Raw genomic sequence first — 63,018 nt, forward strand, 5'->3', positions numbered from 1 at the left:
TGCATCGTCTATAGACACTCTATACAAAAAGTTATCAAAAGATTTTCGGTAGACCTATCCGTTGTCGTATAACGCATCAAAGAATGCGAGAGCGAGCACGTCAAAATGTGATTGAGCCTGTATCTTCGCAAAACTTATGCGTATTAATATGAGACTTGGTAAATGTCATAACAGTGATGCCCTGAGGGTGCATGCACCATTTCGCCACACTGCCCCCTACTGGTCACGATATATAAAAAAATGTCTATTTTTGCTTATAACTACTGCAAATTTGAATGTAAAATTATGAGACTGGTCTTGTTAGATTTCATGAGGCATGCCGAGTCAAACGATACCAAATGGTTTTTGGTCGGCCATTTTGTGTGTCGGCCATTTTGAATTTTTCTTTAAGTTTAAGTATTTCAGAAACGCAATTGCGTATTGTTATGAAACTTGGTATGGTTCATCAGCAACATGTTCTGGGAGGACTTGTAAACTTTTCGGTGCCCCCTAGTGGTCAAGAGATTTGAAGCTATATCTCTGCATCTCTTTATCGTATTTACACCAAATTTGGTGGGTGTCATCACAAACAAGACCTGAGTCACAATTTATTTTTTGGTCAGTGCCCCCTAGTGGTCAAGTCATTTAAGGCTATATCTCTGCATCTCTTTATTGTATTCACACCAAATTTGGTGGGTGTCATCACAATCAAGACCTGAGTCACAATTTATTTTTGGGCAGTGCCCCCTAGTGGTCAAGTCATTTAAGGCTATATCTCCGTATCGCTTTATTGTATTTACACTAAATTTGGTTTGTGTCATCACAGTCATGACCTGAGGCACCATCTATTCTTTCAGCACAGTGCCACCTAGTGGTCTCAAGATACGAATAAATTGTTTTTTTCATAAAACTAATGCAAACTTAGATGTTAAATCATGGCAGTCATCACGTATGAATCATTTTTTGCCATGTTTGGCTTGACCCCGGTATCGCTGCTTGCAGCTATATTTATTATTAGGGGTCAAGCCCCGAAGGGGCGTAGAACCCTATTGTTATTGTTAGTTTTCTTATTATTATTATTATTATTATTTTTCTTCCTCGTTCTTCCGCCGAAAGTCAATGGCAGCCCATAGAACCGTACATAGGAAAGTTATGAATTTTGGCACACATGTAGAGGACAGTCTCAGAAGTTACTATAGCAACATTGGTGTGTCTGACTCAAACCCTCTAGCGCCACCAACAGTCCAAAAATCTACTTATGTTTATGCTCATAACTTCTGACCCATGAGTCCTAGAAACTAAATTCTTGTTTCCTCTGAATCCTTGGCTCATGATGATTCAAATGCACACATTGATGTCATTTGTGTCATGCACATCTTTCCGCCATTTTGAATTTTTTGTAAAACCTACTTTTTCGAACTCCTCCTAGACCGTTTGTCCGATTTGCATGTCCTTTGGTATGTAGCATCTAGAGACACCCAAGACAAAAAGTTATCAAAAGCTTTTTGATAGACCAATGCGTTCTCATATAAATTGACAACATATATGGCGGCGAGCACGCCAAAACAGACGTGAGGCCTTATCTTCGCAAAACTTTATTGTATCGACACGAAACTTGGTATATGTCATAACAGTCATGACCTGAGGGTGCCTGCAACGTTTCGTCACAGCGCCACCTAGTGGTTACGAGATTCGAAAAATGCTTATTTTCGCTTATAACTACTTCAAACTTGAGTCTAAAATCATGAAGGTGGTCTTGTTAGATTCCTTGAGGCATGCCGAGTCAAACGATACCAAACGGTTTTCGGTCGGCCATTTTGGGTGTCGGCCATTTTGAATTTTCTCATTAAGTTCAGTATTTCACAAACAGAATGGCGTATCGCTACGAAATTTGGCATGGTTCATCAGTGACATGTTCTGAGCGCACCTATAAATCTTTAGGACGGCGCAACCTAGTGGTCAGGATATGTAAAACAAGTTTTTTAAAATCTTTATATCATTTGATTAAATTGCCACTATGACATAAGACATCACTCTATTGATTCCTTGGCTCATGCTGAGTCCGACTGTACCAAATATGTCTGAGTCAAACCTACTTCCTGTCGGCCATTTTGAATTATATTGAACAGCTACTTTTTCGAACTCCTTCTAGAGCGCTCGTGTGATTGGCTTGATTTTTGGTATGCATCGTCTATAGACACTCTATACAAAAAGTTATCAAAAGATTTTCGGTAGACCTATCCGTTGTCGTATAACGCATCAAAGAATGCGAGGGCGAGCACGCCAAAATGTGTTTGAGCCTGTATCTTCGCAAAACTTATGCGTATTAATATGAGACTTGGTAAATGTCATAACAGTGATGACCTGAGGGTGCATGCACCATTTCGCCACACTGCCCCCTACTGGTCACGAGATATAAAAAATGTCTATTTTTGCTTATAACTACTGCAAATTTGAATGTAAAATTATGAGACTGGTCTTGTTAGATTTCATGAGGCATGCCGAGTCAAACGATACCAAATGGTTTTTGGTCGGCCATTTTGTGTGTCGGCCATTTTGAATTTTTCTTTAAGTTTAAGTATTTCAGAAACGCAATTGCGTATTGTTATGAAACTTGGTATGGTTCATCAGCAACATGTTCTGGGAGGACTTGTAAACTTTTCGGTGCCCCCTAGTGGTCAAGAGATTTGAAGCTATATCTCTGCATCTCTTTATCGTATTTACACCAAATTTGGTGGGTGTCATCACAATCAAGACCTGAGTCACAATTTATTTTTTGGTCAGTGCCCCCTAGTGGTCAAGTCATTTAAGGCTATATCTCTGCATCTCTTTATTGTATTCACACCAAATTTGGTGGGTGTCATCACAATCAAGACCCGAGTCACAATTTATTTTTTGGTCAGTGCCCCCTAGTGGTCAAGTCATTTAAGGCTATATCTCCGTATCGCTTTATTGTATTTACACTAAATTTGGTTTGTGTCATCACAGTCATGACCTGAGGCACCATTTATTCTTTCGGCACAGTGCCACCTAGTGGTCTCAAGATACGAATAAATTGCTTTTTTTCAAAAAACTAATGCAAACTTAGATGTTAAATCATGGCAGTCATCACGTATGAATCATTTTTTGCCATGTTTGGCTTGACCCCGGTATCGCTGCTTGCAGCTATATTTATTATTATTATTATTATTATTATTTTTCTTCCTCGTTCTTCCGCCGAAAGTCAATGGCAGCCCATAGAACCGTACATAGGAAAGTTATGAATTTTGGCACACATGTAGAGGACAGTCTCAGAAGTTACTATAGCAACATTGGTGTGTCTGACTCAAACCCTCTAGCGCCACCAACAGTCCAAAAATCCACTTATGTTCATGCTCATAACTTCTGACCCATGAGTCCTAGAAACAAAATTCTTGTTTCCTCTGAATCCTTGACTCATGGTGATTCAAATGCACACATTGATGTCATTTGTGTCATGCACATCTTTCCGCCATTTTGAATTTTTTGAAAAACCTACTTTTTCGAACTCCTCCTAGACCGTTTGTCCGATTTGCATGTCCTTTGGTATGTAGCATCTAGAGACACCCAAGACAAAAAGTTATCAAAAGCTTTTTGATAGACCAATGCGTTCTCATATAAATTGACAAAATATATGGCGGCGAGCACGCCAAAACGGACGTGAGGCCTTATCTTCGCAAAACTTTATTGTATCGACACGAAAATTGGTATATGTCATAACAGTCATGACCTGAGGGTGCCTGCAACGTTTCGTCACAGCGCCACCTAGTGGTTACGAGATTCGAAAAATGCTTATTTTCGCTTATAACTACTTCAAACTTGAGTCTAAAATCATGAAGGTGGTCTTGTTAGATTCCTTGAGGCATGCCGAGTCAAACGATACCAAACGGTTTTCGCTCGGCCATTTTGGGTGTCGGCCATTTTGAATTTTCTCATTAAGCTCAGTATTTCACAAACAGAATGGCGTATCGCTACGAAATTTGGCATGGTTCATCAGTGACATGTTCTGAGCGCACCTATAAATCTTTAGGACGGCGCCACCTAGTGGTCAGGATATGTAAAACAATTTTTTTAAATCTTTATATCATTTGATTAAATTGCCACTATGACATAAGACTTCACTCTATTGATTCCTTGGCTCATGCTGAGTCCGACTGTACCAAATATGTCTGAGTCAAACCTACTTCCTGTCGGCCATTTTGAATTATATTGAACAGCTACTTTTTCGAACTCCTTCTAGAGCGCTCGTGTGATTGGCTTGATTTTTGGTATGCATCGTCTATAGACACTCTATACAAAAAGTTATCAAAAGATTTTCGGTAGACCTATCCGTTGTCGTATAACGCATCAAAGAATGCGAGAGCGAGCACGTCAAAATGTGTTTGAGCCTGTATCTTCGCAAAACTTATGCGTATTAATATGAGACTTGGTAAATGTCATAACAGTGATGCCCTGAGGGTGCATGCACCATTTCGCCACACTGACCCCTACTGGTCACGATATATAAAAAAATGTCTATTTTTGCTTATAACTACTGCAAATTTGAATGTAAAATTATGAGACTGGTCTTGTTAGATTTCATGAGGCATGCCGAGTCAAACGATACCAAATGGTTTTTGGTCGGCCATTTTGTGTGTCGGCCATTTTGAATTTTTCTTTAAGTTTAAGTATTTCAGAAACGCAATTGCGTATTGTTATGAAACTTGGTATGGTTCATCAGCAACATGTTCTGGGAGGACTTGTAAACTTTTCGGTGCCCCCTAGTGGTCAAGAGATTTGAAGCTATATCTCTGCATCTCTTTATCGTATTTACACCAAATTTGGTGGGTGTCATCACAAACAAGACCTGAGTCACAATTTATTTTTTGGTCAGTGCCCCCTAGTGGTCAAGTCATTTAAGGCTATATCTCTGCATCTCTTTATTGTATTCACACCAAATTTGGTGGGTGTCATCACAATCAAGACCTGAGTCACAATTTATTTTTGGGCAGTGCCCCCTAGTGGTCAAGTCATTTAAGGCTATATCTCCGTATCGCTTTATTGTATTTACACTAAATTTGGTTTGTGTCATCACAGTCATGACCTGAGGCACCATCTATTCTTTCAGCACAGTGCCACCTAGTGGTCTCAAGATACGAATAAATTGTTTTTTTCATAAAACTAATGCAAACTTAGATGTTAAATCATGGCAGTCATCACGTATGAATCATTTTTTGCCATGTTTGGCTTGACCCCGGTATCGCTGCTTGCAGCTATATTTAGGGGTCAAGCCACGAAGTGGCGTAGACACCTATTGTTATTGTTAGTTTTCTTATTATTATTATTATTATTATTATTATTATTATGTTTCCTCTTCCGCCATTGAAGTCAATGGTAGCCCATAGAACCGTACGTAGGAAAGTTATGCAATTTGGCACACATGTAGAGGACAGTCTTAGAAGTTACTATAGCAACATAGGTGTGTCTAACTCAAACCCTCTAGCGCCACCAACAGTCCAAAAGTCCACTTATGTTCATGCTCATAACTTCTGACCCGTGAGTCCTAGAAACTAAATTCTTGGTTCCTCTGAATCCTTTGCTCATGATGATTCAATTGCACACATTGATGTCATTTGTGTCATGCAAATCTTTCCGCCATTTTGAATTTTCTGTAAAACCTACTTTTTCGAACTCCTCCTAGAGCGTTCGTCCGATTTGCATGTCCTTTGGTATGTAGCATCTAGAGACACCCCAGACAAAAAGTTATCAAAAGCTTTTTGATAGACCAATGCGTTCTCGTATAAATTGACAACATAGATGGCGGCGAGCACGCCAAAACGGACGTGAGGCCGTATCTTCGCAAAACTTTATTGTATCGACAAGAAACTTGGTATTTGTCATTACAGTCATGACCTGAGGGTGCCTGCAACGTTTCGTCGCAGCGCCACCTAGTGGTCACGAGATTCGAAAAATGCCTATTTTTGCTTATAACTACTTCAAACTTGAGTCTAAAATCATGAAGGTGGTCTTGTTAGATTCCTTGAGGCATGCCAAGTCAAACGATACCAAACAGTTTTCGGTCGGCCATTTTGGGTGTCGGCCATTTTGAATTTTCTCATTAAGTTCAGTATTTCAAAAACAGATTGGCGTATCGCTACGAAATTAGGCATGGTTCATCAGTGACATGTTCGTTCTGAGCGCACCTATAAATCTTTAGGACGGCGCCACCTAGTGGTCAGGATATGTAAAATAAATTTTTTAAATCTTTATATCATTTGATTAAATTGCCACTATGACATAAGACTTCACTCTATTGATTCCTTGGCTCATGCTGAGTCCAACTGTACCAAATATGTCAGAGTCAAACCTACTTCCTGTCGGCCATTTTGATTTATATTGAACAGCTACTTTTTCGAACTCCTCCTAGAGCGCTCGTGTGATTGACTTGATTTTTGGTATGCATCATCTAGAGACAGTCTAGACAAAAAGTTATCAAAAGATTTTCGGTAGACCTATCCGTTGTCGTATAACACATCCAAGAATGCGAGGGCGAGCACGCCAAAATGTGTTTGAGCCTGTATCTTCGCAAAACTTTTGCGTATTAATATGAGACTTGGTATATGTCATAACAGTGATGACCTGAGGGTGCATGCACCATTTCGTCACCCTGCCCCCTACTGGTCACGAGATATAAAAAATGTCTATTTTTGCTTATAACTACTGCAAATTTGAATGTAAAATTATGAGACTGGTCTTGTTAGATTTCATGAGGCATGCCGAGTCAAACGATACCAAATGGTTTTTGGTCGGCCATTTTGTGTGTCGGCCATTTTGAATTTTCTTTAAGTTCAAGTATTTCAGAAACGCAATTGTGTATTGTTATGAAACTTGGTATGGTTCATCAGCAACATGTTCTGGGAGGACTTGTAAACTTTTCGGTGCCCCCTAGTGGTCAAGAGATTTGAAGCTATATCTCTGCATCTCTTTATCGTATTTACACCAAATTTGGTGGGTGTCATCACAATCAAGACCTGAGTCACAATTTATTTTTTGGTCAGTGCCCCCTAGTGGTCAAGTCATTTAAGGCTATATCTCTGCATCTCTTTATTGTATTTACACCAAATTTGGTGGGTGTCATCACAATCAAGACCTGAGTCACAATTTATTTTTTGGTCAGTGCCCCCTAGTGGTCAAGTCATTTAAGGCTATATCTCCGTATCGCTTTATTGTATTTACACCAAATTTGGTGGGTGTCATCACAGTCATGACCTGAGGCACCATCTATTCCTTCGGCACAGTGCCACCTAGTGGTCTCAAGATACGAAAAAATTGCTTTTTTTCATAAAACTAATGCAAACTTAGATGTTAAATCATGGCAGTCATCACGTATGAATCATTTTTTGCCATGTTTGGCTTGACCCCGGTATCGCTGCTTGCAGCTATATTTAGGGGTCAAGCCACGAAGTGGCGTAGACACCTATTGTTATTGTTAGTTTTCTTATTATTATTCATCCTAGTTCTTCCGCCATTGAAGTCAATGGCAGCCCATAGAACCGTATGTAGGAAAGTTATGTAATTTGGCACACATGTAGAGGACAGTCTTAGAAGTTACTATAGCAACATTGGTGTGTCTGACTCAAACCCTCTAGCGCCACCAACAGTCCAAAAATCCACTTATGTTCATGCTCATAACTTCTGACCCGTGAGTCCTAGACAATAAATTCTTGTTTCCTCTGAATCCTTGGCTCATGATGATTCAATTGCACACATTGATGTCATTTGTGTCATGCACATCTTTCCGCCATTTTGAATTTTCCGTAAAACCTACTTTTTCGAACTCCTCCTAGAGCGTTTGTCCGATTTGCATGTCATTTGGTATGTAGCATCTAGAGACACCCCAGACAAAAAGTTATCAAAAGCTTTTTGATAGACCAATGCGTTCTCGTATACAGTGACAACATATAAGGCGGCGAGCACGCCAAAACGGACGTGAGGCCGTATCTTCGCAAAACTTTTGTGTATCGACACGAAACTTGGTATATGTCATTACAGTCATGACCTGAGGGTGCCTGCAACGTTTCGTCTCAGCGCCACCTAGTGGTCACGAGATTCGAAAAATGCTTATTTTTGCTTATAACTACTTCAAACTTGAGTCTAAAATCATGAAGGTGGTTTTGTTAGATTCCTTGAGGCATGCCGAGTCAAAGGATAACAAACGGTTTTCGGTCGGCCATTTTGGGTGTCGGCCATTTTGAATTTTCTCATTAATTTCAGTATTTCACAAACAAAATGGCGTATCGCTACGAAATTTGGCATGGTTCATCAGTGACATGTTCTGAGCGCACCTATAAATCTTTAGGACGGCGCCACCTAGTGGTCAGGATATGTAAAGAAATTGTTTAAAACCTTTATAGCATTTGATTCATTTGCCACACTGACATGAGACTTCACTCTATTGATTCCTTGGCTCGTGCTAAGTCCGACGGTACCAAATATGTCTGAGTCAAACCTACTTCCTGTCGGCCATTTTGAATTATATTGAACACCTACTTTTTCGAACTCCTCCTAGAGCGCTTGTTTGATTGGCTTGATTTTTGGTACGCATCATCTAGAGACACTCTAGACAAAAAGTTATCAAAAGCTTTTCGGTAGACCTATCCGTTGTCGTATAACACATCAAAGAATGCGAGGGCGAGCACGCCAAAATGTGTTTGAGCCTGTATCTTCGCAAAACTTTTGCGTATTGATATGAGACCTGGTATATGTCATAACAGTGATGACGTAAGGGTGCATGCACCGTTTCGTCACAGCGCCCCCTAGTGGTCACGAGATATAAAAATTTCTATTTTTGCTTATAACTACTGCAAACTTAAATGTAAAATTATGAGAGTAGTCTTGTTAGATTTCGTGAGGCATGCCGAGTCAAACGATACCAAATGGTTTTTGGTCGGCCATTTTGTGTGTCGGCCATTTTGAGTTTTTTTTAAGTTCAAGCATTTCAGAAACGCAATTGCGTATTGTTATGAAACTTGGTATGGTTCATCAGCAACATGTTCTGAGAGGGCTTGTAAACTTTTTGGCGCCCCCTAGTGGTCAAGAGATTTGAAGCTATATCTCTGCATCTCTTTATCGTATTTACACCAAATTTGGTGGGTGTCATCACAATCATAACCTGAGTCACCATCTATTGTTTTGGTCAGTGCCCCCTAGTGGTCAAGTCATTTAAGGCTATATCTCCGTATCGCTTTATCGTATTTACACTAAATTTGGTATGTGTCATCACAGTCATGGCCTGAGGCACCATCTATTGTTTCGGCACAGTGCCACCTAGGGGTCTCAAGATACAAAAAATTGCAATTTTTTTCCCTAAAACTAATGCAAACTTAGATCTTGAATCATGACCGTCATCACGTATGAATCATTTTTGCCATGTTTGGCTTGACCCCGGTATCGCTGCTTGCAGCTATATTTAGTTTTCTTATTATTATTCATCCTAGTTCTTCCGCCATTGAAGTCAATGGCAGCCCATAGAACCGTACGTAGGAAAGTTATGTAATTTGGCACACATGTAGAGGACAGTCTTAGAAGTTACTATAGCAACATTGGTGTGTCTAACTCAAACCCTCTAGCGCCACCAACAGTCCAAAAATCCACTTATGTTCATGCTCATAACTTCTGACCCGTGAGTCCTAGACAATAAATTCTTGTTTCCTCTGAATCCTTGGCTCATGATGATTCAATTGCACACATTGATGTCATTTGTGTCATGCACATCTTTCCGCCATTTTGAATTTTCCGTAAAACCTACTTTTTCGAACTCCTCCTAGAGCGTTTGTCCGATTTGCATGTCATTTGGTATGTAGCATCTAGAGACACCCCAGACAAAAAGTTATCAAAAGCTTTTTGATAGACCAATGCGTTCTCGTATACAGTGACAACATATAAGGCGGCGAGCACGCCAAAACGGACGTGAGGCCGTATCTTCGCAAAACTTTTGTGTATCGACACGAAACTTGGTATATGTCATTACAGTGATGACCTGAGGGTGCCTGCAACGTTTCGTCTTAGCGCCACCTAGTGGTCACGAGATTCGAAAAATGCTTATTTTTGCTTATAACTACTTCAAACTTGAGTCTAAAATCATGAAGGTGGTTTTGTTAGATTCCTTGAGGCATGCCGAGTCAAACGATAACAAACGGTTTTCGGTCGGCCATTTTGGGTGTCGGCCATTTTGAATTTTCTCATTAAGTTCAGTATTTCACAAACAAAATGGCGTATCGCTACGAAATTTGGCATGGTTCATCAGTGACATGTTCTGAGCGCACCTATAAATCTTTAGGACAGCGCCACCTAGTGGTCAGGATATGTAAAGAAATTGTTTAAAATCTTTATAGCATTTGATTCATTTGCCACACTGACATGAGACTTCACTCTATTGATTCCTTGGCTCGTGCTAAGTCCGACGGTACCAAATATGTCTGAGTCAAACCTACTTCCTGTCGGCCATTTTGAATTATATTGAACACCTACTTTTTCGAACTCCTCCTAGAGCGCTTGTTTGATTGGCTTGATTTTTGGTACGCATCATCTAGAGACACTCTAGACAAAAAGTTATCAAAAGCTTTTCGGTAGACCTATTCGTTGTCGTATAACACATCAAAGAATGCGAGGGCGAGCACGCCAAAATGTGTTTGAGCCTGTATCTTCGCAAAACTTTTGCGTATTGATATGAGACCTGGTATATGTCATAACAGTGATGACGTAAGGGTGCATGCACCGTTTCGTCACAGCGCCCCCTAGTGGTCACGAGATATAAAAATTTCTATTTTTGCTTATAACTACTGCAAACTTAAATGTAAAATTATGAGAGTAGTCTTGTTAAATTTCGTGAGGCATGCCGAGTCAAACGATACCAAATGGTTTTTGGTCGGCCATTTTGTGTGTCGGCCATTTTGAGTTTTTTTTAAGTTCAAGCATTTCAGAAACGCAATTGCGTATTGTTATGAAACTTGGTATGGTTCATCAGCAACATGTTCTGAGAGGGCTTGTAAACTTTTTGGCGCCCCCTAGTGGCCAAGAGATTTGAAGCTATATCTCTGCATCTCTTTATTGTATTTACACCAAATTTGGTGGGTGTCATGACAATCATGACCTGAGTCACCATCTATTGTTTTGGTCAGTGCCCCCTAGTGGTCAAGTCATTTAAGGCTATATCTCCGTATCGCTTTATCGTATTTACACTAAATTTGGTATGTGTCATCACAGTCATGGCCTGAGGCACCATCTATTGTTTCGGCACAGTGCCACCTAGTGGTCTCAAGATACAAAAATTGCAATTTTTTCCCTAAAACTTATGCAAACTTAGATCTTGAATCATGACCGTCATCACGTATGAATCATTTTTGCCATGTTTGGCTTGACCCCGGTATCGCTGCTTGCAGCTATATTTATTATTATTATTATTAACCGCTCCCAAAAAATGATATAAAAATGATATAGCCTAATGTTATGTTTATAACTCACCTGTCAGACAGCAGAAACACAAAGAGAGATAAAGAAACATTTTCTTCATCAGGTGTTGTGTTGTCGTCTACAGTGAATGAGATGAAAACGACTCTGTGAGCTCTTCATGTGCTTCATACTTCCAGTTTCACACCTCTGTGTTTTTTTCTCTCTGATGTTTCCACTGAACTTGTATGACATCATCACATGTTGTTACCTTTCAGCGAAATTCACTGTTTTGGATCCAAAATAGACCATTCTTGTGATTCGTCTATAGATGAGTTTTTGAAAATTGGGGTGGGGGGGCGGAATTTCTGAATTTCATTCAGTGAATGAAATTATGAAAATCATGTCCAACTATTGTGGTAATGATGTCAAATCACTTACCAGTTTGGTGGGTTATGTTTTACAATTTATAGTCACCTTATTTGCTGCCAAAGTTCAAGCAGTCTGTGCAGATTTGGGCGAACCGGCCGACTCAGGCGAACCCGCCGACCCGGGCGAACCCACCAACAAATACCCAACCAAGTACAAATACAGTTTGGCCAATATACTAAAACAACTTCTTCGATAACAAATACTCACAATATTCCACACAGTTGACAAAACGAAAAGAAACAAAACGAAAGAAAATAACATTAATGCTGCAAAAATAACAAAATAGATTACTCAAAAACCACTCTCACCACACACACACACACACATGCATAATGTAGTCACTCAAACGCACACACAATTATCTTGTCCCGGGCCCAGGCAAGACTGTCAGCTGGCCTGGTCAGGAGTATTACTCCAGTCAACTTTTTACTAGGGGGGCAGACTCTGCCTTTCATAGGCTGTATGATTTACTGTTGTTGGAATATTTACACTTAAATGACAACACATGCAATTTTGTATTGTGCCATGTTGTTTGATGGCCATTTTCTCATTAAATAACAATCTCTCAAACGAGTTCTTTAGTAAAATCACTACCTGTTGAATCTGTCGTAGCCTATGACCCTTTTACGTCATGCATTTTGGTGACGATGAATGACATATCATTGTTCGGATCTACGTTTACGCAACGTAAATAACGTAAAAACAAATTCTGTTACTAATTCAGTTTATATTGAGTTCTGTGTTTTCAAGTGGATTAATATACTGTAGACAAGCTACTGTTGGTTATTTATAAGTTGTTTTTTATTTTTTCCCTTGAAACATTGTGCTGCCTGCTAGGGACGTGCACAGACATTTTGAGGGGCAGGGGCTCAAGTGAAATAAAGGGCACTTCTCATAATTATGTATTTTTTTCTTTTTTTTAAACAAAAAAAGTATATATATATTAACGCAACTCTGACTTCCTTTTTAAAAAATAATTAAAAAAATTAATTAATTTTATCTTCCTCAAACTTACGCAATTGTTTCATTTTCAAAAGATGTCTACAAAATAGTCTAAATTTTCTAATATTTCTAAATTTTAGGGGGAAAGACTCTTGATCTAAGTCGAGATGTATGCCCCAACATTAAATTACACATTAATTTAAAAATTTGTTAAAATGCTAAAAACAAAGCTGAAGTTCTATTAGTTAACAATTAGTTGTTACTCAAAATTTGTATTTTCGTCTGATAAGGGCTCAGAATATAAGGTCTGTTTACTAATGTGAGCTTCTGGCATGAGCCTCAGAGCAGAGCTCAGCATTATTATTCATGACCCTTTCAAATAGAGCAAAAATAGACCATTTCATTCAAATGACAAATTCTAGGGTTGTAAATGGACATGTAAAAAACGTTTCTGGATATTTTTTGCACTTAATAAAGCCACATACCTTCTATGTAATTATCAAAGAACAATTTAACATATTATGGCAACACATCCTTTGGCACTTTTAATCTTAGGCTTGATATTTATTAGGGCTATACATGTCAGAAACAACAAATATAGATTAGGCCTATTTTATTTGTATTTTACTATTTTTACTTTTTTTGATGTCAGTGAAAATTCTGACTGGGTAAGTAAAATACTGAACCATCAGATTTCTTCCCAATCTACTACAGCACTCCAGTTTAACACATTATAGGCTACTTATTTAACAGCCATTACAAAAAACGCAAACAAAAAAGCTTACTACTGTAAGCAATTATATTATTATTTTATGAGCAGTCTGTTAAACTACATACACTATACGGTTACAAGTTTGCAACTCTTCAGGTTAATATGGGATTGCCATGGAAAACATGATCCCTGAATCGTTATGTGTAACAACGTGTCCCATATTTTGTGCATAAAACTGTTAATATAAGAATGCTTTCTTCCTCATACACTTACCGGTAGCCTGGCCCTTTAAAAAAATTGGTGCATGACGCCCCTGCACACACACATACACACTTTAACAGCTTCGTCACTGGTTGATTTTGCGCCAGCCCTTGCTGCATTCAGTTTGCTGCACTGCTATACAACAGTCCTGTCTCCATTTTCCACGCGTGCCTTACTCAAACAACTTGATGGAAATGCACCTAATTCTCATTTGTTTATTTTCCGTTTTTGCGATTTTTTTAAAAAAAGATTGACTTCACGTTAGGATGAAAACCCAGTTCATGAAAGACACCTACAACAACATGAAGACGATCCCTTTACTCTTTATCATCTCTTTATTCATTAACGGTAAGTTAGGTTCATTTATCTACATTGCATTAAGGGATTTTTATTCGAAATTTCACGATGTGAAGTGTTATTAATATATAAGCAGGCCTATGCATATTAATTTGTATGTAAACTTGATCGTTTTATAATCGTTTTAGAACAAACACGTAGGCTATACATTTAAGGAAGAATTAATAAAAACAGAAAAATGATTAAATATACAATAAAATGTATTAAACATGATAGTATTGCTTTTATATGTATAGCGATTCATACTGTAAAAATAATTAATTTACCAATAAAAACAATATATATACATCATGCACACATCTCAGTAGCTAGCCTTTTAAACTTGTAATCTATTAAAAAAAATAAACATAGCGTTTTAATTACGTTACAAGAAACATAACAGTAAAGGGAAATATAGGGGGAACAGACTTAGACAGAAGAACTGAACCGTCTGCTAGTGTTGGTTCAGCTGAGGATCGTGTTATCTGGGACATGCGCGTGCACGCACGTAATTTTCCATGATATGCGGACTTGCCAATCGGGAATTTCGGGAGCAATCCCGAACGGCCGGTCCATTTCAGGCCGAACCGGCCCAAGTAGTCTTTTTTTTTTTTTTTTTTTTTTTTTTTTTTTTTTTTTTCCGGCCCAAGTAGTCCTCGCTGCAGACTGTAGCGCGGTGACGTCACGTACTGACGTCATGTATGTCTTCGGTGCGCATGCGCAGAGTGACGCATGGTATGTCTTTAATATTCATGTCTTTTAACGTCGTGTGACACGCCTTTGAGACGCATAAAAACAATTATAGGGAATTACAGAGCAAACTCAGCATTATCGGTTGTATTTTGAAGTTACTTTTTTTAAACGCGTGTGAACAGAGCAAACTCTATTTTGTATACCGGAACAGTGAACATTAATCTTCCCTCTGTCATATGGTTCTTTTATGGGTTTTATATTTTTGGGCATATTTGTTGCCTTCAAAAAAGTTAGACATTTATGGTAAAGTACTTTAAAGTTTAATCAACTACGTACAGTATGTTTTCAGTCTCCGCATCCTTTATTTACACATCAAAATCTCCATGATAACACATGTTGCTTCGTTTTATAAATACGACACACGAAACGATATACAGGATATAATACACCGCGTTCCTAAATTATTATGCACTTGCCATTTTTGTTTATTTTTCCAATACAGCCAGTAAGTTTTCAAATTGTATTTCACCCTCAACAGTTATGACAGTGTGGATGCTGTTATATTTAAATGAAATAAAAACGTCAAGATATTTTAATACTTTGAAATATGCTGTTCCATATTATAGAGCAAGTTGTGGTCCTCATACAATATGGGTATAAAAAAAGTGTGCATTATCGTAAAAAAGTAAATTATTTCGTATAACAATTTATTTGGTGGACCTAAACAGAAATCATTGAACTATTATAAGATTCATGAGTGATTCAAAGTACAGAAAGATTTGACTATAAGGCTTTTTAAAATATATTTTTAGGAAAATATTAGAAAAAGGCATCATTAAAAAACACAGTTAAGAAGCAAACATGTTTAAACCTGCTGGTGTCTCTGGAATCCCAAGAAATAAAGCTGTATTTCTACCCCTCCCCAAACCAAAACTTGCAAAAATAATTCATTTGATGTGAGCTAAGAATACACAAAGACTATTTTTAAACAATTTTATTTATTGACATGCAAAAATACAGTAAATAGTATAGATGAATGTCATTCTGGATTATTGGTGAATAGCCACTATGTTCAAACATGACATTGGGGGGGAGGGTCAAATGGACATCTAGAAGATATGTAGAGTTCCTAAAACATAGGTTTTTTTACTATGAGATAGAAGGAATTATGTCTTCTGAAATAAATTTACTTTCATGGAGGATAATATACCATCCCATACTGCAAAAAGCATCACTGACTATTTTAATTATTAAAACAAGAAAGAAATCAAACAATGTGTGACCCCCATCATCATCTGACCTAAGTCTTATTAAAGAGCCTGTTTAGCATCATAATATGAAAGATCTGTGGGGTGAACTGCACTTTAATTCGAAACATCAACTTAGGGATGCAATACTAGCATCAAGTACTATCAAGTGAAATAAAGACAAAACCTATACAGTACTTGTATACTTACAAGTTTTAATGAATAGGAGAATTAAAGTCATGTCAAATATATGCTCGTATATTATTATGTAACTTATGTAAATATTTTTTCCCCAACATTGCCAGGTGGACAGTCTTTGAAGATTTCTCCACAGTGGAAGCATTGAGTCAGACAGTAGGGCATCAAAAACTGTTGTCTGTAGAACACAATCTAGTTCTCATGAACTAATTTAGACAAAATACAGATCAAACCATATTCAATTATTATAACAAACGGCATTAACATATCCTGTTAACAGAGTCATATAAGGAAAACATTTTAAATGAGATTACTTTACACATGCTAGACAAAGATATGCTTAGTACAATTTTAAGTTCAGGGTACTTTTCTAGCTGAAAGTTGAAAGGTTTTGAAGGCAATACAGTCTACCAGAGAATAAAGATGTAGACAGACAAAGAGTTTTCTTAAATAATTTTTAGAGTACTCCACATTAAGGATTTAAAGAACTTACTGTCAAGCCACAAAAAGTGAGCCTGTTCTTTAAATTTGGGCTCACTGACAATGTCCCTAAACATCTAGCATTTGAGTGCAAGCCTCAAGACAGCCACATCGCCATCAACCTTGACTACTCCCATCATGATCTGCCACAGGATCTCAGGTGACATCTGTCAAAAATAGCCAACAGTCAGTTTAAAATGCAACTTCATTAGACAATAAAAAGAGAAACAGATAGATTGACAGTTTATACCTTGGTCAAGTAATCAAGTATATTTACAATGGTGTGAACATTTTAACTATTACGCCCTGTCAAGAAATAAAAGTGAACCAATTCAATAAGAAACAATTCAATTCAATTCAATTCAATTTTATTTATATAGCGCTTTTCACAATTGTTAATTGTTGCAAAGCAGCTTTACATGAGTAGATGTAGAGGAGAACATTGAAAATCAATACATAGTATAAGAAGTAGAATATAGCGGCTAAGGATAAAAAAACGTGTAAGCGAGCATATTAATAATGTAACGTATACAGTAAAGTGCTAAGTTAAGCCAAAGTTGGCTGACTCTCCCTGGGACTAAAAAACCCCCTAGGAGAAAACCCAATGGGAAAAAATCCTAGAAGGACAAAAAACCCTAGGGAGAGATTAATATTTATATTTATAATATATAGACACGGTAGGGATAGGAAGCGTGTAAGCGGATTAAACTGGTTCAGCCGTTGGTCGCGCATCGGTTGGGCGTCACGTTGAAGGACAGCCAGTTGATTAGTGGTGCGATGACCTTCACAGCAACAGGAACTGAGTCTGTTTGTCTCATTGTCCTCAGAGTCGAGGACGAGACAGGGAGACAAAAACAGAATTCTATTAGCGTAGGGGCCGTTCGCATGTAATGCAAGTGTCATACATTATAGTGGTTTAATTCAGCTCGGTTCCAGACAGGCTAACTATTGCGGCAAGAGTAAATTACCCGTATGAGGTATGTGAGTGCTGTGTTCTAGACAAAATAACTACTGCGGGAAAAGTACATTTACTGGACATTCTATGTGAATGCTTTGTTAAAGAAGAATGTCTTAAGTTTAGATTTAAATTGATCGACTGTGTCTGATACTCGAACATTATTTGGTAAATCATTCCAGAGCTTAGGGGCTAAGTAGGAAAAGGATCTACCACCTTTAGACACTTTTGATATTCTAGGGATAATTAAGTAACCCGAATTTTGTGATCGCAGTTTACGTGGTGGATTGTATTCTGATAGTAGTTCTTTTATATACGAGGGCGCTAGGCCATTTAAGGCTTTGTAGGTGATTAGTAATACTTTAAATTGTATGCGATATTTAACTGGTAGCCAGTGTAAAGATGCCAGAATTGGACTAATGTGGTCATACTTTTTAGATCGAGTAAGCACTCTTGCGGCGGCGTTTTGAACCAGCTGTAGCTTGTTTACCTGATTTGCATGGCATCCCCCGAGTAACGAGTTACAGTAGTCTAATCTAGAGGTCATAAAAGCATGGATAAGCTTTTCTGCATCTGATGCAGACAGCATATGGCGTATTTTTGAGATATTTCTAAGATGGAAAAATGCTGTGCGGCAGACGTTGGAGATATGACTATCGAAAGATAGATTGCTGTCAAACATTACGCCTAAATTCTTAACCGTGGAAGATGGCACCACCGTGCAGCCATCTATGGGCAACTTGTAATCTGACATATTATGTTTGGAGCGATTTGGTTCAATAATAAGTATCTCTGTCTTATTGGAGTTTAGCATAAGAAAGTTATGTGCCATCCAGTCCCTAATATCACTAATGCAGTCTGTTAGCTTAGCAAACTGGTGGGTTTCGCTAGGATGTGACGAGATGTAAAGCTGGGTATCATCCGCATAGCAGTGAAAACTTATGTTATGTTTCCTGATAATGTCTCCTAGAGGTAACATATATAACGAGAATAGGATAGGGCCTAGAACTGATCCCTGAGGTACGCCGTATTTAACGGGGGAGTGATGTGACTCTTCCTCATTTACATAAACAAAGTGATATCGATTGGTTAGATACGATCTAAACCAGGCTAACGCCTGACCACTGATGCCAACATAGTTTTCTAGTCTATTGAATAGGATTCTGTGATCTATTGTGTCGAAGGCTGCACTAAGGTCTAGTAATATAAGGATTGAGATTTTACCACGATCGGATGTTAATAGGAGGTCATTTGTAACTCTAAGCAGCGCTGTCTCTGTGCTATGGTGGGGCCTGAATCCTGATTGGAACTTTTCATATGTATTATTATTCGCTATGAATGTGCGTAGCTGGCTTGCCACTATTTTTTCTAATATTTTAGAAAGAAAAGGTAGATTTGAGATTGGTCTAAAGTTATTAAGATCTCCCTGGTCAAGGTTTGGTTTTTTAATGAGCGGTCTAATAACTGCTAGTTTGAAAGCTGTTGGAACGTATCCTAATTCTAGCGATGAGTTAAAGATATTTAGTACCGAGTCGGACACTACATGAAATACCTCTTTTAGTAATTTTGTGGGAATGGGGTCTAATATACAGGACGATGATTTAGATGACGTTACTAATTTAGAGAGCTCTTCTATTGTAGTAGGTTTAAATGACTCAAGATGTTCGTATGATAATCTAGTGGTAAATGTACTATTGGGTTGAGTGGTGGCTGCTTGCGTAGTTTCTATGTTTTCCCTAATAGAAATAATTTTGTTAGTAAAGAAGTTCATGAAGTCGTTACTATTGTGTTGGAATTTACTATTGGTTTCTGTTTGTTCTTTGTTTCTAGTCAGTTTCGCAACTGTGCTAAAGAGGAAACGAGGGTTGTTATGATTTTCTTTAATAAGCGTACTGAGATAGGTAGATCTGGCGGTTTTAATAGCCTGTCTGTAGTGTTGAACACTCTCTTTCCATGCTGAACGCCATACTTCTAACTTTGTGTTTCGGTAGTTTCTTTCCATTTTTCTAGCTACTTTTTTAAGGGCTGCAGTATGATGGTCGTACCATGGAGCTGGCGTTTTTCCTTTGATTCTCTTTTTTCGTATGGGAGCAACGGCATCCATCGTGCTAGAGCAAACGTTGTTCAGGTTTTCTATTATAATATCCAGATCTTCACGGTTATCTGCTACATGTTTCATTTGAGACAGGTCTGGAAGAGTGCTAATAAAGCTATCTTTAGTGGTGGAAATTATTGTTCTGGCTAATCTGTAGCATGTTGTAGACTGAGCGGTCCTATCTAGAAGTATTGTGTATGACACAAGGCAATGGTCTGAAACGGCATCGCTCTGGGGTGATATTTCGATGTCATTAATATTGAGTCCGAGTGACAGAATTAAGTCTAATGTGTGCTTACGAGTATGCGTGGGTCCAGACACGTTTTGTTTAATACCGAGAGAATTTAGAACATCCATAAACGCACGTCCTAATGCATCTTTTGAGTTATCCACATGGATGTTAAAATCACCAACGATAAGAGCTTTGTCTACAGTGACTGTAAGCTCAGATAGGAAGTCTGCTATTTCTTTAAGAAAATCTGTGTGGTGGCCCGGAGGCCTATATATGGTAGCTAAAATGAACGAAAGCTGTTTGTTGTTACGATCAGTTATTTCCATGTTTAACAGTATTATTTCAAACGAATTAAATTTTAGTTCTGATTTATGGTTTACTTTGAACATTTTGTTGTATATTGTAGCTACACCACCCCCTCTCCCTTTTAGGCGAGGGACGTGTTTATAATAATAGTCTTGTGGGGTGGATTCGTTTAAACTGATGTAATCGTCTGCTTTAAGCCAGGTCTCTGTTAAACAGAGTGCATCTAAGTTTTGGTCAGTAATTATTTCATTGATAATAGGTTCTTTATTGGTAAGCGATCTAATGTTAAGAAGGCCGAATTTTAACATTTGAGTTTCATCTTTTAGTGTATTGTGTTCTAATTTTATGTTAATAAGATTTGTACGAGACGAGGTAGACGGTGCTCTGTATTTATTTGATCGAGGAACAGACACAGTCGAGATGTGTTGGTACTCTGGTAAAAAGGCTCTATGTGCTGGGATATATGTGATCTTGACATGTCAAGGCAGCTAACAGACTGATGGGTAAGCCGATCTGTCTGTTTCCTGACCTGGGCCCTGGATAGTCAGACTATCCTGAGCACTGTGGTTCAAACAGATGGCATCAATTCATTCTCTGGTCCGGTTTCCTTTAAGGCATGTATTAGTTAGAAAATTAAACACTTACATATTATGTGTCTCTCTTTTAAGTCCTAAAAATAATAAATTAAAACAAACAGTTATGCAAAAAATAACTAACTGGCTTAGCTGGACTGTACTTGGTGACTGTTTTCTGTAAGTTACGCCTTCCAGTATCCCTAAACATGCATCTAGAAAATCACATATGCAATGAATTAAAGGTTTGCTTTTTGTATATCTCACATAAACAGGTTTTACCCATCACATGAACGTAAAATTTCTTTGATAAATATAGGGAAACTAAATTCCTCAACATGATGTGTGAATGTAAAAAACTACTGGGGAGAAACAAAATTAGTTTTATAAGCAAAAAGTTCGAATGTACACTTTTGAACCGAAATAATGTTTAATAACAACTAAAAGCAAACATAAAGCATAAATATTTATTTTATGTAATCGATTTACCGCAATCGAAGTTATCCCTTTCGAGAAAACGCTAATCCAGAATTGCAGACGAGAAAAACAACTTCTTCGCTGTATTATTAAGGTTGGCATTAAACTTTTAGGCGCATTACCGCCACCTACTGATTAAAGTGAAATATTTTGTACATGCGCATTAAAGACATACGATACGTAGAACATACCTGACGTCAGTACGTGATGTCACCGCGCTACAGTCTGCAGCGAGGGGTGTCTCAACCGGCCGGAGGTCAAAAAGTTGTTGTTTTTTACGTTGCGCTACTGTGCCGGCCTAACCGGCCGCTCAGCTACAGCGGAACGCTGCCTGTGTGTTTGTGTGTGTTGGGTTTCAGGCTGGGACAAACCAATACTTCCAATCTTGAGGGGGGATAAGAGCGGCCCCTCCCAACTTAGACTGATCCTCGTTTTCCTGACATCCGATTGGCTCAAAGGTATGGAGGACGAGGAGTGCAAAAATTAAAAATAAATAAATACATGTACAAAGAAATATATAAAACAAACATAAATAAATAAATACAAAAATAAATATGCAGAGAAATATAAAAAACAAACATAAATGAGTATTGCAACTTTGATTTCTTTATTTTTAAAGACAAGCACGCGCATATTTGACGTGCACACAAGGAATAATGGGTTTAATTATGCATTCACTTCATTTCCTAAAAAAAAACATAACCAAAAAATAACCATTAGAGAACGTTATGTATAAGTTATTTTTAGGTTATTTTATGGTTCCAGAAAATAACCAAAAAATAACCAAAAAATAACGTTCTGTATAAGTTATTTTTAGGTTATTTAAAAATAACCACCCTGCAACGTTATGAGAACGTTATTTTATGGTTCCAAAAAAATAACCAAAAAATAACGTTCTGTATAAGTTATTTTTAGGTTATTTTAAAAATAACCACCCTGCAACGTTATGGGAACGTTATTTTATGGTTCCAAAAAAAATAACCAAAAAATAACCAAAAAATAACGTTCTGTATAAGTTATTTTTAGGTTATTTTAAAAATAACCACCCTGCAACGTTATGGGAACGTTATTTTATGGTTCCAAAAAAATAACCAAAAAATAACCAAAAAATAACGTTCTGTATAAGTTCTTTTTAGGTTATTTTAAAAACAACCACCCTGCAACGTTATGGGAACATTATTTTATGGTTCGAAAAAAATAACCAAAAAATAACGTTCTGTATAAGTTATTTTTAGGTTATTTAAAAATAACCACCCTGCAACGTTATGGGAACATTATTTTATGGTTCGAAAAAAATAACCAAAAAATAACGTTCTGTATAAGTTATTTTTAGGTTATTTAAAAATAACCACCCTACAACGTTATGGGAACGTTATTTTATGGTTGCAAAAAATAAAACCTAAAAATAACGTTCCCAGAACGTTATTTTTTGGTTCCCAAAAAAATAACCAAAATATAACCAAAAACTAACGTTAGGGGAACGTTCTGTGTTTGCTGGGTTAAATATGTGAAAACGAAAATATATTTTAATTATTTCCATGAAGAGAATATGAAGTTAGAAGCTTTTGGTTATTGTAAAAACTGAGAGAGAGATGCTGATTGTTGTTACTTAATAATGGAGAGGCGGCTGCTGTAAGGTCTGTTAAACTAAAGTGAATTAAATGTTTATATATTTTCAATAAATATCTGTTTTAAGTCTTCTTTATTTGTGTTGAAGTCACTGGTTATTTATATATTTGATAAAATAGAATGTTATCTAAATACATATATATAAAAAAACCTGTGTAATATAATGGTATAATATTTTAATAGACATTTTTCCAGCAATAGCATAATTTAATTATTATAGATTTTGTATTAAATAAATTATTTTATTCCTCCTTATACGGAAATGTGTTTTACTTATTTTAGAAAGATATGATAGATAAAAACACAGCATGGGATGTACTAATAGACGTGCCGTACTTTTGTAAGCCTTCACTTCTTCACTGAGGCTGGAGTCTTGAGCTCTGCGCGCTCTGTCAGTGCGTGCACGGAGCCGCGGCAACGCGCCCTCGCGCCCTGGTGAGATAATTTTTCACTCCATGTCAACTGTGCATTTTCCAAGGTTTGTTTTTGGTTAGCCAGGAAAGTTTTCTTTACAGAAATAGAACGTTATTTTTAGGTTATTTTAACGTTTTCCTAACGTTAGTTTTTGGTTCCCATAACGTTATTTTCCAAGGTTTGTTTTTGGTTAGCCAGGAAAGTTTTCTTTACAGAAATAGAACGTTATTTTTAGGTTATTGTAACGTTTTCCTAACGTTACTCTAACGTTTTCCTAACGTTACTCTAACGTTTTCCTAACGTTACTCTAACGTTTTCCTAACGTTAGGAAAACATTAAAATAACCTAAAAATAACGTTCTATTTCTGTAAAGAAAACTCTCCTGGCTAACCAAAAACAAACCTTGGAAAATAACGTTATGGGAACCAAAAACTAACGTTAGGGGAATGTTTTGAGAACCAAAAACTAACATTAGGGGAACGTTTTGGGAACCAAAAATTGTTAGCTGGGTGCGTGCTTCACTTTACGTGCCCGGTCTCTCTAGCACACGTGTCCGCACAACAAAGACAGACATGGAGGGGGAAGTGTGCTTTTGGAGCGTTCGACTCAAATGACAAACCGATATTCGGTTCAACTTCCGCTCAGAGGGTCTTTGAGGAGAGCTGTAATTTCTCAATAAATGTATTATGAAGGAAGTAAAATGTTAGCTAATATTACTAATACTTATGTTTCGTGACATTACCATTTCTGACTACACGATACATGTCACTTTTAAAACAATAAAATTAACTTATAAAACAATTTAGGACAGAATGTTTCTTAAGAACATTCTTAAAGGAGTAGTCCACTTTATAGATGGGGCCCATTGACTTACCATAGTATTTTTTTTTCTACTATGAAAAGTCAATGGACCCCATCTTTAAAGTGCACTACTCCTTTAATGAAAAAATAAGAACTTTCTTAAGAAGCTTTTTTGAGAATACAAAATATTCTAAACTTCTTTCTTAAGCTTGAATTTAAGAAAAAAATGGCAGTTAAGAAGAATTTTCTTAGGAATGTTTTGTGAATCCGCCCCCTTTTTATAATCTATAGACCTGAACCGTCTATCATTAATATACTATACATATAATTGTATTCAATAGAGTTTGATAGTCTTTCTACATCTCTTATAATGTTAATAAATCCTTTCAAATGTGTCATCTTCACCAAGAGAGTTTTTGGTGGTTGAATTTATGAACTATAATGTGAAATTAATACAAATGTTCAATAAATCAAAGCATTGGGTTAGAGCACACATTACTAGTTGTTTGTCACATGTATAGAAGACCATTTTTTGGGTTAATAATGATTGTCTTTTTCACCGGCTACCACCAAAATTATATTTCAGATCTGTGGAAAAGACTATATAGACAGTTATAGATGTGAGTTTAATCTCTTTCTGTTTGTGTCTGCAGGTGTTGTTACAGATGATGTGAAGTCAGTGTCAGTGATTGAGAGAGATTCTGTTACTCTACACACTAATCTTACTGAGATACCCAGAGATCATCTGATGGAGTGGAGGTTTGGTGATCAACAGTATCTCATAGCTAGAGTCAACATGAAGGCCAATTCACTCAGAATACATGATGATGTTCTTGATGGGAGATTTAGAAACAGACTGAAGATGAACACTGAGACTGGAGATCTCATCATCACAAACATCACAACTCATCACACTGGAGATTATCAACTAGAGATCAGAAGAGAGAAGATTAAAAAGACATTCATCATTAGTGAGTATCTAAAGCTTTACTTTAATTATCTTACAATAAAATGTATATTTACACTATTGCTCTGCAAGACCGTTTTGTGCTTGCTTGCCACAAGTTGAGTTTTACTGGAACTTTAGCAGCTCCACGTGAACTAAAGCAAAAACAAAAAAACAAAAACCTAGAGGCATTTTTATAAAAATTACTCTCACGCCTGCTGTTTAATGTGTGTGTGTGTGTGTGTGTGTGTGTGTGTGCTTACTCACATTGGCGCCTTTTAAGGCTGTTTACACTTGGTATTAACATGTGTTTTCGTCGATCGGATCACAAGTGGACGACGTTAATGCCAGGTGTAAACGGTGTTCAAAACGTTTTGAGCTCGTCCACTTTCGACCACTTTCAACCACATCCAGAGGTGGTCGAAACCACTTTCGATCGGATCGCTTTGGAGTTGCGGAACGCACATGTGGTTGAATGCGTTCGAACAGCCACACGCGACCGCCTTCTCTCCGCCCATTTATCTAATCTGAGGTATTAAACACAAGTTTTACGTCTTTTTTGACTTCTGGCGTGAACGTTCGGTGAACAGCGCTATTTTTAGCCTTTCATTGATAAAACTAAGCGGCTGATCTCCGTAGTTTCGTTTTGAAAGCGTGTGAAAGTTGCGCGATCCTATTTCATCAATTGCGCTGAAAATTCAAAGAAAGCTCTTACATACTCATGTACAAAACACTGTGCAGCATGTTTACTTGCTAAATAAGCAGTGGACACTGACATTATATTAGATCGCGTCCATATAAACTCATAATTACTCCCGCTCGGGTTTGAATGACAGCAGAGAGACTCGCCCACCGTCTCACAGACCACCCCCTCATAGTATTCAGCACAGAAGCGGTCGAAAGTGGAGAAAAGAGACGGATTTAAATACCAGGTGTAAACGTAATGTGTCTCTCTCGTCCACTTGTGATCCGATCGATGAAAACACATCTTAATACCAAGTGTAAACAGCCCCTTAGTTTAGCCATGAGGTGTTAAACGTTAGCGATAATCGTCCATGTGTGTACAAGCCTTTAGGCTTTAAAAAAGTCAGAAAAAAGGGGGGCCGGTGCCCCAGCTGAGCTTTGTCTAACAACGCCCCTTCTCAGGCCCCGAATTCTAATATCAAGTCAAATTTAACTTTTTTTTCAGTGACAGACCAAGCAGTACAGACAGACCCGTCGCCAGACCTCAGTCTTAAGGGGGGCATATGAAATGCATGGGAGGGCACACTTATTATTAGCCTACAGTACGTATACTTATAATAATATATACTCTATTCGCGCAGCACGTAATCACCACGTTAAACAACCATCAGCAATATGACCAGATAGCCTATAGCCTACACACCACATTACATATAGAAACAATTTTATGAATATCCATAAATCTATACAACATATTACATGTAACACCAGAGACATCTCTCAAACATTGCATTTTAAAGCAGTCAACAGAGGGATATGCATTGCCATGAGACACGTACACACACACACATTCACACACACGCACGCAGACTTTGAACCTACGGTACTGTGGAGGCAAGCGCTATCGTCTCTCCCTCCCCTCCTGTCAGTACAGCGGCAGGCGGCGTTTCTCAGAGCAGAAGCTCCTCATTAGTAAAGTGTCCACTCGGAATTAAACTTGTGATTGAGGTCCTTTTCAGAAGCAAGCTGAATCACCGCAGTGAACAAGTCCATATCTTCTGAATGTAGTAGTATGTTAGGCCCGGGGTCGGGCTCCACGGTAGAGTTCTTCACGGGTCCACTTAGATCCGAAAACCCGAGGTCCGACCCGAGACCCGATCGGGTTCGGGTCTAAAAGTTTCACATGTGCCTCGGACACGGGTCGGGTACAACAATAGCGGCATCGGATCTCGGGTAATTTAAAAATGAATGTGTTTTTTCTGAACGGACCCGATCGAGACCCGAACTCTCTCGCCTGTGTGCGTCAATGTCCTTTTCAAACCTCTCATCTGTTTGCCAAGAGCGCCTGCGACATTGTGTGGTTGTCGGAAGGTTCATTTTCGTTGAGACAAACATGTCAGTCAATTATAAATTTACATTTTAGCGGTTAAGTTACGTTGGTGTCGTCGTCAGATAACAAAGTAAAACCAATAGAGCAGCTCGCCAAATTGGTTGCAAGGCCACCGGAGTTTCTTTCTGTCTGACTGATGCGCGTCTTTTGGAGACTGTTGTTGGGCTTTTAACCATTTGCGGATAATATCCATCTTAAAGCAGTATAGCTAAGCGAAAACTCATCCAGTTTTAAAAAAGTGCGGTAACTGTTGAGCGGCTACACTGACGTAGGCTACGTCACGTACGTGTCGTACGTAGCCTCGTGATAGGCTGTTGCAGTGTAGCTAGATTCCCATCAATCAAACAAAATCACACCATTGTTTTTTATATTTTTAATGTTTTAATTATAAAGAATACAACATTAATGCAACACAAAATTAGCAACATTAATAATTTAAAATGACAGTATTTTTTTAAATACTGGGGGGGGCACAAGCGTCCTTGAGGGCGGGCCCGGCCCCCTAAGGCCCGCCCATAGCAACGGGTGTGAGTACAGATGGTTCATTTAAGCCTTAAAATCAACCAAAAAGTTACTGAAATTGTTAATATTGTGAAAACAAATGTTATTTGAATTTGTTTAATTTGTTTAATTTGCTCAAAATACCGTGATGTATATCACACCGTGAACCCAGCATCGAGATATAGACTGAACTGTGAGCTTGGTGTATCATAACACCTATAGATAAGGGCTCGATATAGTTGTGCGTAGGTCCTACGGCGTAGGTTCCGCGTCGGTTTTCATTTAAACTTTTGCGTCGTCGTCCGCGTCGATGTGCAAACACACATGCAGACCACACCACTGGTAGGCAGTATCCACGCGTGTAGCCAAAGTAGCAGTGCGACCATCAAAGAAGAAGAAGAAGAAGCTTGGCAAGTTAACCCACAAACGAAGAAGAAAAAGCAACTTGTTGTGTAAATGGAAGTAAATAAACAGCAATTTGTTGCAGTTTGAGTTAAATCACTCCTCAACTTGGCCATTCTTTGTTTTCACCGTCGCAAACGGAAATACCTATGACATAGTTTTTACCTGATGGGAGGGATTCTAGTGGACCAATCACAGCACTTGCGGTCCGCCTAGAACTGACACGCTGTTAAAATTTTTGCAAGGTGCACGTCAGGCTACGCAGAGCTATGCACAGGCTACGGATAGCCTACGCTGTAGCTACGGCGTAGAACTTGCGCATGACTATAAATCGGGCTTTAGGAGTAGAGGTGTGGTGGAGTAGAGGTGTGAATCTTCACTGGTTTCTCGATTCAGTTTGATTGCGATTTTAATGTTAACGGTTCGATTCAATGTCACAATGCATCATGATTGTATCCTGTTTTAAAATTACTGCACATTGCTACATTTATATCAATGAATGCAAGAAGTTGTCACCTCAGACATAAACAAATGTTTTTATTAGGAAAAAAATACTGATAATTTTGTTTGTATGTGCCCTGTCAAGAACAAAAAGATTTTAGGTTCTCTTGTTTTTTGAAACGCACGTCTATCCGTGTATGCACTTTTGAGTGCCCTTAAGCCCACACAGACGGAGGGTGAATTTCCAAACAGTGCAGCATAAACAGTCACCCCACATAAAAACGTTACGTTGTTTTTCATTGCTTTATTCACCAAATATATTTTAATGGACTACAGTATGAGGCACAGTAGGGAAACTCTCTCTAAAGTTTACACATCAAGAGTTCTGATCTTTGAAGGGCATAGGGATGATCATGTTAGGGGAACGTTAAACTAACTTAAAAATAACGTTCTATTTCCGGAAAAGAAAACTTTCCTGGCTAACCAAAAACAAACATTAAAAAACGTTATGGAAACCAAAAACTAACTTTAGGAGAGCGTTTTTAGAACAAAAAAAAAAACTAACGTTAGGAAAACGTTTTGAGAACCAAAAATTGTTAGCTGGGCATATTTTGTTTGTGCGTGGCAGGCTTTACATACAGCACGTGTCTTGTCTAGGTTGTGCTTACCAGCATGTTCATAAAAGCCGAAATGAGCCCAGTCGATTGCTTTTAAAATAAATGGACTGGGTGCACTTTTTATTACTACCACGATAAGCGTATTCACATCAAAAAAATCAGTAGTTTATAGTCAATGATGGGCTATTACTGCATCGATGCACATCATTGATCAGGAAAGTAAAAGGGGATTATTTAGAGTGTAGACAAGATTTTCTTAAACACACATCAAATAATCATTTCATAAAAGTGAATTATGAGACATGCTAAGATAAACAAAGCAGAAACAAAAACAGAAACTTTTTAAGTTTGGCAACGAACAGAAATGAAACCAGAAACTTTAAAAAATATATATGTTCCGGAACAGAATTGTTTATTTAAAATAATGTTTTTTTTTTTTTGACAAGATTTTTCACTTGGTAAAGTTCACTTCAGGTCGTAGCTGAGAAGCTTGCCACCATACTAATTAGTGGTGTAACGGATCGCAGTTGATCTGTGATCCTTACAGTAGTATTAGTAGTAGTGTACTTTATTGTCCTCGAAAGGAAAATTGCTTTGGACTGCATGACCTACATACATACAGACTACATACAATAGACTAGTAAAATGATAAAAAACAAACAATATAAAAGATAAAGTAAAAGGAAATCTTAAGATAGACATTTGTTAAACAGACACACAGATACAGGTACAGAAGAGTTCTTATATCGATTTAGCTTACACCTCGGGACTCTGTATCTTCTTCCAGAGGGAAGCCGTTCATATTGTGAGTGTAAAAAATGACTCTGATCGCCAATGATCCTTTCTACCTCGTTCAGAATGCATTCCTCAAATCCTGGAGGTTATAGTCTCCCTCATGCCAGACAATTTTAGATGCTGTCAATATCAAGTGCATCAACTTAGATTTAAGCTTCACTGAAAGATTAGCATCCCATACTGTGATCCCGTACCTAACAATACTTTATAAAACAGCTTTATAAAACAGCCTCTTGACATTTTTGTTTACACCATACAGACGTAATCTGTGCAGGAAGAACAATCTTTGCTTTAGACGAGTACAATGTGTATTCCATGTAAGTGAGCTCTCTATATACACACATGGATACTTGTAGGTCTGTGACTGGGTAATATATTGGTCGTGTATAACCACTGGTTGATGGTCACCCATACATTTTGGGTCAAATACAAATTCCTGTGTCTTTTTTTGTGTTAATTACAACTCATTTTTATCACACCAGTCAACAAACAATTTTTTCTGCTTAATATGGTGCTCACATTATCATGCTTGTAAAGTAGACTTAAAATGGCTGTGTCGTATGAATATTTAAATACATAATTCTGTGAGTGCCAGTTTGAGGATTAATTTGTAAAAAGTGTTAAAAGAATAGGTGAACTGACACATTCTTGAGGGACACTACCGCTACTCTTTAGCTGTGAAATGCAACCATTTACTTTTACACATTGAGTTCTATCCGTTAAAAAAGAATTGTACCATTTAGTGACAAGTGGGTTAACACACAGCTGCTTCATTTTCTCCATTAACAGTTGAGGTTGAATAGTGTTAAAAGCAGAGCTAAAATCAATAAACATTAGCCGGGCGTAAGCTTGAGGGATTCTCTAAATGTTTCAAAATCAAGTGCATGATGCTATTAATAGCATCCTCAGTTCCTCTCCCTTGCTCCCTCACTTTCTTCAAGCAGTGGTACAGGGAAAAATCTGCATCTTTCAACAAGACTTTTTTATGCAAGACAACGCTTCATCACATGCATCAAAGTACTCCACTGCATAGCTGGCATGTAAAGGCCTTATTGATGAAAAACTAATGCCATGGCCCCCTTCTTCACCTGACTTAAACCCTATTGAGACCTTTTGATCCCTTCTTAAGCAGGACATTTACAGTGAAGGTAAACCGTACACCTCTCTGAACAGTGTCTGGGAGGCTGTGGTTGTGTCTGCACAAAATGTTGGTTCAGACCAGATCAAGAAACTGACTGAATGCATAAATGGAAGGCTTGTGACTGTTATCGAAAAGGGTGGCTATATTGGTCACTGAGTTTATATATTTTTTTATTTTTAATTGTTTTATTAATTTTTTTTGTAAATGTAGAGTTTGTTTATTATTCTCACTTTAACAGGTGAAAAAAACAAGTGAGATGGTAAAATCTTTGTTTTTCATTTAGTTGCCTAATAATTCTGCACACTAATAGTTGCCTAATAATGGTGTACATAGAAATATTCTCTTAAGAAAGCCAAAATTTCACTTTTACTACTTAAATGTGCAGGTTTGAGGGGTTTGTTAACATTTTGAATTGACCAAGAGCACTGTAGTTGTACAATAACAAAAGTAATCCTCAAAAATACAACTTGCCTAATAATTCTGCACTCCCTGAATTTCAAAAAGCATGTAAACAATCTATCTGTTCTTGACAGGACACATCCAAACAAAATGATCTTGACTCCACCCACTGGCAATATTTGAAAAATGCAAGAAAGTGGGCAGATCCCAACAGAGTTAGAGGGGACGAACTAAGCTCGTACCAAGTGTGTGGTGAGATCGTAACAAGGGCGTGTTGAGCTTGAACCTGGTTACGTCACGAGTTACTTTTTGGACCCAATATTCAATAGGAAAATTCAACTGCAGTAGCCACCGTTCAACCTGAAGAGGGCAGCACTCAGACGTTTTTACACCATATATTGTAGTATTGAAACACTTTATACCCAAATGTCAAAAAACTTACTAAAATCAATGAACAGCACTAATAAAGCATCATTCTTACAGATCTTTAACTAAAAAAGTTGGTTTAGGGTTTAATTACTCTTTAGGTTGCCAATAAAGGACATGGCAGAAATTGTCCTTGTCTTAATTCATGTATAATGCTGAAATAATTTTAGGGATGTCAGAATAACAGTTATGTTGCTTACATAATGTAGCCTTTTTTAATGTTTGATGACAAGATAGAGACTTAAGGAAAATTATGTAGACTTATAATTTAAGTTTAATGTCCTGATGATCAGCCTACTTATTTTTATGTACCACAGATGACATGGAATGTTATTAACCGGTTCGGGAAATTTATTTTTTGTTCTAACCGGTTCAGGAACGTCAATTTTAGGGTTGAACCGAAAACCGGAAACATTAAAATACTGTTTCTGTTTGGAAAGAACCAATTTCAAAGCCCTGTATTTAACACACCTGATTTATGTTAACCATTCTGAAAGGAGGCTAATGAGTTTTAAATAAGGAGATATCTAAAACTTTCTGGGTACTTGAGGGCCAGGTTTGGAAAACATTGGCATAGTGTATACCACTTCTCCAGGCAACACTACACCACTGAGTTTTTCTCTTTCTGTTTGTTCTTCAGATGTGTTTGGTAATGAAGTGAAGACAGTGAAGAAGGGAGATTCTTTTATTTTAGTCAAAAATGTTATCAAGAAACCAGGATATGAGAAGATTGTTTGGAAGATTCCACACAACAACTCTCCTGTTGCTGAATTAAGAAGAAATGACAAGGAGGCAAATAATAATATCCATGAGAGATTCAGAGACAGACTTCAGGTGAATGATCAGACTGGAGATCTCATCATCAGAAACATCAGACCTGATGACTCTGGATCTTATGAAGTAGATATCACTGTCGGCAGTCACACACATACTATACACAGATCATTCAATCTCAATGTCAAAGGTGAGTAGATCACATTAATATAATAAAGATAATTTTATCAAAGTTTTTATCTTAGTTTAGATGAGAAAATTTCAGTATAAGGAACATGTCAAGTAAATCTGATAATAAAAGTGCAGTCAGTCATTTCATCTTCATCTCAGTGCTGTTAGACACAAATATATAAACTTTCTTTATTAACTTTGTCAATTTGAGCTAAGAAACTGGACACACAAATATTGAAAAATCTCAGTAGTTTGTGATTTTGTTTAGCTTTTTTTTGTTTTTTAATTGAAAAATCATTAAAAGAAAGTATCAAATTTAAATGGGGAAAATCCCATGAAATACACTTTTGATCTTTTATACCACGGGTCTGTTGAATGCTGCATTCTGATTGGCTGAGAAATGTTCTATGGGTGTTGATTATTTTTCTGTAAACCGCACACCTAACTTTCAAATGTCTTAAAAATAGGCACCAGAGCAATGTTTGTGGTAACCGTGGTATAAGCGGAATAATTGACTCCGGTCCTTTGAATTATTTGAAAATAATGCACACCTCCGCTTCGCGTCGTGCTGCAATACCGCCTTGATGTGCATTATTTTCTTATAATTCAATGGCCCGTAGGGATGGGAATTGATAAGAATTTAACGATTCCGATTCCATTATCGATGTTGCTTATCGATCCGATTCCTTATCGATTCTCTTATCGATTCTCATTGGGTGAGGGAATAAGCACAAATGTGTATTAACTCGCTTTGATATCTGTTCAGAAGACACAGAACAGCGTATACACACACTATTAACCTTGGAACAAACTTAAAAGTAGGTGAGCTACTTCTTAAAGTAAAGTCCAGGGACCTTTAGCCTAGGGCAGTGTTTCTCAACCAGTAATAATGTGATAGGACTAGGAATTAATAAAACAGAACTAGACTGACATAAAACATGCAACGTTTGGTCATGCATGCATTTGTTATTTTCTTTTGAAAAGACATGATGCTGGACAAAATACAACAAATACAGCAAATTAACCTACCGAAAAGTAGAGGCATCTACTGTGGCAAACGGATGCAAATACCACATTTTTCACTGCTCGGCAGAGGTAGACACTACTTGAGTATTTTAGTTGCATTTTCCAAGCATCTGTGCTTTATCAGAGTGTTGTCTTGGAAAAAATTTACTTTACTAAAAAATGTTCCCTACATTCTAAAGCATAGAATCATACTGTGTATTCCTTTTATATTGCATATTAAAATTGATTTAATACATAATTACATAAAAATGTGTACTTTTACTTTTCTTGAGTAAAAGTACAAAACCTTACTAGATGTTTAATGTACTTAAATATTAAATAAACCAAAAACTTGAAATTACGAAATGTAGTGGGTTTAAAATGATGATAATATGCTTTGGAAAGTATGTTTTCAAAAAAAAAAAAAAAACTGACAAAATACAAATACTTGAAAATGTACTTTTAAGTAGAAATATTTAAGTAGTGTCCGCCTCTACTGCTCGGTGAAATGTGTTTATCCTCGCCTCGGTCATTTTATTCCTCCCTGCCTCTGTAAACGGAGTAAGTTAGAGTTGCACGAGAGATACTTTCTGCAATCTCTCTGAGCCAGTGTGAGAGCCAGCCAGACTCTGGCTGTCAGCAATTTGATGGACAATGACAACGGAGATCCGTATAGTAAAAGTTTACACAATGAAATGGCGCTCATATTAACATTAACACATTACCTTCGGCATTAATAGCAGATGGCGTCCCGTTAGCTCTGCTAGTGCTTGACTCTCTGGTGTTGTTGTGTAATAGTGTATCACGCGACAGTCCTGCAACCTCCTGCAACGCGACCGTATTGTCGTTTTTTCACATCAAATATAAGTTATTGATTCAACTGTTTCACTGTTTCACGAAGCCTCGCTCTGCCCACCAATAATTATAACCAAACTTTGGATCGTTCTGCCTCGATGCGATTTTTGCTGCGTTCTAAACCAAAACAACACAGCGCGTGCCGGACAAGCAAGTATCTGTAATTCTATATACAAATATAGCTGTGTTTAAGTCATGTCCTTCTGTACTAAGGTGACTTGGTTTATACAGATGATGCTCAGCCGATTTTAACACTGCCATTTCTCTCTCTCTCTCTCTCTCTCTCTCTCTCTCTCTCTCTCTCTCTCTCTCTCTCTCTCTCTCTCTCTCTCTCTCTCTCTCTCTCTCTCTCTCTCTCAGATGAGGATCTGTCTTCTGGTTTGTCTTCAGGTGTTATAGCTGGAGTCTGTGTGTTTGTTCTGGTTCTTGCTGCCGCTGTCATTCTTCACAAACTTCAATTTAGCACTACTGGGTAAGAAACATCTTCAGCTTATACAAGATTTATATAATGATAACCGTTCAGTACTGATTGAATTTAAAGATGTATAATTGTTTGTTCATATTCAGGATTCAAATGTGCTGTGTATTTTGTTTGTTTGAGTTTAGACTGATATCAAACATATCATTATAAGGATTTAAACTAAAGAACAGCACTGTTAATGCATTTATATTAGAGCTGTCATTTCAAATGACTTCACAGAAATATCATATGCAGTTAAAATTCAGTGTTAACACATTTAAATGTGTTAAATGTCAACCAAGATTAGCGTCTGAGTGGTGAAGACTGCTAAGATGATCATCAGGACTTCACTGCCCTCTCTGCAGGCCATTTACCATTGCAGAGTAAACAGAAGACCCCACCTCAGTAAGGAGGTACAGGAGTGTAAATTGTAGGACTTGAAGGTTAAGGAACTCCTTCTTCCCCTCGGCTGTGGTGCTTTTCCATTGCATAGTACCCCACGGGTCAGATTGTGTCAGCTCCCTTTACTTTAACTTGGTTAGCTTTTCTATTGAGTTTAGTATCACTTTAGAGTGGGAGGGATTATAGGCATGTTGTTATATTTGCTGCCTACTGCTGTGACATCATACAAAAAGTGGGAGTGAGCATCATTGGAATCCAGTGTTTCCCATACATTCATTTATTTATCAGTCCGCCACAAAATCAAAATTGACCAACACAAGTAGATGTTTGTACATTGTGTTTATCACTACCTCGTAACAAACAGCAGTGGCATCAGTCAAAGCGCTCTGCTAAGTTGCAAAAAACTTGCATACATGTGGATGTGCACATCACGGATGTTCCACAAGACTGCAAGGAAAACACAGGTATGGTGTTCCTGATTCTTAGCCTGTTGAAAGAGAGTTTAGGAACTTACTACAAAGCACAGATGACAACAGGTTTGCTTTGGTAAAGCTAATCTTGCATTTAGCGACGACGCTGGTAGTGACGATTCTCTCAGACCAATCAGTGATCTACAGTGTTTTCACGTCACGTTTAAATATCAGCTTAGCTCGCTTGGAACCCCGACCCAGGTGGTACTAAAAAAGGTATCGGGTACTACGTACTGCATCCAGTGGAAAAGTCCCCAAAAGTAAGCTGACCCAAACCAAACTGTGAGGTACTATACAATGGAAATGCACCATTAGACCAAGACTTTGCTAGTGGACCACCCATCTCGGAGAATAGTTCATCTGTTTCATCACATTTGAACATGCCAATGTTACTGCTGCTATTACCACCACCATTATATATATTGCTATATTATTCATGTAGCCTCATCTAAATCTGTACACATCTGTTAATGTTAGTTTTGCCATTGTGTTATTGTTTTTGCCCTCATTTGCACGTTACTGCACTACTGTTTTTTTGCACATAAGTTAATGCTGTACATTTGCTTATACAGACATCATATAATTAGAATATCTTCAAAAAGTTGATTTATTTCATTAATACCATTCAAATGGTGAAACTTGTATATTATATTCATTCATTACACACAGACTGTTATATTTCAAATGTTAATTTCTCATTTTGATGATTATAACTGACAACTAAGGAAAATCCCAAATTCAGTATCTCAGAAAGTTTGAATTTTACTTAAGACCAATACAAAGAAAGGATTTTTAGAAATGTTGGCCAACTGAAAAGTATGAACATGCAAAGTATGAGCATGTACAGCATTCAATACTTAGTTGGGGCTCTTTTTGCTGAATTACTGCAGCAATGCGGTGTGGCATGGAGAGCCCAGGTTGCTCTGATAGGGACCTTCAGCTTTTCTACATTGTTGGGTCCGACATATCGCTTCTTCCTCTTCACAATACCCCATAGATACCATGTTCCTTAAACCAGGTACTGGTAGCTTTGGCATTGTGTGTAGTTGCAAAGTCCTGTTGGACAATGAAATCTGTATCTCCAAAAAATTAGTGAAATAAATCAACTTTTTGAAAAAATTGATATTTAATTATATTACTAGCACGTTGTGTGTGTGTATATATATGTATATATATATATGTGGGAATGTAGGATAGGAAAAATATAGATAATTTATATGAATAAAAATGAATGTTGCTCTTTGAGCAAGCCCTTGGGTTTGCCCCCTCCCTACTCCCCTACTCTCGCACTGTACTTTTATTCATCCGAGCCCTGGCATGCTTTCGTCATCAGGATGCGATTGTTTTGAACAAAACAAGAAGTAAAGGGCTCTCTTAACACTGGAACCCATCATAATGTTAAGTCTGTGTTTTATATCCGGAGTTGTTTGGTGCACGATGACACATCTTGTGCCCTTTAACGTCATATTGCTTAGTTGATCTTTTGCGTGTGCAGCTCAGACATTAACGAAACCCTGCTGCACGCACCACTGCTTGCACAGATTGCACGCAGGTATTTATTTGCCCCAAACACCAGCAAAGACAGTGAGAGACTAATCAGTGCAGCGTCTCATGTTCCTAATGAGAAGAGAAATCATCTTTCCAGCCAAAAAGCTAAGCATCTTCTTAAAGGAAACCTGACACATTTGCTTAAATAAACAACAGTCCAATTTTCTGTGAGCAGTTACATTGCAATGTGCATAGCACTTCACAACTGTGTTTTGCAAAAAGCTAAACAGGCTATGTGTTTACAGGCTGATTTTGGATTCAATTCTTCTGCTGTTTTAACACTGTTGTTGAATTCAGATTCATTAAATATATATTAATGTATTTAGGGATGCATAACGATTAATCGACATTATACCATGGGTCTGTTGAATGCTGTACTCTGATTGGCTGAGAAATGTTCCATGGGTATGCATTATTTTCTGATAAACGCACATCTAACTTGTCAAATGTCTTAAAAATAGGCACCAGACCAATGTTTATGGTGACCGTGGTATAAGAGGAATAATTGACTTCGGTCCTTTAAATGATTTGAAAATAATAAGGCATTGCTGCCTTGGGTGTGCATTATTTTCTTATAATTCAACGGCCCGTCGTCAATTATTCCTTACATAATCTATAGCAGAATAAACGTTTTTGTTTACATCATATATGTGTGTGAACTGTGTATAATAACTTTGTATAGATAAATGCACACATATGTATTTAAGAAATGTTTACATGTGCATATACATTTGTATATTTATGTATTATTTATATTATATATAAATGTAAATACTTCATATATAAATGTATATTTTTTCTTAACATTTTTGTTTTAGAAAGTTTAACATTTTAAAGTTTTTAAATAAAGCCATTGTGTTTTGTTTTCGGGCAAGTGAATCCTAAATTTTTGGTTTCGGACCAGAATTTTCATTTCAGTACTATATTACTACTGCTGCAGCATAGTATTTTTTTTCTTACATTGTATGCATGTATGTATGTACAGTCCTGGCATTCATTGTGGACAGCAATGTAAGAATTTCATTGCTCAGGGAAACCTGCTTTCCTCACTGGGTATATAATAATAAACGCTTGAAAATCATCTTGAAATGCAGATGTGTTCATGCAGCACCTGTCACCCATCTCACTTATAAAATATCTAGAGAGAGGAAGAGGGAGAAAGAGAGAGAGAGCATTTGTGAAATATGGAATGTGTTAATGTTTTACATCAGCAGATTTATTTTTGTCATGACATTTTACACTTGCTTCAATATTTATATTTCAGAAATGGGGGGAAAGACACTGACCCGAAACCAGGAATAGAGAGCAAAGGTAAGCATGTTAATCTTGGTGATGAATAATGGTGATGATGACTATTGTAGTCCTGCAGTGGCAAAGTGTTTTTGAGATTTAGTTGTGTCAGATAACACAAAACAGACATCATTGTAAACTCAAATCTTATATTCAGTTTTACCCCTCAGAATAGAAATTATTTGTGGCAGTCATGGCCAAATGGTTAGATCAGGGGTCTCCAACCTTTTTATGAGCAAGGGCTACCACAATGGATAAAACAATCTGGAGGGCTACTTTTTGATATAGTCTACTTAAAACTTTTTGTTTTACTTGTTTATTTTATTTTATTTGACTTGTTATATGTTTTAGTATTGTTTAAAACTTTAACATACGTAAACCAAGCCAAGCTAATATAAAAAATATGTAATGAATAAATAATACAGTTGAGACTATTAATAGAATGTGCTTTGGCGGGCACCTCACAGACTCTGTGCGGGCACCACGGTGACCCCTGGGTTAGACAGTTTGGCTTGTTTTTTCATGATCTTGTGGTGATTGATGATGATGATGATGATGATAAATGAAGGAACTATTAATATTTAATTCTAAGCCATTTTGATGATGCGGTTGTTCTCATAAAATAAACATTTTACATCTACAGTAGAATTTGACCGTTGTTGTTGAATTACAGAAAGATCCTTACAAATACTTGTCAATGTCAGATGAAATAATGGGAGGAGACATTGTAATTTTTTTATAAAGCATTTGATTGTATAATAAAGCATTACACAGACATAATTTTTCATTCAGTGTCTTTGGTACACGTTATATGTACTTTCTGTAGTAACACTTGATAATTATGCTTTATAGACGTTTCAGCAGCAGGCACGTGCACAGATAGGGCTCAACCTGTGCAGAACACATGCCCTTTTTGTCCTTAACTCCGAAGTGCCCTTTTTTTGAGGTGTTTAATTAATTTTTTTAATATATAAATCAATGCTATTGTTAAGCATTTACGTCTGCCTGTCTGTTTTACAAATAAATTTATCAAATAAAATGTATTAAAAAAACAAAATCTTTTTGGATCCGCTCAAACTGTCAGTCAAACCTCTTAACTCCGCCCCCTGAAGGCAGCGAGCTTTAAAGCGTAACTAAACCCCTGGTCAGAGCCTGACTCCACCCACTGGCAATATTTGAAAAATGCAGGAAAAGTGGGCAGATCCCAACGGAGATAGACGAATCTAATGGATGAACTAAGCTCGTACCAAGTGTGTGGTGAGATCGTAACAAGGGCGTGGTGAGCTTGAACCTGCTTACGTCACGAGTTACTTTTTGGACCCAACATCCAATAGGAAAATTCAACTGCAGTACCCACCGTTCAACCTGAAGAGGGCAGCACTCAGACGTTTTTACACCATATATTATAGTGTTGAAACACTTTATATCCAAATGTCAAAAAACTTACTAAAATCAATGAACAGCACTAATAAAGCATCATTCTAACAGATCAGTAACTAAAAAAAGTTGGTTTAGGGTTTAGTTACTCTTTAAGTTCCACAGCAGTCAGAGCAGCTGAACGTCTTGCAACGGTAAATAAATATATTGTTGTTTGAGTACAATGCTGCCACATTAAGAAAGTAACACTTGTATGTCTATAACGGCGCATGTTTTATAAATCTAAGGCCGAATTATCAATAGACGGGATTGGGCGAGTGGGCAATCAGGGGGCACCAAGGGTTATAAACTGCGACCAAATGGAGTTTTTGACAAAGCGCGAGCAGTTTTTTAAACAACTGTTCATGCATGTGAAGGGCACCCCTGACAACAATACAGAACGCAGGGTCGGGTTTTTACCGCTTTTTTGCATGACGCGTATTAATCAATTAACTATGCAGCCCGAGTTAAAGTCAACACAGTTCAGACCCGCGAGAAGACGAGCCTGCGCGGTTAAATGTCTATCCTACATTAACACCAAAAACATTACAGATTACAGGTCTTAAATATCAGATGCCCAGTAAAGGAAAACTGGATAGAAGATGAGAAACGTGTAAAGGATACAAGTATGTACAGTATACTGCCACTCATTACAATATGCTATCTGGATATAACTTATTGTATATGTATGTATCTTATGCTTTGACTTAGTCAAGGGAGTTGTATGATTATTTGGTTCATAACTTTTTATTCTGAAATCAACTGCATAGAGTTAAGTCTATTTAGTATTTTGTATATTTTTTTAGTAATGCAGTTATTTGCACCTTCAAAAGACCAAGGTTCCTCAGCACAGTTTTTGCCAGGTAGGCAGAGATACATGTTGAATATGGTAATCATATGGCTAAAGTGTAGTATAATCTCCTATTTTGATCTTTAATCTCCTATTTCCCCCTCTTCTCAATGACATACATAAACATGTTAACCAAATAATAAAAACTAGCTTATAAAACTAATCAGAATAGCTTTTTTTCTTCAAACATATTTTTATTTAACTGTATGTATGTAAGCAGAGGAAAAAATTAAAATGAATATATTCTACAATTAAATAAGAGCGAGTACACAAGAGCAGTTCACAAACACATGACTACAATAGGCCTAATACAGACAACCACCCAGGATGTAAATTGTTAAAGCCAACTTACAAGGCCAGATATCATTTGCACTGTATAATGCCAAGCTATCATAAAATGTCATTTTTCATTCATTAATAGTGATTATTAATCACGACGATATTATTACGTGATATTTATTTAGAGGGGTGCCCTTTTTCAGATTCAGTACATGCCCCTCAAAATGTCTGTGCACGGCCCTGTTCAGCAGCAACAACATAAACAAACATCTTTTGTGGACTAAACGCAACTTCTGGTTAACTTCCACAGAGAATCAATAACAACAAGTCCTTTTACAGTAGTTTACTTCTGATAACAAGATAAATAAATTACATGTAAATTACCTTTGTCATACCTAACGTGTATCTACACTGTAAAAAAATCCATGGAAATTACAGTGTTACTTGGCAGCTGTTTTCCAGTAACTTACTGTAAATTTTTGTTATTTACTGACAACATTTTGTTCAAAGTTAAATGAACATTAAATATTAACATGTCTTTATCTTTACAGAGTATAACTAAAATACAGCATCAAGCAAAACATTCTGGGAAACAAAATCTGAAGCAAAAAAAACCAGAAAAAGTTTAATGATTATTTCTGGTTTCCAGAATGCTTTGCATAAGGTTGTTATTTTATAGTTTTATTCTGTAAAGATAAAGACTTGTTAATATTTAACATTTTGAACAAACTCTTGCCAGTACATAACATACATTTAAATCTACAGTAAGTTACCGGCAACCAGCTGCAAGTAACACTGTAATTTCTACAGAATTTTTTTTACAGTGTACCGAGGGGCAACCTTCTGATCTCTCTGATGATTCAAATCTGTTTCAGTCTCCGCAGGTTGCATATGCGGGCTGCATATGTCATCAAGCCTGGTTTATTTAAATTAACTGAGCATTACATTTGCAAGTCATAAGCATATTACATCAATTTACAATTAACTAAGAATAATTGTCAGCTTTATAATTGTTAATATTCTGAAATAAGACTGTCTTAATGACTTATACCGCCTACACATGCAACCTCGGGAGGCCTCATCTAGCGGCCAGCGTGAGTGTAGTCTGAAAGCGTGAAAGGTGGAGCTTGAATTTCAGAAATGTCCCTCGTTGGTGAATGTATTTCAGAGATGGAGGCACAACATGGATTCAGCCAGTCGAGCGACTTGACCGTATGTATTTTAAATAGCAGATTCTACACTTACGAGAATACTTTGATTAGTAGGTGGAAGTAATTACACATAAATGAGCACATACTTTTCGAAAGAAAACATGGGTTTTTGCTAAGAATTAACTCAAAAAAGTACACAATGGAGCTTTAAGTAAAATGAACTTAAAATTATTAGTTCATGTTGTGAGGAGAACCCATAATCCTTTGCGCCTGAATATTTTGATTATTTTCTGCTTTCTCACAGAATAAAAACTGATAAGAACTTCTCTACTCAAATCAACCTGTGTGCAGAGTCATACTTGTTCGTTTTAAATGCTTATGTATACTAAATACAATGCATACTATATCTTCAATAGCCTACAAAATAAATAACTGATTAAAAAACAAGATTCTGTCTATAAAGACTTATATTTTGTTAAGTTTAGTGCATTTTCACATTAACACTAACTTTAACTTATTATATTTTTAAAACTGTGGTGAGCATTTAGTTAGTGAGTGGCCATTTTCTGCTTAATTGTATATTCCAAAAACAATAAAAACATAAAGCTTATAAACCTTTATACTTTCACACATTTTGGTTTTATTATCACCACAAGTTGCTGTGTGTGGTTGTTAAATAAAGTGTCTTGTGTTTATGCTCAAGTAGGCTCAGTGATGTGTTAATAATGATATTATGGTGTTTTCTGGGTCAAAGAGGGAAAACTCACCGTCTAATGCAGTTTGTGATGTAAATTACCTAGATTTTACACTTTAAAAAAAATTTGACTCTATAAATCGAGGGGATGGGGGGGCCTACAAAACCTCTCAGCCCCAGGGCCTCACATTAGGTTAAGGCGGCCTTATCTCCTGTTTGTTACAAATAAAGTATTAAACCTTTTCTTACATACTTGTAAATTATTTTTGATGATATTGGATAGCCATACATTTAAAGCAATTAAAAGCCTGCTTTTTTACTTCCATGACTAAAAGAAAACGGGTTTAAATAAAAAAATTATTTTTTTCAATACAAGTGAAAACAACACAATTATTTAACATTAATCTTAAACTGGGGATCTTTTTTCTCCGCTTAGTCTTTCAGTTTACAAAGTCCGTCATCTAAATAGGGATTAGACCAACCCTATCTCACGGCGAATTCGTTCAAATTCTTACGAATTAACTGTAAATGACCGCAAAATATGTATGTGTGTGTGTCACTTTAAATGTGTTGTGTGCGCGCACGCACGCTCTCTACGTAGCGCAAGCTGTAACGCAGGTAGAAGAGAGAGGCGCAGACGAAGAGCACATGGTGGTTCCCACATGCTGTTTATTAAAGTTTGGAAATATATATTGTAAAAGTGGATGCACTTTACGTTTTGGTTGATTTAGTACCCTTTGGCAAGCGGAGCGAGGTATGTGTCTTTATTGTGTGTTTTGCATGTTATATTTTAAAGTAATATATAATTTCGTATGTCACGTGTTATTTGTCGAGCTCCTTTGGTTAATATCTCATGTATGTAATGATTTATTTGTCTTTTGGGTATCTGTAAATGTGTATTTGTTTAAATAATCTGTCATTTGTACATAAGTTTTGTATTTATGAGTATATTGTTTCTTTATGTAGTTTCACGGTGCAACAACGCAACGTTTCTCGAAGGCACGGTTAATGGCGCTCAAAGCGAGCGAAAATAAAAAGGATTAAGCATCCGTCGAAACTCTCTGTCTCGTTTGTCGATGCCAAGGGGCTGCTACATTAACCATGTGGCTAATTCGTATGATATCATACCAGCTGGGTCGTATGAAATAGTACGATTTGTTGGGTCGTATGAAATAGTAAGATTTGTTAATTGAACGAAAACCTCGCTCTCGTTTGAAAAACATTGTGAGATTTAATAACAGTTACGCGCATTCTGGTAAGTATTGGTGTAAATCTCAGTGTCTTAAACTTGATATAAAGTTTATTGTTCTCTTTAAATCCGATATTGTTCAATCGCTGTGTTATATCTGTCACCTCTTCTTAGGCTTACTGGCTTACAAAATTATTTTGACTTGCCACATCTTTGTAACTTAACTAAAACGATTTAAATGCGATTTTCAGCTTTTACGTGACGTGATGCAGATTCGATCAGTTTATAATAGTCATATTAGTATAAAGGTAACAAGTAGTCCTACTGTGTAGCATTTGTAGTTAAAGCACAATAAACATAGCATTTTCTGTGCTTTTACCACAGTAATTATAGATCTACTGTGTTATATGTAGTTAAGGCCTAGTAAACACAACCCTTACCACGTCGTTACCACAGTAAAGTTATTTCTGCTGTGGTATTTGTAGTTAAAGCACAATAAACATTGAATTTAACATGCTTTTATAACAGTAACTATAGATCTACTGTGTTATATGTAGTTAAAGCGCAATAAACATTGCATTTAACATGCTTTTACCACAGTTAGATCTACTGTGTTATATGTAGTTAAAGTGCAATAAACATTGCATTTACCATGCAGTGTCTGCAAAATTATTATAATTCTGTAGACTTGCTTGTGTGTTTCATTTATTTTAATATTAATAAAAGAAACTTATATTTAGACTACATTCTTATATATACTCTATACTTTTATTAACAGAAAAAATATAATTGAAATAAAGTTAATTGTCATGATGTGACGCAGTATACAATACAAATGCAGTAAATAGAAAAGAAAAGTTGTTTGTTTGACTGAATACTCTGTTTTAATGATTTAGTTCTCTCTTCTCAGCTTCACAAGCTGGAAATACTTAGTGTCTCACCAATTTTATTTATAACTTTACAGAGAGGCGTGCACCACTCTCTGTAACATATCAGGGCCATTTTATGATTAATTGAAAAAAAATTCTTACATACTGTTCCTTTAACTCATAGTAATTGGGCGTCACTTATTTGACTTTTTTATTATACACTATTGTTTTTGATTGATATGTTTAATGGTTCTCTGCAATTTTCTACAGGTTCCCCCTCTACAGTCAGAGGCCAGGCTACTGCAGCCAGAGACCCCGCCACTACGGTTAACGACCCCACCACTACAGTCAACATTCCCGCAACTGTGGCCAAAGACCCCACCACTACCGTCAGCCATCCTGCCACTACGGTCAGAGACCACGCTACTGCAGCCAGAGACCCTGCCACTACAGTCAACGACCCCACCACAACAGTCAACATTCCCGCAACTGTGGCCAAAGACCCCACCACTACCGTCAGCCATCCTGCCACTATGGTCAGAGACCACGCTACTGCAGCCAGAGATCCCGCCACTACGGTCAATGACCCCCCCACAACAGTCAACATTCCCGCAACTGTGGCCAAAGACCCCACCACTACCATCAGCCATCCTGCCACTACGGTCAGAGACCACGCTACTGCATCCAGAGACCCCGCCACTACGGTCAATGACCCCCCCACAACAGTCAACATTCCCGCAACTGTGGCCAAAGACCCCACCACTACCATCAGCCATCCTGCCACTACGGTCAGAGACCACGCTACTGCATCCAGAGACCCCGCCACTACGGTCAATGACCCCCCCACAACAGTCAACATTCCCGCAACTGTGGCCAAAGACCCCACCACTACCATCAGCCATCCTGCCACTACGGTCAGAGGCCACGCTACTGCAGCCAGAGACCCCGCCACTACGGTCAATGACCCCCCCACAACAGTCAACATTCCCGCAACTGTGGCCAAAGACCCCATCACTACCATCAGCCATCCTGCCACTACGGTCAGAGACCACGCTACTGCAGCCAGAGACCCCGCCACTACGGTCAATGACCCCCCCACAACAGTCAACATTCCCGCAACTGTGGCCAAAGACCCCACCACTACCATCAGCCATCCTGCCACTACGGTCAGAGACCACGCTACTGCATCCAGAGACCCCGCCACTACGGTCAATGACCCCCCCACAACAGTCAACATTCCCGCAACTGTGGCCAAAGACCCCACCACTACCATCAGCCATCCTGCCACTACGGTCAGAGACCACGCTACTGCAGCCAGAGACCCCGCCACTACGGTCAATGACCCCCCCACAACAGTCAACATTCCCGCAACTGTGGCCAAAGACCCCATCACTACCATCAGCCATCCTGCCACTACGGTCAGAGACCACGCTACTGCAGCCAGAGACCCCGCCACTGGATGACTGGGTGGAGACTGAAACCTATATGGGGCTGCACGGCTGGCGACACGGAGGAGGGTTCTTGCTACACGTTGTTTGTTTACTTGTTTCGGCGTCTTTTATGTCATTTTCTTATAATTTGCACTGGCGAACTCAATTGCTGGATGCTACCTGCCTCGTGAACAGTGTTGTGAATGGTATGCTGAGCTTATGCAAAGTGAAGTGGAGAAGTATGGCATCATTAACTTTGGCATGGCTAATCCTCTTTGGCCACGTCGCCCAGAGCTCCGCCGACGGGCTAACCAGCGGCAACGGCCTTCTAATGTACAGTCGGACCGAGCTGCTGGGACTACGGGGCAGCGGAGTACTACCGTCACCTGATCTGCTACACGAGGTGCCTGAGGAGCTACGACAACACCATGGCCCAGGTCACCGTCGAGGAAGGAAGGCCAGGAAACGGGGTAGGAGAGGCGGCCTCAGACAGCGCATCCGAAGAGCTGCCAAGCTTCCGCTACCACCTATGCTTCTCTGCAATCCACGATCTTTAAAAAACAAACTGGACGACCTGCGTCACCAGGTTGGAGCCTGCTACGAATATCGTGAGTCTGGTTTAATGGTTTTTACAGAAACCTGGTTTAGTGACGATGTTCCAGACAACCTTACTCAAATCGAAGGCTTCTCTCTCCTCCGGTTAGACAGAGACGTAAATTCGGGTAAGACACGAGGGGGTGGGGTGTGTATGTACATTAAGGACAGTTGGTGCCGAAACTTTGCTGTGAGAGACAAAATATGCAACCCCAATCTAGAGCTGTTATGCGTTACTTTGCGCCCTCACTATCTGCCCAGAGAATTCACCAACATTTTCGTGTGTGTTGTGTATGTCCCACCAAGTGGGAATGCCTGCACGGCGGCTAGAACTATCACAGACTGTGTCCGTCGCCATCTACACAATAAACCTGACGCTCCCATTCTGATTCTTGGTGATTTCAATCACTGCAGCCTGGATAAAACATTTCCAGGATTCTATCAATACGTTAAATGCAACACTAGAAACAATAAGATACTTGATAAATGCTACGGAAATATCAAAGACGCCTATACAGCCAAAGCTAGACCTCCCTTAAATAACTCCGATCATAATGCTATCCAGCTGCTACCCACATATCGTTCTGTTTTTAAGTCCAGCAAACCGGAAATCCAGTCCGTGAAAGTATGGTCCAGGGATAACGTGGAGGAACTGAAGGGTTGCTTTCTTTGTAAAGATTGGAATATCTTCTTTAAGGATGCAGATATTGACAGTGCTACCGAGTCAATCACAGCCTACATCTCCTTCTGCGTTGACTCTGTTATACCTCACAAATTGGTTAAACGGTATCGGAACAATAAACCCTATATCACACCAGGTATCAAGGAATGTATAAACAGGAAAACACTTGCTTTTAGATCCGGGAACAATGCAGAAGTTCGAGCTGCGCAAAAAGACCTTAATTCACAAATGAGAGCAGCCCGGCAGCAGTACACGGCGCGCGCAGAACAAGAGCTGTCGGACTCAAACACAAAGGCTCTTTGGGACTCTATTAAGAGAATGACAAATATGGATACAAAAATGAAGCCTTTGTTTGCACAAAATGAAATTGCTAAGGCAAATGAATTGAACACTTTTTACATGCGTTTTAACTCAGATAATTCCAGGGAATGTGCTGCAGTGCTAGAGAATGTACTGTGTAACGTTGACCTGGATAGAATTGTAATTGAACCATCCACTGTTACTAAGGTTTTTAAAAATTTACAAACAAAAAAGCAACAGGTCCTGACAACCTGTCTGCCTTTCTTTTAAAAACTTTTGCAGAAGAATTATCTCCAGTCTGGCATAATCTATTTCAGCTTTCCATAGACACATGTGCAGTACCAGAACTCTGGAAAAAATCTATCATTATTCCAGTACCAAAAAAGGCATGCCCACAAGAGAATAATGACTATCGGCCAGTGGCCATTACTTCTAATGTTTTTAAATCTTTTGAGAAGCTTATGATTGAGAAACTGCACACAAATGTGGTAGAAACTCTAGATAAATACCAGTTTGCTTACAAAGAAAAACGTAGCTCAAGTGATGCCATATCAACTATTATGCACTTAACTTTAAAGCATTTAGAAAGTCCTGCTGCATATGCTAGACTGCTTTTTGTTGATTTTAGTTCTGCTTTTAATTCAATTCAGCCAGATATCATCCTTAGGAAACTAGTTCAGTTAAATGTAAATCCTTTTTTAATTAGGTGGTATCACTCCTTTCTGTCAAACAGGCCACAGCAGGTGAAGTTCAACTCTTCTCTGTCTGATCTAACAGTGTGCAGCACTGGCGCCCCCCAGGGGTGCGTCAGTTCACCTCTTTTGTTCACACTGTACACAAATGACTGCATCAGTTCCGAACCAAATCAACACATAGTAAAATTTTCAGATGATACCGTTATTCTTAGTTTGCTTACCACTGAAAGTAAAATGAACACTCACCAAGATGCTGTGGACAAGTTTGTCAAGTGGTGTGATTCACACCACCTACAGATTAACACAGGCAAAACTGTGGAAATGCTGGTTGACCCCAAATCAGTTGGAGATCAGAGACCAGTGGCCATTCATGGACATGATATCAGGCAGGTGACATCTTTTAAATACCTAGGAGTGTTTATTGACAATGACTTGAGTTGGCGTACACATGTTACATATATTTGTGCTAGAATCCATCAGCGCCTACATTTTCTGCGCAGACTTAGGTTGTTTGGAGTCAGTGAAAATATTATGTTAATTTTTTATAGAGCAACTATTGAATCCATTCTTCGGTATGGTATCACAAGCTGGTTTGGAAATCTGACAGTTAAATCAAAAACTCAGATTTTTAATTTGGTCAAGACAGCAGGCAAGATCATGGGTACCCCTGCACCTCTAAATCCGGGTGAACTTTTTGATCAGACTATAATCAGGCAGGCTAAGATCATTATATCAGATAACTCGCATGTACTTTCTTCAGAGTTTGAACTTTTGAACTCAGGAAAGAGGTATAGGGTTCCCCTGTGTAAATACAACAGGTTTAAGTGCTCACTGGTTCCTCTGTCTATAACCTCATTCACACAGACCTCTGGTCCCAGAAAATACCCGTAAAATTGCCAGACAAGCGTCTGTATGAACAAAAACTCGTTCCGTTAATCTTCTGGGATTGTTGCCGGAAAGAGGACCTAGTAAGATACGCGGGTAACCCTCTGTGTGAACAAAAAGCCGCAAGAATGCCGTAATGGGCGTGTCGAAGTGAGGACGCGCGCATCATCATCACAACACAAGTTATGGTTCAGCTCCTTACAACGAGATAACATGCATATAAACATTCATCACGAGAAATGTTGCAAACTAGATTTACGCAGTAATCAGGAAATGATAAATGACACGCATACACAATGATGCACGTGCCGTAGTTAGGACGCGCGTGTCATGGCAACATGAAGTTGGTTTAACTCTTTAAAATGAGGGATTTACAACATTCACAACGAGAAATGTCAGCAAACTGGACTAAAGCAGATATCAGGTAAGTTAGCTCATTACTTACTGCGTTGAAATGGAGATCATTCAGCAGCATAAAAGAATATCGCGTCACGTGCTCATTTGAGCTATAATAAACGAAAATACCCGCGCGTCATCCCAACAAGTCGTTCATCTCCTCAAAATGCGGGTTTTAAATGCATATAAACAATCACGATGAGAAATGTCTGAAAACTGTATTAAAGCAGAGCTCAGGGAGCTTGTCAAATATCCACTCTGAAGCTGAGATCATTCACCAGCATTAGAACGGTGCGTCACGCGCTCCTTAATAATCTTATCATAAATAAAAGTGCATGCGAGTGGTTCTTGGAGGGAGAAATAATATATAATATGCAAACTTCAGACGCTGCGTAGAAGAGAGGGCGGGACTTTCAATAGGTCACGTGTCTTTCCGGGACCGTCACATGCCGGATAAACTTGGCAGTGTGAATGAAAAAAAATCGAACTATTCCGGAAAAATCCAGGATTCATATGCCGTGTATTTTACGGAATTTGTGTGTGAAAAGGGCTTATTAATCTTATAAATAAGCAGCAATGTAGGTGAGACTACTTATACTTTCCAATTATTTTAATCACATTGATATCTGTGACTGTATGCTATTTAGGATCATAATAATATTACTTGGATACTTGTGATTGAATGTTATTTATGATCATGACACGATATTTTTGCACTAATTGTTTTTTAAGGTACAGTGGATTGCAAATTTGCACAGCTACTTGTGTAGCCTAAATGTTTTAAGTACTTGTTTGTATCTTTTTTATCTGTTTTCATCTTTTTACCTGTGCTGTGTCTTTGTCTTAATTTTGTCCTGTAGCAATTCCCTTATTTCCAAACCAAATTTCTCCCTAGGGAGACAAATAAAGAGACTTTGACTTTGACTACGGTCAATGACCCCCCCACAACAGTCAACATTCCCGCAATTGTGGCCAAAGACCCCACCACTACCATCAGCCATCCTGCCACTACGGTCAGAGGCCACGCTACTGCATCCAGAGACCCCGCCACTACGGTCAATGACCCCCCCACAACAGTCAACATTCCTGCAACTGTGGCCAAAGACCCCATCACTACCATCAGCCATCCTGCCACTACGGTCAGAGGCCACGCTACTGCATCCAGAGACCCCGCCACTACGGTCAATGACCCCCCCACAACAGTCAACATTCCTGCAACTGTGGCCAAAGACCCCATCACTACCATCAGCCATCCTGCCACTACGGTCAGAGAACACGCTACTGCAGCCAGAGACCCTGCCACTACGGTCAATGACCCCCCCACAACAGTCAACATTCCCGCAACTGTGGCCAAAGACCCCATCACTACCATCAGCCATCCTGCCACTACGGTCAGAGGCCACGCTACTGCATCCAGAGACCCCGCCACTACGGTCAATGACCCCCCCACAACAGTCAACATTCCCGCAACTGTGGCCAAAGACCCCATCACTACCATCAGCCATCCTGCCACTACGGTCAGAGACCACGCTACTGCATCCAGAGACCCCGCCACTACGGTCAATGACCCCCCCACAACAGTCAACATTCCCGCAACTGTGGCCAAAGACCCCATCACTACCATCAGCCATCCTGCCACTACGGTCAGAGGCCACGCTACTGCATCCAGAGACCCCGCCACTACGGTCAATGACCCCACCACAACAGTCAACATTCCCGCAACTGTGGCCAAAGACCCCACCACTACCATCAGCCATCCTGCCACTACGGTCAGAGAACACGCTACTGCAGCCAGAGACCCCGCCACTACGGTCAATGAGCCCCCCACAACAGTCAACATTCCCGCAACTGTGGCCAAAGACCCCACCACTACCGTCAGCTATCCTGCTACTACAGTCAGAGGCCATGCCACTAAGAGGCAGCCTAGCCTATGTTCCAATTGAAACAGGCCCCGCCCTCCAAGGGGGGCCCCAGCCCCGCTGCAGAAACTTTGAACGGGCTATGATTCCTGCACAGGGGAGCTCACAGTGTCAGTGCCAATGGGCGTTAAGCAATCACATATCTTTCATTTTAAATCAGTTAATTTCTGCTCTTTATTTTCGCTCGGACGTTCATAAGCGCTTTAGCCTACGATAGAAATCGGATTATTAATATGAAATGAATGTATTTTATTTAGTCTACAATAAAACTTTAGAACTGCATTAATATTTATTATAGCCCATTTAAATTATGGTTTTAAAAGTCAATTCTTTCATTTGTATACATCAATGTAGAATTGTTTACAACAGCATCACAATGCTTAATAAAAACTGGCAGAAATCGTGCACATGTACATCTGTGTGCATTTACTGACTGCTTTTAATATATTTTGTGCATGACTGCATTTTCCTCTACCAAGATCCATTAAATGAACATAATGACCAAGAACTTAAGATAAACAATGGGTGATTTTTTTTGGATAGGGGTTCGTCTTGTTTTGCTCCCGCATCACACTATGTAAACTGTTTTTTATAATATTGAACTACATAGCGCCGTCAGCTCTCGCTCAGATTTCAATTGAGCACGAGGTGACAAAATAGCTGGACAAAGATGAACTTATAAGGGGATTCTCAGCACTCAATCACAGAAGGGTGGATTTCTAAAATGGGTTCATTATCACGTGCATAACCTCTTATGGAAGCGACATCACTCACAGTAAAAAAAGACATCACTCACAGTCGACCACACTTCAGCTGAACGGCCACAAGGGGAGCATAAGGGAAGCTAAAATGACAACGCAGAAAAACATTTCATTAAATTATATATTACCTCAGTTATATTTTAGCAATTATTAACCTTTATTAAATCTCACACATTAAGTTGACAAGAAAATGAAGCCAAACCACATGTGGCACAAACCCTGGCACATGAATATGTGAGAGCAGCCAATGGGATGCTGTTATTTACTATGTGCCTCATGTCTGGAAGAAATGGTGAGCACTATGACCCATCAGATTGTTAACAGTTAAACTGTTTGTGTAATTAATCCTTTGGTGCATGTGTAGCTATACATTTGAAAACTTAGGTGTCGCTAGCTATGGTTTTGTTTTATTTTTTAATGTTACAAAAAGCTAATAAAAAATACTCAATGTTTTTGTCACGTGGCAATTAGCCTACTTCAGCATTAGCATTACTCTTATTCAAAAGTAATCATGTTTAATGTCTGTTATTCTGGATATTAATCTGAACTAATGTTTGGTAATTTTTTTCACAAGCTTTGAGAAAATCTGCGGGCTGGAGTGGAACATGCAGGTTGCGGGAGTGGGCAGTCATGGTCAGAAATTCAGCGGGTGCTGGTTTAAGAAAAGTCCTGCGCAGGGCCCTACACTACACTGCTTACTAAAGTGTCAATGAGGCCACACCCCCTACACGTACCTGCATGTTTTCATAATATGCACAGATCAATTCTTGAATCCTGCACACAAAATAATGTGAAAATGTCCATCTTTGCATGTGTTCACTTAAAGAGCACCTATTTCATTGCTAAAAACAATGTTATTTCGTGTTTTTTGTTTTATCCAGGTTTGACAAGCGTAAGTATCAGGATTCTTTAAAATTTGTATTACCTTGCATGCATGTCTGCTTATTACCAAACAAAATGTTTATTTATAATTGTATATGACATAGTTTACATACATTTCCAAATAATTCTTATAAATTCATGTTAAGTTTTCAATTTGGAATATTTAACAAATTTCCCGGAGTAAGTTTCCACGGCTCAGTGGTAGAGCATTGCATTAGCATACACTGATAAATGTATACCTAGTAATGCAATGTAGGTCACTTTGGAATAAAGCGTCTGCCAAATGCATAAATGTATTTGTCCCTGACATTGACAAAAACAGCATGTGATCTTTTAGCAAAGTGTAAAGGATGGCACATGTGGCTAATGTGTGAAATGAAGAGGTGTGATGCCATGATATAAAGATAAGTCTCTTGCCAAAGCTGGAAAAAGTTAGTATTGTTTGCACGATCAAAGCATGAGCAATACAATTACATTTATGCATTTGCAAGTGACTTATAAAGCATTCCAAGATGTTTATCAGTATTTATGTTTACTGGGAATCAAACAATGATCTGAGAAACAGCATTAAAGCGACACACATCTAGCATGTCATGAGTCATAAATCTCTTTATTTAAATTCACAGTAATACAGTTTAATAAAAAAAAAACTTTTATTTGCATTGATGAAATCGATAATTCATAGTAAATTTATTTTTGTAGAGTGGAAAACTGCAAAACACACACACACAAGTCTTACCTCTCACATACTGTACACACACAGATACACATCAGCCACTATTAGTCAAACACATCTCATGTCCACCAGCAGAACAAAACCACATTTCTTTCCATGTCAGGTTGAACTTCAACCCAGAGGTAAAGCATTCAATGACAAAAATAAAACACTTAACTTTGGGCCTCATTTATGAAACTAGCGTATGACAGAAAACGTCCGGCCATTTCCACGAAAGATTTACCATTTATCAATATGGACAAACATGAGCCGTAGGTACATTACAAACTCATGTCAGGTTACACCTCGTTTACAGAAGTTTTAAGTTATCAAACATACATTTAGCGTGAAGATGTTTTTTTTAGCCGTTTCATGTCTGAATAATGAGAAAAAGTAAAAAATCGTGATTTTGTTTACAGTAACAAATGGAAAATGTGATTCTCGTTCACAGAATAAATTACTTTAGTATTTAGTACAGCAATATGCAATAACAGCCATCTAATTTCATGCGCGTGTGCGTGTGTTGTGTGAGCTATGAAGAGCACCGATGCTAAACCCGCTAATTGCGTCTGGCATAATTTCTTGTTAATTAGTATTTAGCGCTAGGCGAAGATTATTCAAAATAAAAGTTATACAAAATAAAATTATATACAAAATAAAAGTTATTTTTTAATATAAAAAAAAAATATATATATATATATATATATATATATATATATATATATATATATATATATATATTTAATTATATATAATATATAAAAAATTACCCCCTATGTATAATACAATCATTATCTCATTTTTAACAAAAGTATATCGTTTTAGCAGCTTTTGCATCTGAACTCTTCAAATGAAGCCCATTGTGTTTTAAAACCACTTTGATTCTTTATTATTTTAATCATAGTGTATTTGATAATATTTTACAGTTTTTGTTTGAAGTATGATCATCGTCTCATGACTCCGGCATACACCACATTGGTCTCCACTGAAGCTCTCTGTACACAACCATAAAAACACAACATTAAATATCTATAAAATTATTACAAATTTATAATCAAAGTAGGAATGTTTTTTATACATGAAAGGATTAAAGACAGTGTGATAAATAATCTGACATTACCAACATGTTATATGTTATGCTTTGCTATGTCATGCACGTTTTCGGATAAGAAATGAATTGAGCGCATACATTTTTTATGCACATTTTTAAAATTATGCGCATCTTGGCATTTCCATTCAACGTTTTTTATGTGATATTCCAAAATGTGGATGGAAACATAGCTAATGTGTGGTATTGGAACAGTTCCAGTCAAGCCTTCAAAGGCCTGCAGAGAGTTAATGTGAACTTAGCTGAGAACTCATCTCATGGTTTGCTCTACCACCTCTGCATGACATTTATCACTAACGCCACAAAAGCAGAGCTGTTAAAATCATCAAGGACTCAAAACACCCCGTTAACTGTCTTTTTACACTTTTGCCATCAGGTACCTTGATGACAAAGACTGAGAGACTTCGGAGGAGCTTCTTCCCCCAGACCATCAGGTTCTTAAACTTAGGGTCAGATTATGAACCATACTCTTATTTTGTTGCTAAATAAATATCTGTAATTATTAAAGATTATTGCACATGAATTTCTAGGAGTTTCCCTTTCAGACGCAAAAGTAATGGAAGGAAATTCTAACGCGATTTACTTATGTTTGCGTGTGTTATATTGGTATTATACCATTATTTAATGCCGAAGTCTTAAATCATTTTGCGCTTGAAATGTATGCAATTGTTGATAGTAGGAGGCATCACAGAGATCAGAGAGCTTGTGGTACAAAGCAGGGGATTTTTTTAACACGTAACAGTTTATTTGTCATGCCAGAGGATATTATTCAAAAATATTGTTTGCCAAGAAATAAAAGAGGAGTCAATAGAAGTCACACAATAGCAGGTGTTTCAAAACCCCAAATTTTTAGCTGTAGGTCTAATGTCCATGGTGCTGAGCTTAAGCGCATCAGGTGTTAGTAGATCCCCTGCACCTCATCAGCTCTGCTTTATTTGCTAATTTGCGCTGCTCTTAGTAGATCAATCAGCTGTTGCGCCTGTGTTATTTTTTTGCGCCTTTTTTAGTACATAACCCGCAGATATTACCACTCCCATCGTCGATTTTTTGGAATTGTACATTATAATTATTACTGACTTTTATTTCACTACTGGTTATACAACTGTGACTTTATATTTGACAAATAAAAACCCTTGAATCCTTCAGCTTCACTTGCTACTGCTGTTGTGTGTTTATGAGTGACAAATTTCTCACCGGTTTACATCTTTGTTTCTGATGGAAAGTTGCTTCTGCGTACGTGATTTCCTGTTCACTGGTCTGAACTGTTACAACAACACAGACAGACAAAAGCATCGAAAAAATCTCATCTCTGTTTCTTCACAAAATGTATTGTTTAGTATTTACCGTGTTTCTGTGTGTTTGTGTATTTCCTGTAGCTCCAGAAGATCAGAATTAAAGCTACAATCATCAGACATCCAACAGCAACACAACAGATCACAACTTTATGAACGAAGGTGAGACCTATAATAAATAATAAAAGATATTACTTTAACTGAATCTGATCTTAGATCAGCTCAGTAAATAAGCACTAATAATCACACCTGTTGTATGTGAACACGTCTGACAGAGATGAGTTATGTTGAGATGTTGAGTTTGGTTTGTGTTGGTATTGTTGAGTACACAGCTGTATGTGTTTGTATCCTGATATTCAACCTCCAGAGGTAGAGAGAGTCTGATGTTGAGATCAGACACACTGATGATGGACAATAAACTGTTTCCTTTGTACCAGGACAGACTCACATCTCTCACATTCAACACTGAACACAATAATGAACAATTTGATGATGATGATGAAGAACATTGTGAAGAAACTCTGCTGATGACAGGAACGGGCAGACGAGCTGGAAAACATTTGAGAGAATAAACAGAAATAAGAATCAAAGCAAATATTATCAATATTAGGCCAGAGGCCGTGTTTAGTGACTTTAGTCATTTAGATTCATAAATAAAATGGACTTTTAATTTTAGAAACACATTAAAACAGTCTGAAAGATATAAGATGCATACATGTATTTAAATTCAATCCCAAACCTTAATGAATTAGTTTATACTGCTAAGATAATATAACATATAATATGTAAACAGTAAATCTTTACTCACCATTGACAGAAACATTAAATCTGTATGAGGTCTCTCTGTTGCCTTTGATGATTATTTGATAAAGTCCAGTGTGTTGAGTTGTGATGTTTGTGATGGTGAGATCTCCAGTCTGATTATTTAACTGCAGTCTGTCTCTGAATCTCCCATCAAGAACAGTGTCATTTATTAAGATCTTATTTTTCTCTTTGTTGATTTTAGCTATACGGGCCTCTTCAGGTCCAAATCTCCACATTATCACATCATCTGTCTGTAGTTTAGTATCAGTATATAGAGTAAGAGAATCTCCCTCCATCACTGACACTGACTTCACTTCATCACCAAACACACCTGCACACACAAACACATTCACACACATTAAATATCTTCAGTCAGTTTAAATTGGTCTATTAAAGCTTAGAAATTTAACAGTAGTTTTAAACAATTACAAATGAGATTTGTGTTTCAGTTTTTGGAAATCCGATGTAACATCATGCAACAATATGCGTTAGTTTAATGCATTTATTTATTACAATATTACAATAGGAAATCTGACTGACAGTTACAGTTTTTGTGTTTGCCATTATTTAGATGAATATAATTTTTGATTAGAAATTGATTTTAAAAATTCTATCATTGATGTAAGATCATAAACATAAAATCTGATTGTATTAAAAGAGCACAAGTATAAAAGCAAGGGCAGATCTGCTGAGTAAGAGATCATAATTTTTCTAGATTATATGCACCTAAATATGATATAAAATATGTTCATAACTCACCCATCAGACAGCAGAAGCACAAAGAGAGATAAACAAACATGAGAAACATTTTCTTCATCATTGTTGTGTTGTTGTCTGCAGTCAATGAGATGAAGACGACTCTGTGAGCTTTCTCTTACTCTTCATGTGCTTTATACTTCCAGTTTAACACCTCTGTGTTTTTTTCTCTCGATGTTTCCACTGAACCTGTCAAGTTATTGGTCATTCCACAGAATCGGTGTCATTTCTGTCCCCCTATTATATGCATAAAAATGCAAGAAAACTAACTCTAAAATGCATTTTATTATTAAGGACAGTGTTCTGCATGTTAATCTAACACCAAATTTAAACTAAATATTTTAAAACACTGAAATTTTTTTTAATCTGTCCCTGCTCTTTATCTTTATACTTTAGCTTTAAATATAAAGCAAACAATTCTTTAGATATTTTTCATTTTTTGCATATTTAAATATTTTTTACCATCGAAAAGTCATAATATTTTAGATAAATGCACATTTTATTTATGTCCCCAGGATTTCACTCAGTCCTCCTACCCAACACGTTCCCCCCTATAAAAATTTAGGAATATCCCACAAGTCACATTTTCAAGAGTAAGTGACTTCATCTGGGTCTTCTGAATGTCATTCTCATTTTCTTTTAGTAAAAAGAAAGCATAGTAAAATGCTAGTGTTATATTTAGGATGACCAGTAGAGAGCGTAATTCTGTTGAAAATGTTACCTTTCCTTAAAGTCATATTTTAGTCATCTGAATTGTTTTAGTTTTATAGTTTTACTCAACTAAATGCTTGAGATTTTTGTCGACTAAATCTACATTAGATTAAGCTGACTAAAATTTAATGGGTTTAAATGTTATTTAGTTTAAGGGTAATCATGTGCCATAGGCTACTGCCAAATTTTTTACTGTAAATTATAAATATTCTCATTTATATAATTTGAAGTTGCAGACAAATATTCACAAATGTGTAAACTTGTAATATGTTTATGACTTTCGAATATATTCCTTACCTAACTGAAATAAATCACACTTGATGACGTATGTCGCCTGCATATGCGATCTTGGCAGGCTGCAAGCTTCCGATTGAGAAACGGACAGTATTAAAATAAGATTAGGTCTAAATATATACTAAAACTCTCACTTAATACATTTCACTAAAACCTTATTCACACAGCACCTTGGTCCCAGAAAATATCTGTAAAATTAGCTTTTTTAAACTTGTTCCGTAAATGTTCTGGGATTGCTCCTGGAAAGAGGACTAAAGCCCTTTTTCACACAGACATTAAAGAAAATGCATCTGGGATTTGTCTGGGATCATTAGATTTTGATTCATTCACACTGCCAATTATTTTAGTATCTGTGCTTTCACACTATTCAACATATAAATAATTTCCTTTCAAGCCTCGCAAGTGGTCTAAAATCATCAAGGCAAGATATGCTATTCTTGAATCTTTATTAAGAATTAGTAATGCAAGTCTTAATATGTTTCTGCTCATGTGGGAGTGGAGGCTATGAAGTGGCTGATAATCTAGCTAAGTAAACTCCAAATCTTGGAGATATTGATATACAAGCAGATTTAAAAGTAAAAAAAAAAAGGTCCAGGCTAAAGTAAAAGATCAAAGTGGCAAGAAACATGGAATACTGATAGCATCTTCATAGTATTCAACAATTTGTAAAAAATGGAAGAAGTGGATTTAAGAACAGAAAAGAAGATATTATTTATGTTTATGCAAATTTCATATGCCTACCAGTGCTTCACACTCCAGTCCAGTTGGTGGCGGTAAATGCACCATAAGTCGGTTTGCCATCCGCCATAAAAGTCAATAGAAGAAGAAGAAGAAGCCTTTATGGCAGTGGTGACACTATTCAGGATCATTTATTATCCATATGTTGCTCGCGTCAGAGCCAAGCCTCGCTTCAAATCTCCCGTCACTAGCGGTCGGAAATATTGACAACAATACATTGATGTTGCGATGTCGACAAGTACATCAGAGAATGCAGGTCGGGACTGCAAGTGAAGTCACGTGACTTTGTGTGAGCGTGCAAGACTAAAGTGCAAGTCTAAAGTGCAAGTAGTTACTGCAGCTAATTCTTTGTAATTTCTGATGACATTTCGACATTTTTGAAGACACAGATATCGCAAATATGTAATGGAAACCAGCCTGACACTGAAATACTTTGGTAACTACTTCACAACAACATGAAGAAGATCGTTTTACTCTCCATCTTCTTCTCGCTATTTATTGGCGGTAGGTACATTTATAAAAATTACTCTTTATGTGTGTTCGAGGTCAATGTTTTTTTATCCTAATCGCGAATGAATTGAGTTAACGCAGCAGTTAAAATACTGACAAGAAGAAGCGAAATTGGGTCCGTGTAAAGCTGTGCGTAGCTCTGCGTAGCCTGACGTGCACCTCGCAAAAATTTTAATAGCGCCTCAGATCTACGCGGACCTCAAGCGCTCTGATTGGTCGACCAGAACGCCTCCCGTCAGGTAAAAAAAACTGTCATAGGTATTTCCTTTTGCGTCGGTGAAAACAAAGAAGAGCCAAGTTTAGAAAAAGTGAGTTAACTCAAACTGCAACAAAAGTAGCTGTTTATTTACTTCCATCATTGCTGTTCTTCTCAAAACATAAACAACAAGTTGTTGATACTTCTTTGTGGGTTAACTTGCCAAGCTTCTTCTTCTTTGACGGTCGCGCTGCTACTGTGGTTACACCCATGGATACTGCCAACCAAAAGTATAAATGAAAACCAACGCGGAAGCTACGCTGTAGGACCTACGCACCACTATAACGAGCCCTTTACTCTTCACATTTAAATTTTCAGGCCATACAATGTCGATGCAAAAATAAAAAATTTAACAAAAAGTTTTCTTAAAGGTGTAGCGGAGGATTTTCTCGAATTTTAGAAAAGAACCGCCTTCTCCACTTTTCAAAAAAATGCAATTGCGCAACACTCCTGATTGACAACTAGGAGGACCAATAGTCTTGATGATCCACCCGGACAAAGAAAATCCTCCGCAATACTTTTAACTTAACTTTTACCAAATTATACTTTTTAAACTAGGCGATTTTCTTTAGTGTATTTTTCGTTTTTCTGTTTGTGCAATTTTGGGGTGTCATTTTCCACCTCTTTGTCTGATTGGCTCAAATTGAGTGCTTTATATAAATAAAATACATAGTCCTCTCGCTCTCTGTTGCTTGTTTTCTGTGTTATTTACATATTTTGAAGTGCAAGAAATACTGTTATGGCATGGTATAAAATGGTTTATGAATGATTCCAGATTACTTCATAGTTTTTGAATAGATTATGCCGAATACTCTTTCTTTTTTGTCATTTTGGCACAATAAATAGTTTGTATCCTTTAACATATTTTATTTGTCTGACTGAATTACGTTATTGATATGTAGTTGCCTTGCCTTTTAGCAACTTAAAATTATTTATTATGTTTCCTTTAGGCATATTCGTAAAAAAAAATTCCATACGTCTGTACTCACATGCACTCAGAAAAGGTGACATGCTGTATTCTTTTTTATTTTTTTATTTTTGTAGGCTACATATATCATTGATCAAGAGAAAACGCAAAAGAAAAAATAATGATGTTTGCCTTTTCATGGCTTCCGAACTTTTTTGATTGGATGGTTAAAAACGCCTAATCCCAGTCTGAAAACACCCCAAATTGGGAAACATCCCCTTTTTTGTTCCGCAGAGACCTGTACTTACTGTGGGTCGTACATTAGCAGGGGGGGGGGGGTATGACACACACTATTCTGGTGACATTTTACTGTAATGATATAGTAATAAGCGCACATGTGAATTGTTCAAGTCTTAATGTAGACTACAGGAGAATTTACTAGTAAAGATATTAATGCTCTTAATTAACAGTGTTATAGATGTGAGTTTAATCTTTGACTCTCTTGTTTATATTTGCAGGTGTTGTGACAGGTGAATCAGTGTTAGTGTATGAGGGAGATTCTGTTACTTTACACACAAATACTAACACACAGAGAGATCATCTGATCGAGTGGAGGTTTGGAGACCATTGGGATCTTATAGCTAGAATCAACGGGGACGCCAATTTACTAAAAATATATGATGATGTTCTTGATGGGAGATTCAGTAGCAGACTGAAGATGAACAATCAGACTGGAGATCTCACCATCACAAACATCACAACACAACACACTGGACTTTATAAACTAGAGATCACCAACAAGGCGACTACAACAAAGACATTCATCTTTAGTGAGTATAAGAAGCTTTATTTGAATAATTATAAAATATGCATCATTATATAAAATGTACAGTATGAAGTAATAGATATTTGTACATTTTTAATTAAAGGGACATTCCACTTTTTTTGAAAAAAATGCTAATTTTCCAGCTCCCCTAGAGTTAAACATTAGATTTTTACCGTTTTGGAATCC

The 63,018-nt window shown here is 37.7% G+C and overlaps 3 protein-coding genes across 4 annotated transcripts in view; 2 read left to right on the top strand and 1 right to left on the bottom strand.

The window, feature by feature from the left end:
* Positions 1-13,885: 13,885 nt before the first annotated feature.
* LOC135721199 (uncharacterized) lies at positions 13,886-46,955 on the top strand. 2 transcript variants are annotated; one of them, XM_065243389.1, is made up of 7 exons: positions 13,886-14,119; positions 21,722-21,820; positions 24,860-25,177; positions 32,589-32,912; positions 35,114-35,225; positions 38,898-38,944; positions 45,642-46,955. In XM_065243389.1, exons 1-7 carry the CDS (start codon positions 14,038-14,040, stop codon positions 46,832-46,834), a joined length of 2,175 nt encoding a protein of 724 aa, XP_065099461.1. In that variant the 5' UTR covers positions 13,886-14,037; the 3' UTR covers positions 46,835-46,955. The 2 variants fall into 2 exon arrangements, with proteins under 2 accessions (XP_065099461.1, XP_065099462.1); XM_065243390.1 differs by lacking the exon at positions 21,722-21,820.
* Positions 46,956-55,489: 8,534 nt separating this feature from the next.
* Positions 55,490-60,182, bottom strand: LOC135721203 (uncharacterized). Its single transcript, XM_065243404.2, has 6 exons — positions 58,594-60,182; positions 57,839-58,165; positions 57,280-57,579; positions 57,083-57,199; positions 56,933-57,000; positions 55,490-55,625 (listed from the first exon to the last, which is right to left on the bottom strand). Exons 1-6 carry the CDS (start codon positions 58,652-58,654, stop codon positions 55,575-55,577), a joined length of 924 nt encoding a protein of 307 aa, XP_065099476.1. The 5' UTR covers positions 58,655-60,182; the 3' UTR covers positions 55,490-55,574.
* Positions 60,183-60,415: 233 nt separating this feature from the next.
* Positions 60,416-63,018, top strand: part of LOC135721200 (uncharacterized) — a 12,442-nt gene continuing 9,839 nt past the window's right edge. The window contains exons 1-2 of the mRNA XM_065243393.2: positions 60,416-60,837; positions 62,525-62,836. Coding sequence (XP_065099465.1) covers positions 60,789-60,837; positions 62,525-62,836 — 361 coding nt within the window. The 5' untranslated portion in view covers positions 60,416-60,788. The remainder of the gene's footprint in view (positions 60,838-62,524; positions 62,837-63,018) is intronic.

The sequence above is a fragment of the Paramisgurnus dabryanus genome, chromosome 24 (genome assembly GCF_030506205.2).
Source record: "Paramisgurnus dabryanus chromosome 24, PD_genome_1.1, whole genome shotgun sequence".
NCBI classification, from domain to species: domain Eukaryota; kingdom Metazoa; phylum Chordata; class Actinopteri; order Cypriniformes; family Cobitidae; genus Paramisgurnus; species Paramisgurnus dabryanus.

Excerpts from the sequence above, each read along its gene's own strand:
- LOC135721199 (XM_065243389.1), top strand. The coding sequence starts at position 14,038 with ATGAAAACCCAGTTCATGAAAGACACCTACAACAACATGAAGACGATC. Across the intron at positions 25,178-32,588 it reads TAAAAAGACATTCATCATTA|ATGTGTTTGGTAATGAAGTG; the intron begins GTGAGTATCTAA and ends TTTGTTCTTCAG. Across the intron at positions 32,913-35,113 it reads ATTCAATCTCAATGTCAAAG|ATGAGGATCTGTCTTCTGGT; the intron begins GTGAGTAGATCA and ends TCTCTCTCTCAG.
- LOC135721203 (XM_065243404.2), bottom strand. The coding sequence starts at position 58,654 with ATGATGAAGAAAATGTTTCTCATGTTTGTTTATCTCTCTTTGTGCTTC. Across the intron at positions 57,200-57,279 it reads GACGTGTTCACATACAACAG|GTCTCACCTTCGTTCATAAA; the intron begins GTGTGATTATTA and ends TATTTATTATAG. Across the intron at positions 57,001-57,082 it reads CACAAACACACAGAAACACG|TTCAGACCAGTGAACAGGAA; the intron begins GTAAATACTAAA and ends TTGTTGTAACAG.